The sequence below is a fragment of the Nipponia nippon genome, unplaced genomic scaffold (assembly GCF_047370975.1).
Source record: "Nipponia nippon isolate SJK-2023a ecotype South Korea unplaced genomic scaffold, ASM4737097v1 scaffold_8, whole genome shotgun sequence".
In the NCBI taxonomy this organism is placed as follows: domain Eukaryota; kingdom Metazoa; phylum Chordata; class Aves; order Pelecaniformes; family Threskiornithidae; genus Nipponia; species Nipponia nippon.
Window position 1 is genome coordinate 41864101 of NW_028262402.1, and position 72089 is coordinate 41936189.

The 72089-nt window shown below is 39.1% G+C and overlaps 1 protein-coding gene across 5 annotated transcripts; it reads left to right on the forward strand.

The window, feature by feature from the left end:
* The first annotated feature begins 283 nt into the window (after positions 1 to 283).
* ZDHHC21 (zDHHC palmitoyltransferase 21) lies at positions 284 to 52205 on the forward strand. 5 transcript variants are annotated; one of them, XM_087742486.1, is made up of 10 exons: positions 284 to 422; positions 10424 to 10520; positions 10769 to 10824; positions 14239 to 14442; positions 15244 to 15342; positions 18097 to 18208; positions 19801 to 19939; positions 29021 to 29137; positions 43394 to 43437; positions 43968 to 52205. In XM_087742486.1, the coding sequence occupies exons 4-10, from the start codon at positions 14289 to 14291 to the stop codon at positions 44098 to 44100; spliced, it is 798 nt and encodes a 265-aa protein (XP_087598612.1). In that variant the 5' UTR covers positions 284 to 422; positions 10424 to 10520; positions 10769 to 10824; positions 14239 to 14288; the 3' UTR covers positions 44101 to 52205. The 5 variants fall into 5 exon arrangements, with proteins under 5 accessions (XP_087598612.1, XP_087598611.1, XP_087598616.1 ...); XM_087742485.1 differs by lacking the exon at positions 10769 to 10824; XM_087742487.1 differs by lacking the exons at positions 284 to 422; positions 10769 to 10824 and adding an exon at positions 1373 to 1480.
* Positions 52206 to 72089: the final 19884 nt, after the last annotated feature.

A 72089-nucleotide genomic window follows, 5' to 3' on the forward strand; every position in this document is an offset into this window, starting at 1 on the left:
GGGGCAGAGAGGTTCCCGCCGGGCAGCGGGCAGGTTTCCCTCCCTCCGACGCGGCTCCTCCCGCCTGCGCGGGGAAGGCGAGGCGCACAAACCTCGCACCCCCGCGGCGCGGGTGACCCTGACGGCACGGGCAGGGCCGCCCAGGCGGAGCCCCCGGCCCAGCCGGGCCACGCCACCCGCCGCCCTCCCGGCCCTCGCAGCCCTCCCGGCCACCGGCCCCGCCCCGCTGCCAGCGGGCTCTGAGCGCGCATGCGCGGCTGGGGCGGCGGAAGCGGAAGGCGGCGCTGCGGCGGCAGGGGTTGGGCGCGTGCGGGCGCGCGTGCTGCGAGCGGCCGCGGTGGCCCCGCGGTTGCCATGGAGAGCGGGGGAGCGGGGGGCGCGTGACCGCGGCCCCGCCCTTCTCCTCCCGGCCTCGCCCAACGGTTGGTTCCGCCTCGTGCCCCGGGAGGGGGGCGGCGGGGGAGGGGGGGGCGCCGCCGGGCGCGGGGCGCCGCGGGAGGGTCCGGCCTCCGCCCGTCTGGCCCGGGGCGGCCCCGCAGCGGCCGCCGTGGGGGGGTCCCGGTGGCCCGGCCGCCCCGGGCTCCGGTGCCTGAGCGCAGCGCTCGAGCCGGGGGCTGGACGGAGGCGCCGTTGCCGCCCGTCCCGCGGCCCTGGGCCGGGGAGCGCCGGCTGCCCCCGGGGCGCGTTTTGTCGGGGCCGTGGGCAGGCTGGCTGTAGGATGGGGGCCTCCGCATCGCCGGTCTTGGGCGTCGGCTTTGCCTGTATTAAATCCGCCCTACCAGTCTTGGGTGTCTGCTTTACCTGTGTTAACTTTAACTTCGGGAATGCTATTTTCGGTATAGAGAGTCGGGGGAAGGAAGTCCGTAGCGGACTTCATGAGTTTCTCCGTATCTATGAAATAAATACTGTTGTCATTTTCATGAAGCTCCACAGTGCTGCTTTTTTTGCTCAGTGATGCGGAGGGCATCGGCTGCTTTCGAGGTGGTGATGAACGGGGTGGGTGGCTTTTCTTGGCCGTGTGCTCCAGCGGCACAGCACTGCACGAGGAAACGCAATGCCCTCCGACCTTCCTTCGTTTCACACTTTCGTTTTCCAGCTCCAGTAATTAGAAAAGGAAATAGTACGTCTTGGTTGCCTTCGCACTGAGGATCCAAACAGGGGTGTGCTTCGGTAACATACGTTGTCTACAGATGGCTGTTTGGTCAGCAGTAGGTGCAGATAGTTTTCATGCGTTTGCGATCAATGAGGATACAGTGCATATGCATTAATATCAAGCCACGTCCCGGTCCAAGCCCGTGGGGCATCTTTCGCGAATGCGGTAGCAGTTTACAGGTATGCCTTGCAAGATCCTATCTATAAAAAAGAATTGGGTGGAAATGTCTTGCCTACCTTAACCAACCTGCCAACAGCCACCTAACAACTGGGTAGTGCCAAGGTCTCCACTGACAACCATCCATTCTATAAACATGTGCAATGCCAGGTATGTGGCGTTTTGTCATGGCGAAAGTGTGCTGCTGCTTGTATTAACTGGTTATTCAGATTCCAGTTTTGTCAAATGGAAGAGCTGCAAGATGCATAATGATAGTTCTACTCTGACACTTGATAATATCTCATAAGTGACTTTTTTGAAATGTAGTTGAAAGTAATTTAGTTGTTTGGTTCAAGTCAACTTTTTATTTTTTTGGGGTGAAGTTTATTTTTAGTTTTATAGCATAATTTTTGACAGTAATTCTTAAGATTTCAGGAAAGTCACAGATCTAACACGACAGCTGGATCCACAAATTGACAGAGGCTGTTGATTGTTATGGCCTTGCCTTGGCTGTCACAAATATTGTAGCAAGTGTATCTCTCGTGTTTCTACTCTCTTCCTTTTTCTGTCTGAATTGCTTAGAATACAGCCTTTTTAGAAAGTGGTGTTTTTCTCACCCTAGAAGTGTATTTTATAGAGCATAGTATTGTTTAGTTTGTATGTGGTCTTAAAATTGTTTTTCGCAGTGAACAATACTGTGAATTATTGATTTGTGTCATTCTGGACTTGTTTAACCATTTGTGAAAAAAGTTCTGGAAGTCAGATTTCACCAGTCTTACTTTTCTTACTGAAGTAGAATTCCAGGGCTGAAGTGAGGCAGAATGTGTAGGATCTTGGTTTCTAGTTATGTATCAATGCAACAGCCATAAAAGTGCAAGGAGCAGGCTATCACCAGAGCTGGTTGTCATGCTGCTTAGAGTGAGACATTGAGTAGTGCTTGTGTTGGGTTTATTTATGAAACAGAATTTTCTAAGTATGTTTTGGGACAGTCTTGATGCAAAACTATATACTTTTTTTGAAGTTTGCCTGTTAAAACAATCTTTATTTCATGTTAACATTTCTGGTTAGTGCAAAGCTTTCTCGTTTCTCCAAAGTGACTGTCTTCCTGCCTGACTCATTCTGTGGTCTCATTATTCAGTGGATGTCATATGAGAAGTCATATTGGAGGTAATTGTAGTGAACAAATAGTGAGTTTATGATACCATTAATTGAATTGGGCAGAAAGAAAAGGGTTAGGAAAAAATGCTGTCCAGGCATCCTGTAGTAAAAGTGGTTTTTGGAAAGGCAAGAACAATTCTTCAACATGTAGGAAAGACTCAGTCATGTTTTGGTAAATCTGAAGCTTGTTACAGCCGCAGCTACTGTTTGCTTTCAAATGCCTCGTGTTTGAGATGTTTATTTAGAAAAAATGGCTATAAATTAGGGTAAGAGGGAAGAAAACCACAAAACCTCTAACATTAGTGTTGTGTATTTTATCCTAAATGATTTTGTTGGAAAATTTTTAGGCATTGCATGTATGAATACTGAGTGTATACGGATATAAATCACTTAATTGTTTCTTTTCAACTGATTGTTGCAAATCTGCTCATAGACTTTTTTCCTCTACATATTGTAGTTATTCTTGTCAGAAATGGTGCATCCTTGTCATGGTTTAACCCCAGCACCACACAGCTGCTCACTCACTCCCCACGCCCCTGGTGGGATGGGGGAGAGAATTGGAAGGGTAAAAGTGAGAAAACTCGTGGGTTGAGATAAGAACAGTTTAATAACTGAAAGAAAATAAAGTAAAATAGTAGTAGTAATAGTAATAACAATAATAATAATAATAATAATATACAAAGCAAGTGATGCACAATGCAGTTGCTCACCACCCACCGCCCGATGCCCAGCTGGTTCCCAAACGGTTCCCTGCCTCCTGGCCAGCTCCTCCCGGCTTATATCCTGAGCATGACATCATAGGTATGGAATAGCGCTTTGGCCAGTCTGGGTCAGCTGTCCTGGCTGTGTCCCCTCCCAGCTTCTTGTGCATCTGGTAGATCATGGGAAGCTGAAAAGTCCTTGACCAGTGTAAGCACTACTTAGCAACAACTAAAACATCAGTGTGTTGTCAACATTATTCTCATCCTAAATCCAAAACACAGCTCTATACCAGCTACTAGGAAGAAAATTAACTCTATCCCAGATGAAACCAGGACAGTATCCACCCCTTATTCTATACGATCTACATCATGCTCAGGTCCTACACTTTCCAATACATTCCAATTAATCACCACTACTTTTCCAGTCTTCTGATATATACACATAGATGTCATTCCCTTAGTCTATGGGCCATCCCCCTAAAACAGCTGTTGAGTTCACTTAGTCCATGACTTTGGGTTCCATTTGTCATAATGGTCTTTCAGGGCAAGAGAGATGGTGTGTGGTGTTGGATTGTTGCATGCTGAAGCCAATTCTGGTTCCATCACCACTGCACTCTACTTGGTTTCATCGAAGTTCATTCTTCATTAATCTGGGTGATTCTTACTTTAATACTGTTGATATGGCATATACCAACCATAACAGTGATGACATACAGTATTATATAGCAATTAACATCATGTATTCAGTTCATTGGCTATTTTCACCCAAAATCATATCCCCCTGAGGTACACATCGGACTTCCCCATCCTCCTTCATCACCCACCAAGTGCAGCCAGGTCCTTGAGCAAAATGAATCCCATGAATAGGTTTGCCTTTGCCTGAGGCAGGAATAACCCAGACTGTCCTCCCCATCATATTTTTTATGTGCACTACAGGGACTTTATCCCCCTCTGCAGTACGTAGAAGTCTTGACTGGGCAGGGCCAGCTCGATTGGCAGATCCCCTAGTGTTGACTAACCAAGTGGCCTTTGCTAAATGTGTATCCCAGTGTTTGAACATCCCACCACCCATTGCTCTCAGTGTAGTCTTTAACAGTCCATTGTATCCTTCGATTTTCCGAGAGGATGGTGCATGATAGGGGATGTGCTATACCCACTCAATGCGACGCTTTTCGGCCCAGGTGTCTATGGGGTTGTTTTGGAAATGAGTCCCGTTGTCTGACTCAGTTCTTTCTGGGGTGCCATGTCGCCATAGGACTTGCTTTTCAAGACCCAGGATGGTGTTCCAGGTGGTGGCATGGGATATGTTTCCAGCCATCCGGTGGTTGCTTCCACCATTGTAAGCACATGGCACTTGCCTTGGCGGGTTTGTGGGAATGTGGTTTAATCACTCTGCCAGGCCTCCCTGGCATATTTGTATTTCAGCCATCGTCCTCCATACCGGAGAGGCTGTAACCATTTGGCTTGCTTGATGGCAGTGCATGTTTCACATTCATGGATAACCTGTGCAATAGTGTCCATGGTCAAGTCCACCCCTTGATCATGAGCCCATCTATATGTTGCATCTCTTCCTTGATGGCCTGAGGTGTCATGACCCCATCGAGCTAGAAATAATTCACCCTTATGTTGCCAGTCCAGATCCACCTGAGCTACTTCAATCTTAGCAGCCTGATCCACCTGCTGATTGTTTTGATGTTCTTCAGTGGCCTGACTCTTGGGTACATGAGCATCTACGTGACGTACTTTTACAACCAGGTTCTCTACCTGGGCAGCAATATTTTGCCACAATGCGGCAGCCCAGATGGGTTTACATCTGCTCTGCCAATTCCTCTGCTTCCATTGCTGCAACCACCCCCACAGGGCATTTGCCACCATCCGTGAGTCAGTAGAGAGATAAAGTATTGGCCATTTTTCTTGTTCAGCAATATCCGAAGCCAGCTGGATGGCCTGCACCTCTGCAAACTGTCTCGATTCACCTTCTCCTTCATCAGTTTCTGTGACTTGTCATATAGGACTCCATACAGCAGCCTTCCACCTCCAATGCTTTCCCGCAAGACAACAGGACCCATCAGTGAACAGGGCATATTGCTTCGCGTTTCCTGATAGTTTATTATACAGTGGGGCCTCTTCAGCACGCGTCACCTCCTCCTCCTCTGGAGATATTCTGAAATCTTTGCCTTCTGGCCAGTCCGTGATCACTTCCAAGATTCCTGGGCAACTGGGGCTTCCTGTTCGAGCCCATTGTGTGATCAGTGCGACCCACTTACTCCGTGTAGCATCAGTTGCATGATGTGTAGAGGGGACCCTCCCTTTGAACATCCAGCCCAGCACCAGCAGTCGGGGTGCCAGGAGGAGCTGTGCTTCAGTACCAGCCACTTCTGAAGCAGCTCGAAACCTTTCATATGCTGCCAGTATCTCTTTTTCAGTTGGAGTATAGCCAGCCTCGGATGCTCTGTATTCCCAACTCCAAAACCCTAGGGGTTGACCTCGCATCTCCCCTGGTGCTTTCTGCCAGAGGCTCCAGGTAGGGCCATTCTCCCCAGCTGCGGTGTAGAGCACATTTTTTACATCTTGCCCTGCCTGGACTGGCCCAAGGGCTACTGCACGAACTATCTCCTGTTTAATTTGTTCAAAGGCTTGTCGTTGCTCAGGGCCCCATTTGAAATCATTCTTCTTTTGGGTCACTTTGATAGAGAGGGCTTACAACCAGAATGTAATTTGGAATATGCATTCTCCAAAAACCCACAATGCCTAAGAAAGCTTGTGTTTCCTTTTCGCTAGTCGGTGGAGACATGGCTGTGATTTTGCTGATCACATCCATTGGGATCTGATTACATCCATCTTGCCATTTAATTCCTATAAAGCGGATCTCCTGTGCAGGTCCCTTGACCTTACTTTGTTTTATGGCAAAACCAGCCTCCAGAAGGATTTGGACTGTTTTCTTCCCTTTCTCAAAAACTTCTTCTGCTGTGTTGCCCCATACCATGAGGTCATCAATGTATCGCAGGTGTTCTGGAGCCCCACCCTGTTCCAGTGCAGTCTGGATCTGTCCATGGCAAATGGTGGGGCTGTGTTTCCACCCCTGGGGCATTTGATTCCAAGTGTACTGGACGCCCCTCCAAGTGAAAGCAAACTGTGGCCTGCACTCCACTGCCAAAGGGATTGAGAAAAACAGATTAGTGATATCACTTGTGGCATACTATTTAGCTGCCTTTGACTTCAGTTTGTATGGAAGTTCTAGCATGTCCGGCACAGCAGTGCTCATTGGCTGCATGACTTTGTTCAGGCCATGGTAGTCTGCTGTTAGTCTCCACTCTCAATTAGACTTTTGCACTGGCCATATGGGACCGTTAGAGGGTGAGTGAGTCTTGCTGATCACTCCTTGGCTCTCCAGTCGACGAATCAGCTTATGGATGGGAATCAGGGAGTCTCTGCTGGTGTGATATTGCCGCCGGTGCACTGCTGTGGTAGCGATCGGCACCTGTTGTTCTTTGACCCTCAGCAGCCCCCCAGCAGAAGGGTCCTTTGAGAGACCAGGCAGGGTAGACAACTGTTTAATTTCCCAAGCCAGCTATACCGAAAGCCCACTGGTACCCTTTTAGGTCCTTGAAATACCCTCTCCTGAGGCAGTCTGTGCCAAGGATGCATGGAGCCTCTGGGCCAGTCACAATGGGGTGCTTCTGCTGCTCATTCCTGGTTAAGCTCACTTCAGCTGCCAGTATGGTTAACTGTTGGGATCCCCCTGTCACTCCAGAAATACAGAAGGGTTCTGCCCCTGTCTAGCTTGATGGCATTAGGGTACACTGTGCACCGGTGTCCGCTAGAGCCTTATACTCCTGTGGGTCTGATGTGCCAGGCCATCGAATCCACACAGTCCAGTACACCCGATTGTCCCTTTCCTCCACCTGGCTGGAGGCAGGGCCCCTCTAGTCCTGGTCATCACGTTTGTTACTCACTTCTTGTAAATGCAAATCAGAAGTCCCTTTATTAAGATCGGAAACAAAATCAGCCCTTCTACTCTGTCTGGGAACTGCTGACTGGAAACTGGAGCAGCAATTTTCCTGGAAGAACTGCCTTTTGTGATTGTTTTTCCTTGTAACTCACATACCCGTGCCTCTAGGGTCGAGGTGGATTTTCCATCCTGCTTCCTCATGTCCTTTCCATAGTAGTGCAGGTAAAACCACAGGGTGGCCCATGGTGTGTATCCACTATATCCTCTCTCTTGAGCAGAGGGATGCTTACTCCTAATGGCTGAGATAGGTCCTTACAGGTGAGGAGTAGGACATACCCCCTTTCAGTTTCTGGAACTCCTGGGACAGTTTTTTGGACAGTTTTTCCACAGCCAAGATGCAGGCCCATAGGAAAGAAGAGGGACTTTCTTCATATTGCTGGAGCTGGCCAGCCAGTTCATCCACTGTCTTTCCAGGTCATTACTGCCAATGAGTTTGCATGCACTGATGGTGCACTCTGTACAAACTTCCGCCACATGGGTTGGGTGCACCTGACTTCATCTGGGTCTTCGGATAACTGCTCATTGTCCAGGTCATCATAAATCACCTCCAGCATTGCTAATTCCCTCAGATACTGGATACCTCTCTCCGTGGTGGTCCACTTGCCTGGGTGATACATAACATCTTCCTTGAAAGGATACCTTTCCTTCATGCCTGACAGGAGTCACCTCCAGAGGCTGAGGGCTTGTGCCCCTTTTCCAATCACTTTGTCAATGCCCCCTTCCCTAGAAAGGGATCCCAGCTGCTTGGCTTCCCTACCCTCCAGTTCCAGGCTACTGGCCCTGTTATCCCAGCATTGGAGCAGTCAGGTGACGATGTGCTACCTGGATGATGACTGAAATCTTTTCACGTGTCTCACAGCTCACTCAGGGATAGAGATCGGGTGGTTACCATCTCATTTATGGGTTCTGCCTCTTCCCCTTGTTCTTGTGTTGGCCCTAGTTCATCTTCATCCCTTACTAAATAAGCTGATTTTCCTGTGTATTTTTTCTTGTGTATAGGGGCAACTGATACTGGCACAGGTTGGTTCTCTGGTTTAGCTGCAGTAACTGTCATGGGGGTTGGAGTATCGGCAGTGCCTGTCACAGGGGTTGGAGTAGCTGCAGTACCTGTTGTTCTGTTGTCAGATCCAGAGACCTTCTCTTCCTCTTGAGAATTCTGAATACTGTTGAACAGGACTCGGTAGGCATGGGCCAGGCCCCAGCACATTGCAGTGAGTTGTCTCTCTGGAGTTGCCAGGGTGACAACATACTTTTTCCAAATACTTTACTAGGTTTTCAGGATTCTGCACTTCTTCAGGGGTAAAGTTCAAAAACACTGGAGGTGTCCACTGTCCTAGGTACTTGCCGATACTATCCCACACACCTTGCCACTCATAACTATCCAGCTTTGGGGCAGATATCTGGATGATATTCTTAAACTGCTTGTTAACCTTAGACAAAACCAAAACAATATTCCCAAAAACTACCAATAGAAGTATCTTAACTACCCAAGAATGTTCAAGATACTGAAAAGTTACTCTAATGAAGGAGGAAACATCATAGAAGAAGGTAGCGAAGATGCCGTTCTGTATTTGCTCCATAAAATACCTCTCAGAGGAGGAGGTATAATTGCTAATTGTCTCTGTGAGGTGGTACCCGAAGTACAGTAATGGCTTCAGTACAAACCCCAAATACCAGATTAAGCTGAAGGCCGGTGTTTTAATAACAGATCTCCCAGGCAAAACATCACTGATCACTGCAGTGCACAAAAAACTGCAAAAACCAACACCAATCTTTAACATATACAGCAAAAAAAGAGACCATGGCGCAGATCAGATAAACTCATATCGAGAACAGATGAATCAGTATTGTGACCAGCAACAGCTAACAGATATAAATTCTTTAATACACTCTGGTTGATCTGTTATTATCTCAAATCCTTCGTGCCCCACGTTGGCTGCCAGCAAGGACTGTCGTGGTTTAAACCCAGCCAGCAACTAAGCGCCACCCAGCTGCTCGCTCACTCTCCCTGTCCCTGGTGGGATAGGGGAGAGAATCAGAAGAGTAAAAGTGAGGAAACTCATGGGTTGAGCTAAGAACAGTTTAATAACTGAAAGAAAATAAAGTAAAATAGTAGTAGTAGTAGTAGTAGTAGTAGTAGTAGTAATAATACTAATAATAATAATATACAAAGCAAGTGATGCACTATGCAATTGCTCACCACCTGCCAACCAATGCCCAGCTGGTTCCTGAGCAGCAGTCCCCTGCCTCCTGGCCAGCTCCCCCCAGTTTATATACTGAACATGACATCATATGGTTTGGAATAGCGCTTTGGCCAGTCTGGGTCAGCTGTCCTGGCTGTGTCCCCTCCCAGCTTCTTGTGCACCTCCAGCCTCCTTGCTGGTGGGACAGTATGAGAAGCTGAAAAGTCCTTGACTTAGTGTAAGCACTGCTCAGCAACAACTAAAACATCAGTGCGTTACCATCATTATTCTCATCCTAAATCCAAAACACAGCACTATACCAGCTCCTAGGAAGAAAATTATCTCTATCCCAGCTGAAACCAGGACAATCCTAAAGAACAGAATTATTTGAGATCAATCATCCTTTCTTTTGACATTGTATTTGAAAGAGTAAATACAGATTTTTTTTAAAGTATGTTTAAAAAGAGAAGACTATAAGTTCACCTTGTCTGTGAGTTAAATTGGAATCTAGTACTTTCTACCTAATCATCAGAACGTGCACCTGTTAGGTTTTCTTCATTCCCCGCCCCCTTACATATATATATATATGGTACATAAACCAAGAGGGAGAGGGGAAAAAATCTCACTTTGCTGGAGAAAGTCAATATATTAACATTGTTTATGCAGTATTGCTGACAAAAGTGTAATGAAAAATATAAAACTTAATTTAGCATAATAGGCATGCAGAAAGCAAGTGTATCACAACTTAAAGTAACTGAAATACACTGGCAGTAGTGCAGTTTTATATAGACCTTTCTCTGAATACTCCCATCCTTTTAAATCTGTATTAAAATTGTGAAACAGCCTAGAACTGAAATTTGAGGAACGCTAGTTAGAATCAGCATGTCAGTTCAGACATGACAGGCAAAGGATCTGCATATCTCTGTGAACAGCTTGAGAGGAAGCTCTACTCAGTAAGGTGAGGTATGAAGGACAGAATAGGAGGTAATCTACTCTATGCTGCCTTTCAAACCAATGATGATGATTGTTTGAGTGTCAAACTCTTTTCTGTCTCTTTCAGTAAAGATACAGAAGACGACAATGAAAAATCCCCCTTTCTTGGGAATGGGGCCTTTTTTTGCATAGCCTGGAATTAATTGTGGAATTTGCCATCAAAGGTATGGGTTCAAGGGGGTGTTGTGTTTGGTTTTGGTTTGGTTTGTTTTTTTAATTGTAAAAGTGAATAATGTCATGCAGGCAAAAGTTGGTCATTGAGTTATAAAAATCTGGGTTGTATTTCTATTATAGGCATTCTTACTGTTTCCCCCAGAATCTTTCTCACTGCTTATTGCTCACACATTATACTTAGTAGGTCACTCGGAAACAAGTATTTCAGTACTTATATCTCTCTGTTTTGTTTGTTGAGCTGTTATTTCCCCTTCTGAGGAAGCGCTGTGAAGTCATGGAATCTCTGCTGCTCTGGTAAGATGGAAAACAGATGGTTTCCTCAGTGGTCAGCAGTGTTTCTAGCTGCCTCTGGTTTTTTTGGCCTCTGTGTCTTTGTCAGTCTGCATGATTTCCCATTTGTAAATCCATGCTGACTACTCCCCATCACCTTCTTGTCCTTCATGTGTTTGGAAGCAGTGTCCAGGATTATTTGCTCCACCTTCCCAGGGATCAGGGTGAGGCTAACAGACCTGTAGTTGCCTGGATCCTCCTTCTTGCCCTTGAAAACAGGCTTGACACTGGCTTTGTTGAGTCCTCTGGAACCTCACCCATCAGCTTAAAACTTTCAGCCATAATTGGGAGGGGCTTCACAATGGCAGGGCCAGCTCTCAGCACTCATGGTGGCATCTCATCGGGTCCTATGGATGTGTTATGTCCAGTTTGTTTCAAGGTTTCTTAATCTGATCCTCCCTCACTCGGAGTAAGTCTTTCTTGCTCCAGACTTTCCCACTGGTCTCAGGGGCCTGGGATTCCAGAAAGCAGGTCTTACCTGTAAAAAGCAAGGTGAAGAAGGTGCTTTGACCTTTTTGTATCCTTTCACCAGGTACCCTACCCCATTCAGCAGCAGGCCGACATTTCCCATAGCCTTCCTTATGCTGCTTGTGTACCTGTACAAGACTTTGATTCTGACCTTCATATCCCCCACCAGATTCAACTCCAGGTGGACTTTGGCTTTCCTAACCCCATCCCAGTACACCGAAGTGGTGTTTCTGTATCAAGTGTTTGCACACACTTGATGTGGTTCCACTTCAGCTCTGTTTTGTTGTTTATAAGATCTCTTTTGTCCACATCACCCTGCATCCTTTGCTTGCAAACCCTGACCACCACTTCCTCGCTCGGTCGCAGGTCACCACCTCCCTCTCTCATTGTTTCTAGTCTAAGGCTTCCCGTAGCAAATTGACCAGCCTGTTGGCAAAAATGGTTTTACCCCGCATAGTGTCAGGTGGATCCTGTCCCCCCACCCCCACAGTTCTTGATCCTCAAAGTCCTATGGGTGTAAAAGCTGAGTCCCGGCTTTTAACACAAGGTGCACAACCAGTTGTCGGTCTGTGGGATCGGTCTGCTCCTCCTCAAGTCCTTCCCCTTCACCAGCAGGATGAAGGAGATGCCACCTGGTCCCCAGGCCCTGGCCCTCATACTCCAAGCCATGTAGTCATGCTTTATATGCTTCTGGTCTCCCCTGGCCGTATCCGTGGTGCCCATGTGGAAGAGCAGCTGAGGGTAAAAGCCTGAGGGCCAGACCACTACCAGCCTCAGTCATATCCTATCCATGGTATCCAGGACCCAAGGCCCTGGCAAGCAGCAAACCTTGCCAGGTGATAGGTGGGGCTGGCAGAGATGCCTCTGTCCCTGCAGCAGGGAGTTTCCCACCACTGTTCCTTGCCCTGTCCTGCCTGCACTGCCACAGGACTCGTGCGCAGCCAGGTCGGAGGCTTCATTGGACACAGCTGTCTGTCCTTGCCTGCTGCCAGGGCTCAGAACCTGCTCTGTAGATCAGAGCTGTAAGCAGAGCAGGAATCTCCTGGTGCTGAAGCTCGCAAGCTCCCAGGCTTCACCAGACTTGGTATCTCCATGCCCAGCTTGACAAGCTGAGGCTCTGCCTGCTCCTCCTCAGTGCAGTGGGGGTTCCTGTATCTGCAGGATCTCGGAGGGGATCTGGTCCATTTCCTTTTCAGCATCCCTGATGTTGTACAGTTTGCTCACATCCTCCCACAGCTTCTCTGCTTGGTGAGACAGATCCTCCATCAGTGCACGCTTAGAAGGATATAAAATGTTTTTTAGTTCTAAACCTGCTGGTTGCCAAAGCTAACTTACAAGAGGCACATTAAGAACTGGCAGAGTCAGGAGTATAATACTACGTCATTTATATGTCTAGACACTGTATATATGTGTGTAGTATATTAATACCATGTATGCAACAGACTACAGTGCATGCATGCTACACATAGTAAAATTAAAAAATAATAGTAAATATAGGCCTAAATAGTTTTTATGATTATCGTGAACTTAAAAACAGTTTTAGGGGCACAGTAGCTGTATTCAGTATGCAACATGGGTTTATAAAACAAGTGTTAGAAAATTTGGTGCATTCTTAGGATTAAAATAAGCACTTAATACTCTGCTATACTTGAATGGGAACACTAGCACTAGAAGACAGCAAACAAAGGGTTATGATAAATAGTGCATAGGAGAAGTGTGGAAAATTGTCAGATAGTGTATTTGGGTCTGATTTTGATTAGAGATCTAGAAAAGAAGAAAACAAGACATTAAGGAAACTTGTGGATAATATTAAACAGAGATATTGTGAATGCAAGTGAGGGTAGACAAACATGAAACAAGCAAAACCCCTGGAAACAGAGATGTCTGACTGCTAAACAAGATGAAATTCCAGTGCAACAAGTAGAAGCTGAAAGGAATGGAAGGAAATACATGTGAAATGGACAAGTTCCCTGAAGCCCAGAAATCAGGGAACCTAATGGGTAGGAGAGTAGTTTGGGGTTCATGTGTGTGTTGAAATATTAAAATATGTATATGAAGGCAGCCTGACAAAAAAAGTAACAGTAGTAATCTTTCCCTTGAAGGTTCTGCTGAATAGTGCTTATGACTTAGTGCTGCATTTTTATGAAGATTAGTTTATGAAACTCTGAAGTTCATACTGTAGGACTTGGTGGGGTTTCTTCAGTCTAAAACAAAAAAGAACCCAGCACAGTAAACTATCAGAATGGAAACCTTGATGTTGTAAGTGTGATTAATGGTGAGAACACTTACCACTGTATGATACCTCTTATTGATGTACATGAAAGGTGTTATGGTAGTGTGGTTTCTTCCTCTATTGGTTTTCTATAAATGCCATGAAGGAGGATTTTTAAGCAGGGAAAGAAGACAAATTCCTAGGGAAGCTTATGACTATTTTAGCATACAAGCTTTTAAAAAACAACCTTGAAATATAGTTGGGAGACTATGATAGGTAGGTGGGATGAATTCTTGTATAACATAAATCATTCCTTATATTTCTTGTTTGCTTTGCAACCTTTTTATTTTGATGGGAGACTTCTTTTCTGTAATGTTTATATCCTTTGCTGCTGCCAGCTGGCTGACAATTGCTTGCTTTACCTAGTACTTAATAGTTTTCCCAGGTACTTGTTTTACTTGCATCTTGATGATAAATGTTACTTTTTAGCAAGATATAACTAGATAATGAAATAATAAAATATTTCTCTTCCTGGTACTTGAAGAATGTATGTGAAATCTCTGTAAGGTTTCATTTGATTCCTTAAATCAATAGCTGACAGAGGGGTTTTTTTTCCCTATTTGAATGTATGTGGAACCCTGGAGATTGCACGATACTAGTTAATTGGCTCTTTTTTCTTTTTTAATTTATCTCTCTAGGATAATCTTTTCTTCCTGGGTCGTGACAGATTATTACCTGCTTGTGTTCAATGGGACGACGAATTCACTTTGTGGTTGACCCACAGGGTTGGTGCTGCATGGGCCTGATTATCTTTGTCTGGCTGTACAATACAATCTTCATTCCAAAAGTCATCCTTTTTCCTCACTATGAAGAGGGACATATTTCAATTGTGGCAATTTTGTGTAAGTCAATTTAACTTAGCCCTTTTTTTCTACTAGCAAAACCAGTATATTTGGGCAGTAGTTAACAGACATGAGAAAGGTCAGAAAATAAAGAATAAGGTGAAGGATAAAGATAAAGGATAAGAGTACTGGGACGCATCCTACATTTTTGTGTTCTGAAAAGTTGAGACACTTCATCCATTTCAAAGGTGTCATGGTAAGACTTGTTTGTGTGGGAACTGGGGAAAAGTGTTAATGCGGCTTTCAGATCCTGTAGCTAGAACTTGTTGAGAGAATTTCAGGCCCACAACTCTTAGTGCTTGTCAGAATTTGGGGTGGTAGTACTGATGGTTGACAAACTGAGTTTTGTTAGTTTTGTCATACATCCCTGGATGGGTCAGCTAATGTGAGTTACGCTAATTGGTTTTGCTGGGGAAAAGGCTTGAATTATACCTGGAAGCAACTTTAAAGTGAAGATGGACTATTGGGAATGTCCTTTCATGTAGAGGCTTTGAGGTGTAGAATGATTGGTGCTTATTTGATAAGACAGTGGAGGAACTTCTTAAATATAGTAGTAAGGTCATAGTGGCATCCTGCTGGTGCTATCAAAACAGTGTTCATTGCTACCTTTTCCTCTCTCTTTTTAGGACTGGGGAGTACTTAATATTGTAGACTGTATAGGACCAAAAATGTATCTGGAATTGAATGAGAAGCCTGAGTAATTTCCAACTCAGTGCTGAAGCATCTGTATTTTTGATGCAGTGTGTAGTAGATATTTTTTACACCTGAAAAAGACTAACAAATGCTTATTTATTTTTTCAGGTTATTACTTCTGCTCATTGTTTTGTATAGCTTCATTACTAAGAGCCTCAGTGGCTGATCCAGGAAAGTTACCTGAAAACCCAAAGATACCAATTACAGGTACATTAAGTTGTTTCTATATAATTGAATAACAGTTATTTTAATGTCCTCAAAAAAATTAGGAATCAATTTGATTTTGTGAGATTTGATGGAAACCATGAGCTGTCTGTGCTGAAGCCTATATTGTTAATGAAATTAAAATCGGTATGTCACTGTTTTTAACTTGTACATTTCTAGGACTTTCCCTTGTGTAGACTCAAAACTTCCTTTTCAAAACTTGTATTCCATCAGAAGTTTAGTTATGTAGGAACTTCTGTAGGACATATTTCCATGGGAAGAATTTTTTTTGCATTCTAGGCTTTCAAACATATTACATATACTTCTAATGTGATAATATTTAATAAAAAATGTTTAGAGATGGTTAGTCAGTATAATTCTACAGCTTTTTTCTAAGTAAATTTGTAAGATTTGAAAGTGGTGGTAGAAGGTACTCTTACACTGGATTTTACCTGTGCATTTTTTACACATTTCTTTTCAGTGACTTATGTTTGTATGGGCTGTAACCAAACAAATATGATGCTAATTATGTTGTGTTGCTATAGAGTGGCAACTTAACATGTGAGAATTCCCTTCTGTCCTTGTGAATTTATCCCACAATTCCTGTAGGGTATCTAATGCTCCAGAAATTGGAGGAAATCTGAAATCTTAGTAATTCTCCACAGAGAAAGTCAATATTTTTATGAACTGTTTGATGCTATTGAGGTGCTTGTCTAATGCATAGAGCTTTTACATAGCAGTTTAGAATGGAGCAGGGATATTAAGCAGCATGAGATTTGTCACATTAACAGAAAATACTTTTTGAATGTAGAAAATGTATCAAATTCAGTGAGGGGTGAATATTTCAGTCTTGTCTTGCAACATGGTGGATGCCAGGAGTAACATTTTGCTCTCTCTTCCTGATATTAGTGAGAATCTAAGATGACGTGTTTGGAAACATGATCTGTTCAGCCTCAGCACTGCTATTACGGTGTGCACGAGCTAGGCAGCAGATAGTAGGAAGGGATGTATCTCCTTGGCATTCAGATGTGAAACACTGATCGCAGAAAATCTCATGTCAGTGTTCTTTCTGCTGCTGGTAACTGAGCCTTTGATCCACTAAAATGAAAGGTGGCTCAGACTTGGGTTCTAGAGTGAGTGTTCTTGCTGCAGGAAGAACAACATGGATTGTGCAACCTGAGCTGAAGCATGAAGACACTCAGTACACTTACAGACAATTACATTTATGAATGAATGGTTGTTTACCTGCAAAATACCAGGACCAGTATAAATTCCCTTTGTGCACAAATGCTTCCTTCTCTTTTAAGGGATCCCTTTGAATAGCTCTCCAACCTCTTCATGCTCCATTCATTTCTTACATCAATGATACTTTATAGATACTTCTGAAGATGGAACACTTAGGCTTGACTGTGACATTGGTGTTACGATTTGGTGTGTGCTATATGAGGGGTTTTGTACTGTCTAAAGTAGCACTTCAATTCTCTGGTATTCTCTAGGTTGACAGGAAGATATAGTTTTGCATGGTATAAATTGTATTCAAAAATGAGATTGGGGGCTTTCTGAACTCTGCCGGAGCCACCTTATTAGGGAGTGACACCTTTGTGATGCTGGATTTATGGGAACAGATTGTAAATCAGTTTCCATCTGGCATTATTACTAGTTTAATGATCTCAGATATTGAGCTTCTTTACTTCCAGTGTCCAAATGTTATTTTGCAGCAAGAAAGACAAGCAGGTGGCTCAGCAGTGCTAAATTTAACTTTATTTTGTTTACTTAGGGGCAGTGCTTTACCGTATAAAATTTCAGAACGCCCTACTGTAAAAACTAAGCTTATTTTTTTCCCCTGGGATTTAAGAAATATCTCCGCATCAAAAAAGTTCTATTTAGGTAGAAACAACCAGTCAAGGTATTTAAGATTCTCAGTCATGCACCTATTTTCCTTAAAGTCAGAAAATATATGCTTTTATGAATGGAAGTATTATTTGTTTGGAAACAGACAGTGTTGATATGATTTGTTTCCCATGTGAAAATGAACTTACTGAATATATAATTTGAATTCTCATTTTCAAAGGCTTCCTCTAATTTGGGTGGTGCAATTTGAGATAAATCATACCTAAGCTGAGCAATAGTAGCTCCTGGTAGTTTCAGCTACTCAGTATCTCTGGAGATCAGCTTAAAGAATCTCACACTGGGCATCCAAAACCAGTGTATATTTTTAAATACAAGCCTATCCTCTGTCTGTTCTTTGGTTGCCTTATGTGTAAAATTGCATATTGTGAGATGCATGTCTTAAAATGCTTTGAGATGGAAGGTGCTCTTGAAGTGTTCATTGTGTATTTTATTTTAGTTAGCTAGCTCTGACAAGTTTGAGTAGCAGTATTTCCTCAGGAGGTTTTGGAGTGGCAGGGAGATTCATGGTTCTGTCTAGCAGATAGGTTTTTTAACAGTAGACATGTAAGAAAATAATTGAATTACAGTCTTCCTTGTTTGAGTGACAGCTATTGTGCTGTAATAATTACTCCCCAGAAACATATACAAGGAGAGACGATTTTGGAGAAGAAAACTGGCACATAGTGCCAGTAATATCTTCCAGTTTAATTAAGGTGACAGTGGGAAAAGAAGTTTTTTATATGCTGCTTACCCTTCTCAGATCATAGTAAGAATTTTTTTCTCTTTGAATCACTAGCATTTAGATTTATCATGAGTGTGCTGTACTGAGTTTAGATCTCTCTAAGGTGTCTTTACATTTTCACCTAGAACGAGAATATTGGGAGTTATGTAACAAATGCAATATGATGAGACCAAAGCGTTCACACCACTGCAGTCGTTGTGGACATTGCGTGAGGAGGATGGATCACCACTGTCCATGGTAAGACCAGGACATTTGTTCTAACAATCTACTGTTGTTTTAGTGAAGTCTTGACTATTGCTCATTTGTCATATTTCTTTCCCAGTAGTGCTTAATCATGTAGGCATTTAGAGCAGGGAAAGAACACCTTTGAGATGTTCTTACGCCTACAAGTAAAACTGACAGTAAGAACTGTTGCAGTGTAACATTTTGTCATTGTCAATTTGTTATATGCCATATAGTTTTGGAAAATTCACATATTTTGTTTAAAGAATTTGAATTTTTACTCCTAAAACTGATCTCAACATAGTTAATTTGTACATTGCAGATTTATTTCATTTGTTGCAATTTAGTTTCTGATGCTGGAAAAAAGTATTTTTTGTAGGAAATTAAACAATATTTATGTTTCTTGGATTGAAATAAAAGATTACAATTTCAACATAAAAGGGGATGCTCTTCATAATAATAAAAATAGATCATGGTTTCAGATAGTTTTTGGTTTTTAGTTTACCAAATAGCTGTGCTGAGTAGAAAATGTTATTGACCTATACCATGCCCCACTTGTCATAGTGTCTCTGATTTTGTAATGAAATTGCTTATTTTGCTGTTTTCTAAGTAGTTTCAGTTGAAATGAACTAATCTGGCTAAAATTATCTATTTAAACTGATTGTTTGTGGCTTAAAACGAAAATAAAGATTTCTGTCAGTAGTTCTGAGGTACCATTTCCAGCAAGACAGCAATGATGAGCTGCAGAGGACAGAATTGACATCAGGATCCTCCTGTGTTGATTTAGCCATTTTTCAAACTACCCTTTTTGTCAATTGCTACTTCACAAAATAATGCCAGTATAACTATTTGTCATTATATATGTATGTCATCAGTATGACTTTTGTCATTATGGCTTAGCTTGGTACTGATGTCTGTGCCAGTGCTTGTATGAAATTGCACCCCAACCACATTTTTTTGTACCAATGTAACTCCTGTGAAGCAGACTAGACTTAGTTTTCAAAGGTTTTGAATCTCGTACTTAGAATTTCTAGAATCCTTGTCATTCCTTTACTCCTTTATGTTGGAGTATGCAAAAGGAGTTTCTGAATAGAGAAGCCCGTTCTGTCTTCTGTATCTTAAGCACCTTCCTAAGTCATGCTTATTTATCACTGGAGTACCTTGTGATCACATTAATTTCAAACCATTCATTTGCATTTCCAGTTTGTGGACTCTACATAGTTCACAACCAGTGAAGTGTGTTGAGTAATGGAAGATAATAGGTATTACTGTGAAATTTTGCAGACTTTTAAAAAATAATTTTGTTACTTGAGTATTACTTAAAATTGTAGGAGTATCTTTGCTATATGAAGATACAGAGAAATATGTCTCGTGTTCTAAGTAGTGATCTCAGTAATGCAATCTACACTTTAAGTGGCAGTGTAGGGAAACCAGTCTTTACAGTAACTGCCATCTCTAACAGACAGACCAACACTTTGATTAAGAATGGAGTGATTAGTCATGATGTTTGCTCCATAAATAACGATAACTTCTGTTATTCAAAATATAACTGCAGTGTTAAAGTCTTTATATTTCTGTCTTTATGTATACACTTTGTTTCTCTGCAGGATTAATAATTGTGTTGGTGAAGACAATCATTGGCTGTTTTTACAGCTGTGTTTCTACACTCAGATCCTTAGTTCCTATACACTGATACTTGATTTCTGCCATTACTACTACTTTTTGCCTCTGAAAAAAGAAAACTGGGTAAGAATCTGTTTTCTGTACAAAGAGAATAAATAGCTAGTACTGCAATGTAATTTATTTCGATATCTAGATACTACATGTTTCTTCTGAATTGTTGACAGTGAAGAGAGTTCATCTAGATGTATGTTATCAAGTGAGCAAACTGATTTATGGTAAGTAACAAAATATCATTCTAAAAGGGTATATGATTTCTATGTGTTAAAAACACAACATTAGTTTTGTCAGATATCTAGGAAAGGACAGAACCAGTTAGATTCCTTTAGAAGTCATTAGTGAATACTGGGAAGAAGCAAGGTAACTACTTTAGGTGTATTCAAATTTCTTTTTACTTTCCCCAAAGTAAATTTATGCAGAGTATATATCTATCCTAAGTCTCTATTTAAAAGTGCTGATATTGCCAGAAAAATAAGAAAAAAACATATGATCATTCTGAAAGGCGAAAAATGTGCATTGGTTTTGAAGCAGTATTTTGTGTTGCTTTGAAAAGGTCATGTGCGTTAAGGGAGAATTAAGTTCCATTTGTTTTACTTGGACTCTGTGTCATTGTCCTATTTCAACATCTTGTCATCAGCAAAATGCAGTTGAACACACGAACAGAGAAAATGGACTTATGGATTGGAATACAGTGAAAAATTATGGAATTTCTTCCGGTATGGAATTGAAGTTCTAAAGTCTCTGTGTCTGGTGCTCATTTATGTCTGTTGTCTGTAATGTTCAGAATATTCAAGATGTTTACTTGAAAGTTGCTGAATGCTTGAAAGTGCTAGAACAGCAAAGCTGATACTCTTTATTTTGAAGAAAATGTTACGAGATCTTGATCGTAAAGAAACATAAAAACTTCCACCCAATATCTGAAATAGACTTTGTATTTGTACTGGACTATAACAAATACAAACTCACTAAAGAGAAAAACCTAGAAAACAAGATAAAAACATATTCAAAATTAGGTAACATTCCAGATGTCCTACGTGAAGAGACTAAGACCATCGCAGAAATTGCTAGTGTACTCTGAATTTTGGTGAGATTTTTTTCCCAAGTATTGAAGTGCTGCAGATTTTTTTTTATTCCATGTTGATGTGACACCTTCGCATACTCTTTGCTGGTGACATCACACCCATCTTTCAAGGTCCATTTTCCGTTTTGTTGAACAACTTAAGTTTGTTGTATTATTTTGTATCCTAAATGGTATAAAATAAGAATAGTAAGCCTCCTGAAAAATTCCACTTCCGGAAAAGAATGGGGCATAGGCTTCCAGGCTTCTTATTTGCTCCCATATGAGTCTGCAGTGGATGTGATGTTCCCAAGAGAGCCTATGTGAAGATGATGTGTCAAAGGAGAGCTAAAAATGTAGGAAGACTGTACTCCTTGGATCATCCGGAACTGATAAAAGTGTTATATTCAAGTTGATAGATACCAGCTTTTTATTCTATGGAATGTACCAAAGTTGAGGATTTTTGCAAATCTCTCTTAAAATAACTTCTAAAGGAATTTCATTTTTTAATTTTTTCATCTATATGAGTATTTCCATTTAAGGGGTTTAAGGCACTCTAGAAATATGGAGAAGAGAAGAATTTGGTGTCTGCTTGGAGCATCTTTCCATAGACACTGCCCTGTAAACTGAGACAGACCTGTAAAACATGTCTCTTAAAATGGAGTACTCACATTTTTCACTTTGTTTCCAGTTTGTTGCAGATGGGCTTTTCATATTCACCTTGTTTGACAGGCATTGTGAGATTTGAGGGAGCTATTTTGATTTGTTGTAGCTGGATTCAAATTAAAAAGGATATGAAATTGCAGTTTTTCTGTATTAGTGAAGAAATTTGTCATCTAAGTAATATTTCTTACGAGTATGTTACATTTTGGGTTTTTGGAAAGTTAATGTTTTTGAAAGGTAACTAAATGTAAATGCCTTTGCTTCTAGTTCCAGTAGCTTTGTAAACTTCTCTTTAATTTATAAACTAAGTTAACGCACTACATTTCTGGACAGAGTGATACGCTTTCTGTGTTCTGAAGGCTTCCTGTGCACAGGGTTTGCAGGTTTCAAGCGCAAAGGCTTCTCAATGATAGTGATCTGAATACTGTATTGGGTATTGCAGTGCTTCTAGGAGGAGCGCTACTTTCCAAAGATAAAATCTTCGTATGAAATCGGCAGTGCTTCTCTCATAGTGTAATTTCATGGTAGAATATTTCCTTTTTATTGTGAGAGTCCCCTGAATGCTCTAACTTACTTTAAGTAATTACACTGTGTTTAGATAACGAACGCAAGTTCTATTTGTTAGCCTTGCTTTTTAAAAGCAGAATGAAAGGGAACCAAATTATTTGTTTGGAGATGGTCTGTGCAAGAGAGGAAATGGGAAATCATGTTTACTTCAGACAGCTTACAACCTCTGAAGAAGTAATAATAAATAGTCTTTTGGAGGGAGGCCTGCTTTTAATACCTACCCTTTAGAAGATGTGATGGGTTATGAGGCAGAATACATATGCAATAATTACTTTAACCCAGTTGAATGTAGTTGCCTGAAGAGTGGATCAGGTTCCCATGTTTGACTGCCTAAATTTTTACACAGAGTCATGGAAAAAACAGAGTACTTTATGTTTTGTTTTGTTTTGTTTTGTTTTGTTTTAGCAGTGGTTTTTTTGGCTTTATCAATTTGCATATGTGGACACTTCAGATGACACTCTTCCTTTTGAAAAACTGGATCTGTGTTATAGTGTATAACATTCTATGTCCCAGAGATAATTATGTTTACACTGTATAGAAAAACTGAGTAGACACAGCAGGTCTGGTTTGTTCAGACCTTTCTTAAGTCTAGTGTTACACTGAATAGTATTTAGCTTTCTCAATTTTTCAGCAGCTGGATTGAGGGGCACACACTGAAGTACAGAAAATTAAGAATAATTTGTTTGGGTGTCTATAGTCAATATATCTGCCTGGAAGGTGACATCAGAGCCCCATTAAGCTGATTTTTTGAAGTGTTGCTAAGGATATGATGCCATATAACTTCGTGCCACAGAATAATTTGTCAGAATTATGTAATTTTGACATCAAGTGAATGGGACCAGTGAGAAGATTTGCTTACTATTAGTTAGGCTTTTAGGCAAACATCCTGCAAGATTATTTTAGTAGTTGTATATCAGTTAAAGCTGAAGTACCATAGCATTCCAGAGACTGCAGTACCTTCTACCTTTCATGGGAGCGCTGTTCTTTGTTGAAATTTTGGCTGTAACCAAGAGCCAAGAGCTTACATTTTCTGAATTGACAGGGCCTAGTGTTTAGCATAGATTCAAAAAACTGGGTAATTTTTTCTAAAGAGCCATCTGGGATTAGCTTACTTCCTGCTCATTAAAAATACTTGTGAATTTTTTGGCGGTGTGCCTTCATCTTAATTTTTATTCTTTGGGTATAAAATAGTGCGTAACACAGAAGCTGTAGAATTAAAATTGCTTTTAATGCTGTTGTGAAATAATCATTTTATCACAGTACTGATTAATGCATTATGAAAATATGGTCACTGTATGCATGTTAGTATTTCCTTCTGAATGAAAACTTGTGTTTTTATTTTTAAAGGATTAAGTAAGAAAAACCCAAACATGTTTAATTAAGTATACTAGGGTAAGAGTGTGATAGGTTTAAAGCTAATGGAGGAAGCTATTTCAATAGAGATACAATCTTTCAGCTTCAGGTCTTACAGCAGAAAATTGCTTCATAGTATTCTTGGCTCTTGTAATGGATACACTGTCAGAAAGATGGATTGTGGTTATTGCCTCTGTTTGTCCAGCAGGAGGAGTACAATTACTGCTAGAAGTGAAGGAAATGATAATTAAATTGTCTATGTGAGACAGAAGAAAAATATATAATTCGAATAAAACAGCATATGAGTTCCTCTGCTAGCTTTGGTGATTTTCAGAGGCTAAGTCTGGAATGTTCTTAGTTTTGCATCTTCATTAAAAAACATCAAGGTCAGGAAGTCTGTATCTTTTAGGAAGTATTCAGTCTTGTGGGTAGTCAGATGAGAAGAATAAATACTAGTCTTCTCATGACTATATAGTTGCTGTCTACATGGCTGTGCTGGCACAGATTCTAGACACAGCTGGTCAAGTGGAAGGAACAATAAATGTTTTGACAGTGTATTTTACCTGATTCATAGAACACTTTTAATCTTTTCAGCACAAGAAGTTTTGCTGATTGATACATTCTGTTTGCTAGAAGTTTTGCTAGAATTATTGTCATAGCAAAAAACACTGACATAAAAACCTAAAGCCCTTTGGTCTGGTTTAGTTTTACTTTGTTCCCAGTTCTGCAGTTATCCATTGTATATTATGAAAATATTGTTACTTAACTGGTTTTTAAAGTGTTCTGAGCTCTGTTGGTAGAGGGGGGAGGAAACATCATGGAGGAAGCGTTGTGGCAATATCAGCCCGCTCTGTCTGGGACTCTGCTTTCCCAATTCCAAATAAAAGGTGTTGGGAAGTATTCATTAGACTTCGCAAGAAGATTATTGACAGTAATATTTATTTCAGTATTATGTATTAACTAATATTAATTAAAATCTGGAAATACGTATCATCCAAAGTCCATTTATATTGTAAAGAGAATCTAAAGGAAGCCTTTTCTTTTAGGGTCTTGAAATGACCTACAGGATGTGAGAGTTTTTAAAAAACTTGAAAATACATCAAAATTTTCCTTCTCAGTATTCTGCAAAACCAACCTCACCCTGCTCGCCTCCTGTATAATTATAAGAGCAGTCTCTGAATATTGAATAAAGTTTAGAAAGTAAATACATAGTCTTTAGAGAAAAGATAGGAATGACTGAGAGGATAACATTTTGTTAGAACTTACTGTATTGATAGTATAATTTTTATGCAAAGATTATATGGCCTTTTCTTAAAATCTGTTCTAGTCTGAAATTATTTCAGCATTATCACTTCGGATTGAATTCTGTGTAGAAAATAATTTCTGGAATCAGAGTGCTATTCCCTTTTTCACTTTAAACCAAATCAGTCGTCATGAATCAGACTGGAAAATTACTCATTTAGTAGACCTGAAATCAAAAAGTGCTTTACATAAACATCAGGTTTTATTAATAATAAGTATCTCTACAAAAGGGCTTGTTAGAATGCAGCTCGTGTTCTGTGAATTAATTTTCTTTTTTTTTCCTTAACATGAGCAAATTTTTTTCCCTTGTACCTCCCCTTCCTCTTGCTTCCTGAAAAACCTGCAGTCTGTATTTTTTGTTTTGCTTTTTTGAATCTGACAGCCTGGCCTTGTTCTGTGTTCTACACTGTTTTTATGGTAGCCAAGTTGATAGACTGACTTCATCACCAGACTGGGACAGGCATCCTGGGCATTTGCAACTGAGAACAGACAAGCAGGTTAGCATGTGTTACATGAGGTATCCCTTCCCCAAGAGAAAGATGAAGTATCTTAATATATTTTGTTAATATCATAATTCAGTAAAGAATCAAGATTACATAAATGAATCTTACATTGTAAATGAAAATTTATGAAGGCTGTTTTTCACTTTGTCTCTTCTGGAACAGATATAATAGTCCTGTGTTGGTCCTGCTGAAAGCTCTGTCCTCTGTACAGAGTGTGCTGTTTTTAAAGGAATACTGTAAACCCTTGAAAATAATAACCCAGTACTGCAAATGGCAGGGACCCGTTAAATGTGTTCCCGCCTTTTTGTTGTTGTTGTTAGGAGGGTAAAAAAGAAGTTGAATTTGGAAGCAGCGGTCATATCATTGACTATGATCTTGAGCTGGACCCGTTATTGTTTTTGAGCTCTCTCCTGTATGATAGCATAAAGCTATAATAGCTGTTCTCCTAGTCAATGGTAGCATTCATCCGTAACAGTTGATGCTCACAAATGAAGACATGGCATGTGTTCTGCTGTGGGGTTGAGGAAGTCTTGTGTGAATCTGTTAACTGGCTTTCTGTGGAATGTTTTGGTATTGTCTGTTAAGATAAAGATGCCAGATCTCATGGTTTGTAACCCATTCCTCAACATAATCCTACAGACCTGCACCTTGTTTCTTATTTTGTGACGAGTTTCTGTTGTACAGATTTCTATCCATTTTTATAAGTAGCCAAGAATCCTTGCAGTTTGACTGGATGGACAGAAGTAGTGGCTAAAGGGAACTTAAAAACCTTTAGAACAGGCAACAGCCTGGGGGCAGTGCACATCTGAGCCGTGTAGGAAACACTAAGTAGAAAGACAAGAGCAGTAACCCATGTGAACGGAAGTTTTGACAGAGCAGTTAGGCTGTGACGTTGACAAAAAGGAGAGGAGAAAGGGGCTACCTGAAGGGCAGCTCTCTGTTAAAATTGTGCTTTTAACATCTGTGCCTAGGCCACATATGTCAGCCTGGCCCAGCGTGGAAAAAAGCTGCTGTGGGACAAAACCCTATTTTGCCATGAGAAAGAGTTCATGCATTGGTGAAGTTAGCTTATGTGTGCTTAGGCTTTGTGCCTCAGCCTGTGTAGCTCTTTCTCTTAGCGCAGACAGTGTGATTTTGGAGGTTGGGGGGCAGGCTGTGTCAGTACTCACGCTGCACTGAGACTGGTGAGTCCTAAATGGTATTTGAACAAGAGGATCTGTTCAAAATACATTGAAAGAGGAATTGATTAATTATTGACTAGTCTTGGGGGTTGATTTATTATAGCTTTGATTATTTTTCTTAGCTGGGAAAAATGTTTTTGTCAGTTCTGAGAAGGAGTAATAAAACAAACTGGATTGAGCTTTTATGTAAAGCAACACCATCCTAAAGGTATAATTATTATTATTACTATTACCGTGATTTAAATGGATTTTTAAAAACGTTCTTTTTTTCTATTTTCCTGGAGTCACACGTTTCTATTTCAATGCAGAATTGTGAAAATAGCTGTGTTATTAAGGTCAGATTACCAAAAGACTCTATTCCTGCATATACTTTGGTTTTCTATAGAAAAATGCTCTCCTGACTGCAGAGATTTCTAGGTGAGGGCCCAGTATTGGTTTCCAGGTCATAATTGCCTCCGAGACTTTGATTCCCCTAGGGCTGTGTAATGGCTGGAAAAAAGGTTGGTGATGTCACCTCTTATCACTACTAATTCAGCAACCCCCAGTCTTTTGCAGTAGATACTTTCATCTTTTAGGGAGGAAGGAAGGAAGGAAATGCAGAGTGGTATTCCTTGGTCTTCATTATGAAAGGTTTTTCCTTTTCTGTACCTCTGGTTTTAACATGGGTTAAAAGGGCCAAATGCAAAATGGAACATGCCTTCTTTAGGCCAGGATCTTCTGTTGTCATGTGTGGGGTGATGTCTCTTTTTCCTGCTGAAGATGATGCTCAAAAGAAGGAACTCTTCTAATTACAGGGTTAGGAGGGATGCTAAGAGCTGTGTTATAAACTTTCGTCTAATGGGAGAGTGTGATGCTAGATCCAGAATGTGACTTCAGTGTTGGCACTCTTCTCATTTCACTGTTTTCTGTCAAGTTGAGTTTGCATACATTAAAACATTTCTGATATAACAAAACAACATACCTATGAAGATATGAAGAGAAAGTATTTTACAGCTAGTAGAACTTGTGTTTTACCTTGCTTTTCTTTAAAGCTTTGGTGGGCTGGTGGAAAGGGGAATAAAGACTAGTATGAATGCTTTTATTTTGAGTTGATTTAACTTTGAATTAACTCGTTAACTGAATAAGAAGAGTTTAAAAAAAATCAAAATGAAGCATATATTTTCTAAAGCAGCAAGAAAGGCCAATACTAACAAGAGCTGGCTTACCAGTTCAGAAAAGACTGGTGGGGTTTGCTTTTTGTTTTAGCTTGCTAACTACTGAGTCCTACTTGTTCATTAAATATTGACTTTCTTCACAGCTTTAGTAGCCAGTATAAACTTTTTTCCTGGGTTTATATTTTGAACCTTCATGGAAATAATTTAAATCTAAATTCAGACTTCTTTACTATATAATTTGCTTTAACTGTTTTCTGTTTAATTAAAACCCAGCATTCCTGAATGTAAGAATTCCTCTTCCTTAAGTCCTACTGGTTGAACGTAAAGAAGGAAAGTTCAAAAGCAGTTTTGTTTTGGTTTTTTTTTTCATTCAGTTCACTTTTGTGTTCTGGTTGTAATTTAAAGTTTACTTGAAAGGTTTTAATAGTTTCCTGCTGCGATCTGGCTTTTCTAAGTGGAAAAACAGATGCGTACATTCAAAAGACAGCCTTGAGAACATAATCGTAACTTATACATAAGAGAATGGGTGTGTTAACTCATTATCAAAGGGTAAGATGGGGTGTGAACTTGCAGTACATCTACAGTAACTGCCATGTATGAATGTTTTCCTGTGATAAAAATAAGGTGGTTTATCCTTTGAAAAAGATCTATAAATCTCTCTTAGACTTTTCATATTTTCTGCTGGGTGAGAGCAGGCTTTTCAGAGCACCTGATACAGTAAATTCATATTCTCCTGTACCCTGAAGCAAGTTGGTTGTGCACCCATATCCAAAGTTATAATAATCCACTTACGGCCAAAATGCAAAAGATGAAGATAAGTTTATGTTGGATAACAGACAGCATTACAGTGAGACCAGTCCAATACAGATACTTGGATTTTGTAGGTACCATTTTCAAGAGTCAAGCAAGGAATGTTGTTATTTTTATTACAGAAGAGGTGATGTTAAAACAAAATTTGCTGTGGCTTGGAGCCGAGATATAGGAGTCTTACAAGTCAGAATGTTTAACAGAACAGTTTTCTTATGTTTTGGAACTTGTGTGTAGCAGTCTGGCACAGTTTGAGATGGAAGATTCAGGAGTAACCCATTTGAGCTCAGTCTATTCCCAAACCTTAAATACCTGCATGAGGTTTTTTAACAGTCTGGGAAAAAAAACCCAACTGTTTCCATGTATAAATAAAAGATCATTGGTTTATAATTTTAGCACATAAATGTATCAATGATTTGCAGTGTAGCTCAAAAATCCAGTATTTGCCTTTAGCTGTAAGTCTCTGGGAACAGCTCTTATCCAGTATTTCCACAAGGTTCAAAGACTTAAATTAATTTGTAAGTGCTAAAGTCTCTCTCTTCTTTCTTGTCTTGTTCTAGGATGTTTTTGTATTTAGGCATGAACTTGCTCTCCTAAGAATATCTGCGTTCATGGGTCTAATAATATTAGGTGGAATAAGTGGACTCTTTTACACTCAGCTAATGGGTATTTTCACTGTAAGTATCTAATTTTAGAAGTATATATTAGTTTTATTTTCAATAAAATTAATAAAATTAGAAAAGCAGATTGAATTTAAGGGAAGAATAGAGAAACACTTGCACTATGTGGCATCTATTTGGTATGTGCTCTTGTCTCCAAGGAAGTCTTAAGAAGCCTTCTAACAAACAAGTGTCTAATAATTCACCTATCAAGGCAATTTCCTGATTTGTATTAGTAAAATAAAACCATACATTGTCCTGGAATTGTACAGTGTACAAGGTACGTATTTGTGGGTTTTGATTTTTGTGCCCTGGTCTCATTATACTTTATGACAGTGAGGCCCACTGATAAATCACACATTCTGAAAACACAGACTTTTTGTTAAGTATTTTAATAAATATGCTTACATTCATATCTCTTCAGTTACTAAACTGTGGAATGGACTCATGTACAATTTACAGTCCAAATGCATGTTCTGTATTTGAAGGTACAGAAAAAAAATCCTCTGCATGGAAAAATTTTCCAGTTAAATGAATTTGGTAATGGAATAAATATCTACAATAAATAAGCTTTTGTTGCTGTAACATCCTGTTCTGTACATTAGAGGTTAATCACTGCCACTGAATTCTGTAAAGTTATCTTGAGAATCCATAGAAGTGTTCGAAGTACTGCAGTGTTGAACAGAGAGAGTATATTAGTTGGATCTGTACATGTCTGAAAGGGTGTATGATCTGGCCTGCAAAAATTTTTTTAAAGACAATAACATACAAGATGACAGCATCTTTGTGACTACAACTGGTTGAGATCTGCCTGAGATTTCATTTTGGGATTATGAGGGTTTACACAGTATTAACCTTTGTAGGTGCATAATGGAAAACCTCCTAACTGTATTATGTAATTCCTTTGTATGGAATAAAGGACAAGAATTATTGTACAGTTTTTTCTTCTGTTAGATAAACAACAATATTGCTTAATGTTTTTATTGTATTACCTTTACATAAGTTTACTGCCTTCTGCTCTTTGTGCGACTGTAGCTACACTGTGTATTATTTTTGCCATCCTCCAGCTGCTTTACCAGACTGCTTTCTGCACTTTCTGTCAGCCCCCAGGTCTCCAGATTTACCTTTGTGCCCCTTTACTGTGTGCCTGATTTCTGTTCCAGGGTCTTGCTGACAGGTTCTCACCTCCCTGTTTAAATGCTGGCACACAACCTTTTTGTCTGTGTCCTCTAGAGTTGGGATTTTTTTCTAATCCAATACTGTGCCTTGCTGGGTATCTAGCTGAAGTGGTGCAGACATCTGAGTTCTGCTCACCTTCACTCCCAATAGTAGGAGAGACAGAAACTCAGGGAGCCTTAGAGTTCAGATACTGAAATATGGATGTCTTTTTAGTCTCTGTTAAATGGATACATGAGAAAGAACAAAAAGCCATGTGATCAGTACTACACTAAAACGCAGAAATGATACAGAAGAAAACAAGGAACAAAATCTAAGTCTGCCGTTCTGTTCTACGTGATGCCAGAAGCTGGACTAAATTTTGGCAGTGGCTATCAGCATCCATTCAGATACTATTAGTATATATGAAATAAAAACGTTCAGACTGAACCTGATTCTGTCAGATACACCTGAAACTTGAGACAATTTCTGTTCTGACACAGGATACCAACTGTGCTGCCTCTGCAACAGGCATGAATTCCCAGTATGTGCTTTCACTGTTCTGAGCCTTAACACTGTCAGGCTGCTATCACCACTGCAAACTCTTATAAAGTGCTGTAAAGCCCCTTTATTCTATGTCAGTTGTACAATACACTGTGAAGTACGTCCCATTGCACTTACTGAGCTGGCCGCTACCCTGGAACAGATGTGGGCTAATACCATTTTCAAGTCCAACTTCCTTTTATGTGCTCAAATCATAATTCTGGGGATCACTGAGCTGTAGCAAGCCTGGATACTCTCTTTTGTCCTCTTTGCCAAACTTTGTGAAGCAAACACACCACAGTAATTGCAGATATCGATGGACTATGAAAAGCAGATTCTGGAAAGTACAGATCTTCTGCATTAGGGCCTCTCACCGCACCCTACCTGTAGCAGGGGGTCTGTTCTGCTTGCCTCATATGGGCAAGGTTTTAGGTTTGGGACTGTTGGGTTGGGATTACTGGGGAAGTAGAAATCCATTACTGGGATCTCCAAACTAATTCATTCACACCACGTGGCTGCTGTTGCATTGACTCATTGAAGAATGTAGGTCATCTAGTCCATCTCCCGCTCAAAGCATTTCCATGCCAGCAACACAATCATCTCCCTTTTCATTCCTTTCTTCATGAGTATAGAATTGGCAAGAATAAACAATACAGTCATTTTGGGGAAATCTGCTTGGGAACAACTAGTCAGACTTCAAACGAACAAAGCCAAATCTGTTTGGAGAGGTTGTGCTTAGTCTGCAAGTTGTGTCAGAAAATCTTTCTGTACAAATGGTTTTTGATTGTCAGCATTGTAGTGTGGGGATTTGCTTCCTCCATAAGCACTTACGAACAACTTTGGCTAAGCCATGGAAAAGGTAGAGGAGAGGGCAGCAGGTGAGTGAGTAGTTTCTCTGCAGGCTCCCCAAAGACACGCCTATGATGCATAGAATAGGGAAACAAAGAAACTGGGTATACCCACTCACAGTGCTGAGCGCACAGCGTGGAAGATATTCAAGTCCTGTAGAAGCAGTGAACGGTGATCACTAAGAGACAGCGATGTTCTTGCCATGTACTGTGCTGGAGCTACTGTTCAGCATTTAACCTTCCTGTATAAACTAAACAAATTGTACCTGAAATGAGCTCTATTTAAAATAATGAATTAATGATGAAATTAAACTTTACCTAGTATAAGGTGCAGATCAAAATTTATTTAACAGCAGAACATAATTGTTGAAGTGTAATAATGCAGATTTCAGGTTAAATTTAAAGAAACCCAAACACTTGAAGGCATAGATATGCACAGTTAAAGCATTCATGTTATATTAATTGCTCCATAGCTGTTCTTGAAAGCATTAATTTCAGTGATTGCTGAAGCTGTCCAGAGATGTGTGCAAGAGAGGTGGACAAGAGCATGAGCCTTTTGAAAAAGGCGAAGCAGAGCAGCTCTTACTTGTGCTTCCACAGGAAAACAGATAACAAACATTTTCCTAGTTCATGCTCCATGCCTGTGTTTGCAATTGAACATCAAGCCAAGATTAGTTCCACAGCTCCTAGATAAAAGTTATTTTCAAATAATAGAGACGATCAGCATTGCAGCTCTGTGATATAAACTTTGACTGATACATACTGTTGCTAAATGAGTCCAGCAAGTTCTGGTTTGTTACGGTTTAACATTATTTGCCTATATTGCAAATGCTGCCAAAATTGTATTTTTGGAAAGAAAAATAAACTCAAGATTTATCAAACCTTGACCCTTTTGTAGCAAAACTTCCTGATTCTCCATAAGGTGCTTGATTGTCATGATACAATTTTCCAGAAACCAAGCCAATAGTTTCTGTTTTGTCTGAGTAATATAAAGCTAAGGCTAACTTCTTTTCAGGAGTATTGGATGTGCATATTAAAAAAATCACCAGTTCTCAGTCTTTCAGTATCTTCTACATACACAGGGGTAATGAAACCACAGAGTTGTTCATCCTCCTTTAGCATCCTCAGTAATAAGGGACTAGGACCTGAAATGGCAACTTTGTGCTTTGTTGTTTATGGTTGATTTCCACAGTCTGATGGCTCTGCTCACATGTAAATGATTGGAATGTAGCATGGATTATGAAGCATGATAAGTACCGTGCATCAGAGCACTCATGCTGATTCTTCATATTTACAGAGGTTTATCCTTTTGCCACTGCAGCAAGATAAAGTTGGATGTATGGAATTAATTTTCATTAAGTGACCTTTGTGTACAGCATTTTTATAAGCAGAGTTGCTCTTTACTAGAATTGAGCTAAGTGATAGCTTGACAATCCATAAGAACGAGCAGAAGTTTTTAATAGGATTTTAAGGGGAAATACTGGCATTTTCTCCTCTTTGATAAGTTTTTTCAGAAGTCAAAAAATGTCCAAATGAACATGTAATGGAAAGGATATATCTGATATACTCCAGCATATTTTTCTGGAATAGGGCAGTTGCTAAAACAGGAAAGCAAAGCAGCACATTATGACATGCAGGTGAAATATCCTGCTGTGTGTGCTGGCACTTTGCAGAATTCAGTGGTGGTGTGCAGTTGACTGATCCGTGCCTATCATTGCATAACTCCCATTGGGTATAACAGTAGATCCATTATATAAAAGTTCTTTAAGAAAAAAATGCATGTAATCTGCTGTTATCAAGTTTCATGGCTGTTCAACAGATAGTAAGATGCTTGGAAAAAATGCGCTCTGGTAAAAATGAAAGCTTTGTAACTTGTGTACTCAAATTTGGCTCTTACACAGGGAATGTTCTTAAGGCAGTGCTGCTTGAGAAGGTGATCAATAGACAAAGTTACCTAACATGCAGTAATTTCTCTGAGTAGGTTTACCACCTCTCTTATTGTGATATCAGTATTAGGGTATCATTAGCACAAGGCTATTCTTATCTCATCTGGAGGTCCAGGAAGCCAAAGAGCAAGGGAGGTGACTTCCTACAATAAGAGGAGAACAGCTGGTTGGCAAAAACTGTCCTTAGAGGAACTTTTGACATGAATTGTTCTGATGAAGAGGGGAGCAGCTGAGGTGGCCTCTGTATATGGGATTAGTGCTTTCTCCCTAGAAACTAGCATATGTGAAACACACTTCTAGCAGAAGGGGCACATGGCTCTTTTCATCCTCCTTCTCCAGTTGCTTTCCCCAAACTCTGTTTGCCTTTACTCTCATCATCATTCTGAATTTTAACTCTTCTTCCAGCGTGTACCTGAGATCACTCCTGGAGAACTTTTATTTAGATGCTTTGGAAACAGAGGTATCTAAGTTCTCTCTAATAAATTTTCTCTAATTCAGAAGTCTCTGGAATAGGGAGATATTTAAGATCTTAATTTAGGAATGCTAAGATCCTAAGAAGATACTCCTTTTAAAATCTCAGCATAGTAATTAGTCTTCTTACTTATAATTTTCATGTTTCTAGAGAACTGGCTGGAAGAAATCAATTTCACCCATAAAGAAAGCACTGTCTGATGTAATTTCCAAAATGATTGTGCATTTATAGTGAAGGCCTGCTTAGCTTCCATGCTTGGCGCTTACTTTTCCAGTCCTCTATTCCCTGTCATTGCTTGTAGTGCAAACTTGAATTTTATATTCCTTAACTGGAAATGAGCTTGTATTCTTACAGGCAGCATGTCGGTTTTTAATGACTTTGCTTGAGAAGTAAAAGCAAGCTTAGCATAAAACAGTAAGTAAAAAAAACCCAACAAAAAAAGATTTTTGTCAGCTGCGTCCTAGAAAAACTAAATGTTCTCCTACTGAGAATAACATATTATTTTTGGTTTTGTTTTTGGTTTTTTTTTTTTAAATTATTAGTACTCCTTGCTTTAGACTACTTCTAGCTGCTTCTACTGCAGCAAGCAATTTTTCCTCTTTTGCCTCAACCACTACAGGATTAGAAGATAGCTCTAGTATATACACTTTCAAACTCCATGAAGGTAGAGAGGTGGGTTTTTATTTGGTGGTTTGTCATAAATAGTAAAAATACTATTTATAGATAAATTATCATTTTGCTTGAGATAAATAGTTCCATTTCAGAAACTTTTTAAATTTTCCACCAAAAACATCCAAAGCATACACTTTCTTGTGCAACTACTGCCTATACCTATTAATGATAGCGTATTGCAATGGCAAATGCAAAGTTTATCTAGAAAAGACTATTTTGCACTTAACATAGAAGAAAATCTTGAGGAGCATGTATCTGTGTTACTCAATTTTATTTCCAATTACTTTTTTTCTGTAGTTATCCTCATATCAAATAATAAAATTTAATTGGAAGCTAAATCAAATGGTATCCAGAAGCTTGCCTGCTTTCTCAGGACATATTTTCTTGATGTGTTTTTTAAGAAGTCCTCTGTCATTTGCTATTTTTATATGTAACAGACGCTTGTTTTCCTAAAAAAGGGCATAAATAGCCTATTTATTCATTTATTTATAGGAAAAGGCATAAATTCACCTAGGGAAAAAAAAAAGGCTCTTTTATCAACTACAGATTGCTTCTGATTTATGATTGTAGGAGGTAGGTAGCTGCAATTCAGGCTCTTTTTAAAAGGTGGAACTGTCAGGATGCTTGTGTGTACATTAGTACAAGACTAGCCCTGGCATTTGCATTTCTCTCACTCATGTTCCATTTTTGCTTTAAGAAAGTACTTCTGTATGTCTTTCACTTCAACAATTAAATGATGTTAAAAAACAATTTTTCTATTTATACAGTAAGATTCTGATATCAGTTATGTTTGATCGAACAAGTAATAAATAATATGGCATGCTTTTTTAAACAATGGCTTGTCTGATTATTTTGATATTTGTTCATATCTAGCGAGGTTTTAAATTGCACCAGACACTACTAAGAAGTATTCAGTTTGCTGACCTTTTTTAAGGCTGGTACCTTTTGCATATGTGAGGTTTTCTTCCTCTCTAGATCTGTGTTGTTCTTTGTTTTGTTGGCTGCCACCTGTCTGAAGCAATCAGCCACTTCTTTCTCTTCCTCTGTACAAAAGGAAAATCCTGTCTTCCCATGGATGGTGGAAGGTAACAGGATAATCAGTTCAGCAGTGATCCTCTGATGTCATTGTGGGAGCCCTGTAAAAGCGGATTATCTGTGACCCAGATAAAATAATTAGAAATTACTTGGACACTTACAAATAACTGATCTACTAATCTCATTTCCAAAGTTAAAAAGGCCTGTCTCTCAACTAACACTACCAGATGTTTTGGTTAAACAGCATCCTTTGCAGAGACTAATCTGAACCCTAATTTTAAAGGATTACCTTTGATTGTTTTTTATTTCTATTTGAAATAAACAGTTTATGTTTGCATTTTTCCATATGTTCAAACAAAATATTTATATAGCATTAATGAAATTTTCTTTATTTTTCCACTATAGTCCATCAAATATGATTTTATGTGATTTATGTGTGTTAGTATTGCAGAGAAAAATTTTTCATTAAAATTACTTCGTAATTAACTTGTTTCTTTGGGGCAGAACTATGTAATGGATGGGCTTTTATAAATTTAATAGATACCATGTGGTCTCTGTGCAAGGTAGTGGATGTATTATCATAAACTAAGTGGACAGTGACTTTATTAATTTAATTAATGCTACCGGGGTTTCCTGTTAATTAACTGTTTGAATGGTGTACAGTGATATGCCAATATCCTGGTGCATCAGTACTGTGTGGATGTGGTAGAGAGAAATTTCCCTTTATTTGCTATGGGGAGGATGGAAGGGAAAATAATAGTTTAACAGCTGGTGTTCAGCAGTCTGTCTGGTGCACAAGATGATGCCTACCACATAGATTTTTCCCCTAAGAAGCATTTTAAAATGTTCATAAGTGCTATGTTTTATTATTGTTGCAGTGTTACTTCTTTTTGCCTTCAAGTAGCAAATGTGTTTCACTAGCTATTTTTTGTCATTTATGTAGACAGATCCATCTCCATGTAAACGTCTTGGACTTACTAACTCATATGTTTTAACTATTTTCATTAGTATGACTGATATTTACAGTGAGCACGTGGTAACGTATTCATTTTGCTCAGGGCTTCTTTTCTTCTCAAAAGGACAAAAATGTCCTTTTAAGGAAATCAGAAAAAGATGGAAGTTGTACAAATTAATTTTCTGATATATTTATCCCAAAGGAATATTTTGAAGCAGTTAATTTTCTTTAGGAGTATCATTTAATTTAAGAATATAATGCAAAAATGAAATGCAAACAATAAAAATGCTGGTGAAAAATGGGAAATTCTTTGTGTAATCAGTAAGTCAGACAAAATTTTACAAAGGTTGAAATGCAAAATAATGAAAATGTAACTGCATTTATTCTATTAATAAAACCAAAGGCTTTTTAATTCTCTGCATATTTCGTAGTGTTGATCCAATGCTGTTTTAATATACAGAGTGCATAAGTGATCTAGTTGTGCTAAAATGCTTTTTGTCTTTAAAAATAAGTATCTTATAATTAAGAATATTTGTAATCATATCTTTAATCAGATAATCTATTAAATACTGTTTTGATTAGTGAAATGCTAAGGGCTTTTCCTGTTTTTTCAAACATGGCAGAAACGTAATCAAGGAACTATTAATCCTCATAATTAAGTTTAGCACAGAAGAAATTAGGATTGGAAGGGGAAATCAGGATTCCCAGGCAAATGTATGCTTTACCTGGCTATAATAAAGTGTAAGACATGAAGAGGGAGAGCAAAAGGTATATAAAGTATAAACCCCAATAGTAATTTGAAATTAGAGCTGTAATAGAAAATAAGTTCATGTTAACGTTGTCTGTCTGTATCTTCCCCATTATTCTTAACCCTTTTACTGTCTCTACCTTTAATCCACCTATAGGTAAATCTCCTATTAGAAGACTGCATAAAGTCCTATAAATTAAATTGTCAGGAATTAGTGATGCCCTGGTCTGTGAATGGGTTTTGTTAACTGTGTAAAGTCTTCTGTATCTTTACTTTATTTTTCTCAAACAGACTAGCAATTGGTTTAACATTTTTAGTGAATGTATCCTGACAGTCTTAAACACCTATTTACCAGCAAAATAAAATTTTAGTTTATTTAAAAAACTTCTTCCATGAGCTATTTAAAATGTAAGAATAAATTCAAGTGTAAGACACACTAAGTGGCAAATGATCTTATCTGTTTTATTTAGATTACTACATGGTTTTAGGTAAAGTGGGAATACTTTTATTGAAATCAATTATTTACAATATTATTGAGGAGAAGAGTAAGTTAGAAAATTTAGACAAAGAGATTTTATACTGTGCAGAGAGTCAAAAATATCATGCCAAAAATATCCCCTGTTCATCACTCAAGGAAGAAGTCCTTTTACAACTCAGTTATTTTCTAAGCAGTAAAAGAAGTACCTTTAACCAATTGAAAACAAGTAACTATAACAATGATGTTTGAGTGTTCTGGGAGCTGAGTACATTTTGTTTAAATGTTCCTGCCAGATTTAGGCATCAGACCATTAAAATGGCTTCTGGGTGAGGAAGGAACAGCTAGGCTTCCTGAGCAATTTTCTCTTAATATTTTTGTCTTAAGAAGGTATTGGTAAGTATCAAGAAAAATAATACATTTTGTCATGTATCTTGCTATCATGCAGCTATCTGCACCTAACACACCATGGACTTTGACTGAAGAAAAGAGGTCTATTTGTATCATCTTCTTTGTAGATGTGTTCCTAATTTGTTATCAGATGTTTCCTTTTCATTGAATAATTTTCTAATATCTGACAAATAGAGTGGAAATCTATTTAACCAAATTCATCAGAGCATAGAGGAGTGTAGCAGTATTCCCTAGATATAACATAGTGTAGCTTCATTTTTCATTTTGCACACAATTCTCTGATTTAGGGATTTAAAGTTAAAACCGAACTAGTAATTTTCAGGCTGAACTTAACTGTAATTGGTAAAATCAATCATATTATCTTACGTGAGAAGTCTAGATTAAGAAAACAATACTAAGAAGTGGCCAAATGTAAGTCCAAAATGTAATTAGTGCCAAAAAGAAAAATTTCTGAAATATGAAGTATTCTTTCTATGAGACGTTCAATATTTTATATTCTTCAGTTGCTCACCTGTCATTTACATGCACACAATGAAACGATGTTACGTAGAAGGAATGAAAAAATGCGTTGTTTGGTAGAGGATATGTTGTCTTGCACTTTTGGATAACAGCAATGGCTGCAAATCCAGGAAGGCTTGCAGGTTTTGTTTGTTTTTTTCTCTTTCTGCTTTGTCATGCTTTCCTGCTGATTCTTATATACTGAGTATTTGAAAATACTATATTAAGAAAGCATAGCTTAATGCTTACATTCTTCTGTTGCAAATATTAAATAGAGCTGTATTGATTACATGTCACTTTAAGCAAACACGGAAGAAAAATTGAACCAGAGATTGTGGCTGCGTGCTTTGGAGTTAGTCCTGTGAGTTACAGATGACAGCTTCTCCTTTGGAAAATATGAATCAGTAAGAGGAAAACATGCTTTCCATGTGCTTCTTCCATGATAAATCAGTTCACGATGAATCCCATCTTATAGCACAGTTTGTTAAACAGTGCATGTGATCTTTTTAAAAAATCTGTTTTTTCAGGCAGTTGTTTATACTAATTAAAAATTATAGATGTGAAAGATATATTCCTCTTAGTAGTTAAGGTCCATGCATTCATTTGCAAATGAATCTTAAGTTGGTCTGCAGAATTCAGTCGGTGCACTTACATGTGTGTCTCCATTCCTCTCATAAGTCTTAGCTGTGGCAGTAGCTTACTTTACTTAGAGCAGTCGAGCTGCTCTTGCAGATTTGTAGTAAGTCCTCAAAGCTAAAAAACATTCCTCATCCCCTCAGCAGAATCTGAACCCTTTGCCCTTTTCCTTTTTTTTTAAAGTGATATGTTGTTAATGATTGCTGTGTTTATTTCCTCTAATTTCTTTTGCCTTTCTCACTAAGGTATGATTTTTTTTCCTAGTTGCTTTAAGATGCTTATCAGTGGGTATGTATCTCTGAATAACGAGGTGCAGGAACGATTGTTGTTTCCAATCTGGATGATTACTTTGGGGGCCCAGATGACCCATCATGTGAAATTAATCAGTTGTGGGTTAGTCAATTTTGTCTTGTATGCAACTGTAAATTTTATGGGATTTTTGGAGATAGAGATTACTAGGACCCAACAGATATGCCATGTTTGCCCAAGTTATTTTCAACTCTTGGATGAGTGTCAATTCTCTAACAGATTTTAACATCAGCATTAGCTGTGAGTCTGGGGAAAAAAAAAAATCTTGGCAGAGTTCTATTTGTATTGATAGTAATCTGAGCTGGTAGTAGATGCAGACAGCCAAAGCCTCTTAGGCTGAACACAGTAATACTGATGTTGTAGCAAAACCGTGGTATACATCAAATGCGTAATTAAGACAGATGATATTCTGGTTGAAAGCCATTCGTGAGGTGTGTTAACGAACAGAACACCTTGTCATTCAGAAGAATAGTGGTTATTCTGGTCCTCCTGTCTCCAAAAGAAGAAAAATTAATCTGTCTGAGAGGAAAGCCTTAAATAATAGACCAAAACTCAACTGTGGCCCTCTCCCTTTCCTTCCTCTCCTGTCTCCAGAGGGGCTACTGAGTTTCCTGGGGTGCTGTGAAGTTTCACTTTCATGTGAAAAGGTAAATTGGTTCACTCTCAAATGACAGTACATTTCAAATGGGCCCAGCTGTTTGGCAGCAGTGTTGGGGGAGGGAAGCTGTGAGGGGAATTTGGGTTCTCAGGTTCAGTCACCAGCACTTGTTAAGCAGCTGAACTTCAGAGAGAGATGTTTCCTCCCATTCCCTCCAGCCCTAGTTCACAGCTTTTAAAATGTTGCTATAAAGTTTTTTTAATTCTGAAAAAGTATCCCAGAAGCAAAGGATTCACCGCTCAGTCCCAATTCCTTTACTGTAAAGCAAAAGTATTCTAAAGTAGATGTTGGTATTTTAATGGAAGAAGGAAGAAAGGAAGGAAGGGAGGATTTCCTTTGACTTCCTCTCCAACTAAAATCCTCAGTATGTTTTAAAGGTGTGGAAGCTTCACAGTCTTTTCTTACAGTCATTTTCTGCAGTTCCTGTTGGTGCTTTCACTTAGTTCATTAATTTAATGGGTTACATTTTTGAGAGATGCAGATCCTGATGAGCATCTTTCAGGTCTTGATAACATGCCATGATAATTAAAAAGAAATACAACGCCCAGTTCCCAACCTGGGAATTCCTCCAAAAATGTCAAATACAGTGTTTTAGGGAGCAGTACAAATGTATTAATGAATAAACAATATGGAGAAACACAGCAAAAAGCCATGTTTAAGGTATTATTTTGTTATGCTACTTCTGCACCCAAAGCTGCTTAAAGGCTCCTTTTGTGAAATGATAGCATAAATCTTTTGATAGCTAGGAATCAATTATAGTCTGGACTAGCATGCCACTGTTGTACAAAAAATCGTTAGCAATCATTGCTTTCAAACACACCACTGTTATTTTGTACTGTCAGATAGGCAGCTTTGATGTGACCAGAGGATAATTCCTAGAGCTGAGATGTTTTTACAGTTATGGAAGGAGCTACAGCATCTCATGAAAATGCTGTTACAACCTCACTGAAATGTCATGGAAGTAGTATCTGTGTTTATTTAGTCCTTTCTATTCAGAAAGCTATGCTTTTCTGTGGTCAGAAAAGGTGGTGTTTGTTCTGACAAGAGTTGGACAAAAAGCCAGCCCAAGGAAACAGAATGTCCCTTGGCTGTGCAGTCAGGTCCTGCCCTAACAAGGAGAATGGCTTGTGTCTTGTAATGCTTTCCTGCCACCTGTGGCAGGTGAGGGGGAATACACTAGACAGGCCCATAAGGTGGAGAGGAGAAACAGTTTATCTATGGGAATTGAGACAACAGACAGTATTTATGGTCTGCTGCCTCCCGTCTTGTCCTCTCTCACTACGGAGCAGTTGTTCAGATCCACCTAGTGATGGGGCCAGAATGGTTTATGTAGTCGGCTGTGGGCATGCCTTCTCTGCACAAACCGGGAAGAACTTGTGCATCCTAGTGGGCTGGCGTGAGAAGAGGGGACTTCTCTCCTTTGCCATAGTGCGTCTGGAATTCAGCTGGGTAGGTCGTGGGCAGCATTAAGATTTTTGCCATTTAGCATGTGGTAAGGGATCCTGTTTCAAAACTCATCAGAGATGGGAAGCGGATTTAGAAGAAGAAAATTCGGCAAGGGGAGTTGAGGCCACCCCTGTCTGGTGAAGCAGGGAAGCAGCTTCCTGTACATTATTCCCCACTCACATTTCACCCTTCCCCTTCAAAGCTTTATGAAAGATGGTGGCAGAAGCCCAGCAGTGCCTGCACTGAATTGGATACACTGATGGCAGGAGCAATCAAAGAACACAGTATGGTTTTATTGCCAGGTACTGTTTCCAGGTGACAATAAAGTCGCAGCCTAATTAAACCACAGCCCTTGTGTCTCTGTATGGCTGGGACAATAGAGACTAGCTCTCTTGTTTCATTCAAACGCTACTGTTATCTGACAGGTGCATTATGTGCATGCCTAAATCAATGAATAGTAAAGGGAAATAGCAAGCTGCCAAGAAAAGGAGATGGAACCATGAGAAATATTTCAATTATTGTATTTTGGACCTTGTAAGTGATTTTGGGACATAATGAACTATGAATGTGCATTGAAAACACTAATACTGCTGGAGTTAAAATTGAAGTGATACTCACTTACAAAGCAAGCTTTTTTTGTTAAATATATAGTGCGAAAGTGAGAAAAAAGTACTGTTGTTGGTAGTTTTAAAAGTTTTATTTGGGCGTGATCTAAGCTTAAATTGATTTGTTAATTATAAAACTTTGTGACTCATTGAATTAATCATGTTCAGAAAAGTAAAGTATGAATTTAATTTACTGTTAGCTGTAGGAGTGCCTTCACTCTGCACATTATTTAGTTTTTGTTACATTTTAAAAGAATAATTTTTATATTTGGTATTTACCTGGAGAGACTATGGAAATGGATGGTATATTCTTAGTGGTGCTGTTTGCATTATAATATTAATGAAGATAACTATTTTAAAACTTCTTAATAGTTCCTGCTTTTCAAAACACTACATCTGTTAATGGCTGCATTTTACTAAAATTTTCCTGTGGATGTCTCAGTAGACTACTCCAAGTCTGCAATGGGTGGTTGTGAAAAGTTTGGCAAGAGTGTACCTTACACACATTACTTCTACATGTCCCATGAATTATTTGTAATATATAAATTAATTTTAGCTGTAATAATGCTGTAAGTTTTTGTTGACGTTCTGTGGTATGTGCTATCGTAGTAAAACTACACAGTGTAGTTTCACATCACGTTTGTAAAAATCATTTAACAGACTGAGTAAATTTGCATGTATAATCTCACAGCTGTTTAAAAGTAATACGGCGTATGAGTAATATGTAACTTACTGGACTAATGCCAAAGCAGTGTACGCTAAGAATTGATTCCCTGCTTTATTTAGTTGCTTTGATAATGACATTTTAACAGTTAGGAGTGTAAATAAATACTTTTCCATTGTGTTTTCTTTTCTTCAACAGGATACTACAAGTATAGAAAAAATGTCAAACTGTTGTGAAAACATGTAAGTGCTGTAAAATTTTTACATTTATTTGCTGAAAAGCTAAAGGAGTAGCTGCTTTTTTTGACTGTGTGAGAGCGAAAAGGAATCAAAGGCACTGTTAAGATTATTCTGCATGGTACTGTGCCTTGTACTTCCTATCTTTAGCAGCAGCTCACTAATCTTTTAATATTGGTTGTACACAAAGCAGCCTCACATTGTTCCGATTCCTTCCAAAGCCAGTGAAACTATATTTTCTTTCAAAAGTACAGATCAAAAGACACTTTCTGCTGTGTCTTGCCATACATTTCATTGATTCTGAGGTTCTCCTCTGCTTCAAAAGTTGCCTTCAGTTGATTGACGACACAGATAGTTTCTGTTCTACAAAGTTAAGCCTCAGCTGCATGCCATAATGAAAGAAAAGCTGTATTTGTGATGCTGGGACACAATTCATCAGAGTCCAGTAATGGATCCCCAGCCAACCTGCATTGTTCTAGCTGACTGAAGTGCACCATGGGCGTGCTGTCTTTCACTAATAATGCTGTCTTCTGTAGATCGAGGCCCCGAAAGCCATGGCAGCAGACCTTCTCAGAAGTTTTTGGCACTCGTTGGAAGATCCTGTGGTTAATTCCTTTCAGGCAAAGGCAACCACTGCGAGTTCCCTACCACTTTGCCAATCACGTCTGAACAGATGGATGGTGGGCACAGATGGGTCCTCCATGCTGGAAGTGCGTTACAGGTTTTATGATAATAGGACTATGACAGTCTTAAAGGAAATTAAAATCCACCCACCAATCATAGGCATCACAATGTGCCCCAGGCTTTATTTTAATAGTGGTCTTGATTCTGTTCTGAGATTAATAAAAATTGTGTGTTTAACTTTAGGCATATTTACTTTCAAATTAAATTTCGAAAGGGATTCCTTTTGTCTTTGAGGTAAATACCAAAACCAAATGACTGGAATGGTTTACTCTATTTGTTTGATACTGTCTCTTTTGATTTTTTTCTTTGGTAGGAAACACTGAAGTTTACATTGATTGTTAGCTTTCCCACTAAGTGTCTTATTCTGCCTTGAATTTTTTTTAGTGTTTTTATCAGTAGGTCTGTCTGGATAATATTCATGCCTTTTTTTCTGCTACATGTGTTTAAAATTCCCTGATACTGCCATTTATTTATGATCTGCAACAGTAATCCTGCAGCACTGCACTATAAAAGGTAACATTTAAAACTGAGGCAGACTTCTTCCTAAACCTTTCTCAGAGAGGTTTTTATAATTACATGTAAATGTATGTGTTTATATAGAGAGATCTTACGTCTTACAGTTATCTTTCTGCATAGATATGATCTTAGTGAAAAATATTGTGTTTTTATGTCAATAAAAGCGATAAAATGTTCCAGGGTAAAATATGCAGATAGAAAGCATGTTTTCCCTATATCCCAAGGATTTCTTTGCAATAATTCAACAAAGAAGTTGTATGGTGCAAATACTAGAATTATTACTTTTTAAAAATACAGATTTAATTAGTTAGCATAATGTACCATAAAGAAAAGTATATTGTCAATAAAGTTACAAATTTTATATTTACCTTTGTTTAGTCATGACTAGCTGGTCTAAGTGTTTGTATATGGGAAATAATATGTGAAAATATTTTAAAATATTTATACATAAATACGGATATTTGCTACTAACATGTATAGTAAAGTATATTAACTGATTTAATAGGGTAATATGTTGATGTATGATAGCTTGTTGTGGGCCCTTTAAGTATGGAAGTAGTTAACCAAAGAAAGCATCCTTAAGATTACATCTGGTAAAATGACAACAATTCCCAAAGTATTGGCTCAGCTTTGCTGTATCTGGAAAAATTATGTAACTTATTATAGCACTCTGTATCTATACAAATATCAGCATGAGATGTTTGTGATTTTTGAAAGTTCCGTGAATTTTTATGAGAAATTCACAGCTCCAGTGTTTCCCGTTATGCTGCTTACCGTGCTTGTCTAGTCTAACAGGACTAGGATCCACCTTAAATGACAACCATGCAACAGGATAATAAAAGCCACAAAATCAGCAAGTACTATACAAGGTTGTGTTTGGAGAGAGTAATTGTGAACAGTTCATTCAAAAAGAGGGTCTAGATTTGTCATGAGTGGTATTCATAATGAATTTTTAGATCAGCTCTTTTAAAGTCTTAACACGGTCTCTGCCAATGTTGGGTGTCCCTTTATTGAATTAACGGATTTTGATGATCCACTGAAAGTTCCAAAAGGTACATCTTAAAAATCACTTGAATTTTAAACTTTTGTAAACTTCTAACATTTGAACCAGCTTTTATTTTTCCTCTCCTTTTAAAAATAGATGCAATATTTTCTTCATTTAAATTTCAAGCCTAATGTTCAACCATTTTTTTCACAGCATTTTCAGATGTGAGTTTAGACTTTCTTTAAGGTGGTATTAGCAGCAATATTTAAACAAAAGAAAGCTGGAGGAAAGCGGATGGAAAGGCTGGAGCAGTGGCTGCAATTAAAAAGAATGTGCATATACGTTATAAAGTAATTGATATATGCTCTCTTTTTTTAAGGAATTCCACTATTATAGTCTCTCTGAAACACATAGGGGAATAACAGCAGTTTTGTTTTATGTGCTAATATTTAAATCTGTTTCATGAGCAAAACATAGTTTTTTTTTTTAAGTTTTTCATGCTAATCAGTTATCATAGTTAGCAGATCATACAGTTCCAAAGCTAATTAAGAAAGAGGATCAAGAATTTAACTATTCTTGATACATTCACTGTGGGGGCATATAATTATTCTTTCTGTTTTCTAATAGCATTGTTTCAGTTAATTTAACCGTTCATGGAGAACCAAATCTGCTCGATGGTAGGAACCTTAGTTATAAACAGTGTATTTAATTTTTATACATGATATCCAGTGAAGTCATGGGACCATTAAATTTTGCCAGCTTCGTGGGGATAAAAATCCACAAGCAGCCCAAATGTCGTATTGTGTGCTCTATTCCGGTATGCGCAAAGAAAAAAGGTACCAAACGTAAGAAGCCAACGCTGACATGGCACAGATGGCGATTAACCACGCGCTGAACGTACTGCAGGCCGTAAATACAGACGCCCACAGTTAATGGCTGCTGTGGGTGGGAGGTCCCCCGTGGGGAGGTGCGCGGATTTGGGAGGGCGGGCGGTGGCGCCTCCTCCCTCCCTCGCTCTGCGCACGCCCTCTGTCGGCGCGCTGGCGTAAGGGCCGCGGGCTCTGCACACGTCGTTGTGACGCGATGGGCGTCGGGAGGAAGGGTTGCGTTGGTTCGGACGTGGGTCCGTGCTAGCGGTGGGGCTTGCTTTTCGGGACTAGAGTACGTCTTGGGTGAGCAGACCCTGCTTTGGGCCTGCCGCAGGTGAAAGTGCAGCCTGCCGGGTTTATCTAGAAAATCTTCAGAACCGTTCAACTTTCAAACAATCAATTATAAATTAAAAACTAAAAATCTGTAAACTATAAGGCACTTAGTTAAATAACCAAAAGAAGAACCTTGAGGCTGAAGTATCAGGTATACATTTAAGTAAGTGATGTACATGAAGATCTTGCCTACTTCTGAAATGAAAATGGTAATTTCACAGATTCACAATTTCTTGAATGTTTTTGTATTGTTGGATTTTTTTGGTAAATATATTTTTTCTCAGTCTCCCATTCATCCTTAACATTAGGAATCAATATGTGATATGATTAAGGCAGCTACTTTATTTTTTATCCCATTTCTGGGTATGTGGAGGAGAGAAAGAATTTGGAGAGGCTTCATTTTTAGGAGGCACTGAGCTTTATGCTTTGAATAACAGGCCTCTAAAAGTGTAAAAGTAATCAAAATACTTTAAAAAATTTTAGCCAATAACCTTATGATGTTATTAGTGTATTAGAGTACTGTTTCCGAAACTGATTCTCAGAGTTGTTTCAGCAGGAAAAGATCAGGTAGACTTTTATGATCTAACTTGAAATCCTTTAAACCTTAAATCCTTGAAATCCTTTGAACCGTTACTTTGAAATCCCACTTCTTTCCCTCCAGCTCTCCTTCATGATTTTTTATTTTAGTAGAAACTGTGTTCTTAAGACTAATTAGTGCTTGTCATTTTTATTCATTTAAAAAAATCTTACAGACAGTATTTATGAATTGTAGCCTAATATAACATCAGAACTACACATGCTTTATTGAGCACAGTGGATATTAGCTATGAACTTAACAATATTTGATTTCCTGAGGGATACAAAGAGAAGTCAAAGCACTAATGAAAAACAACCTGAAAACATTTGAAAAGAAATGGTTTATTTGCAGTATAGGGTAGCTCCTGGTAGGACTGAACAATGCTACCTTGTTATCTTGTCATTGTATCAGAGATTTGAGGGTTTGTTTGAAAAATCTTGATGTCTAAAATAAAAGGTTCTGCATTGAATAATGTTTACCAGCCTATCCTCTGATCTGTTGGTTTGAAGGACAGGTTCCGTCGAACAGCTGGTAGAATAGTTGACATATGCGATCATTTTCAGTCTTGAGGAAGATTCACAAGTAAGAAACTGTCTAAGAACCAAGTGGTAGGATAGATTTTGAACTAGATACCTTCCTCCTTGTTTTGAATCTAAAGGGAGCTAATGTGAAGGGAAGATTCATAAAAGCACAGAGAAAATGGAGATTGGGCCAGAAGAACTGTTTCGATTTGTTACCAAAGTTTACCAAATGAAGTGAGATTGCAAAGAGTGGGAGTTACGCAGTTAAATACATATGCCATCATTACATGATGTATGTCTTTTGATGTTCATCTTGCAGTTGTCCAGTTTTATTCAGTGTTATTCAGTAAATGATACTTCTCAGAAATTATGAATTCATGCTTTGTTTTGTGCTATAGCAGGACATTGTATGCCAGTGTGAGGAATGTAAGTGCCAAAACCAGGATCTCTGCAGTACTGTTTTTTTAAACTTTAAAACTTTAAAGTTTTAAAGTCAACTTTGCACTCAGATGAAACATATAATAATGATTTTTCTGGTAACCTGAAATTGTTAGTTAACATAAACCACTTTTTTTGTAACGCATTATTTACTTTATTTGGCCAGCCTTCCTGCCAGCACTACGTCACTTATAGCAGAATATTTCTGTCACATATTTGAAGATGCTGTCACTTAGATGTATTATTTAACTTGACTATCTCCCCCCTTTGTCTTCACCACGCACTCAATTTTGGTGCAGCTCACAAATAAGAATCCAGTGTAGCTTTGTTGGTACAACCATATCACAAACACAAATACTATTTATTGGCTCTTCTCAATATTCCAACTGGAAATATCATTGCATTCCTTAACAGTGTTTTCTTTATACAGTGGAGTCTTGATCTTTCTGGACAAAAATTGTTGCTTATTCTACATATATTCCCATCAATAATACTGTATTAGCACTTCTAAACTATTCCTAAAATAAAAACTAAGTGTACTTTCTGAAGAATAAGAGTTGCATAAAACAACATGGATCTTAATTAGTACCACTTAGTACTGCTCATTCAACCCTGTACTTCTACAGTTGTGTTATGTGTGGAAGCATAATAAATTCATTTTTTTAGCATTATGTATAAGAAATAGACTTTTATTGATAGTCTTGTAACCGATTGAAAGTTAACTGTCAGAAGACACTGTTCTGGTTTTTGCACTTCAAGAAATTACTAGCTTTTGTTTAGCTGCAAAATCTCATATCTGATGTTAGAAGTCTGTGGACAAAGGTTTAAATCTAATGAAGTGATCTGACTGAGCATTGTAGCTGTCCAGCAGTGCTGATAAAAATAATTTTAGAAAGGTTTGTATATACATAGTACAAGCCCAACGTATACACTTCTCAGGGCCTCTGCCTTCTCAGTCAGACCATTTCCCTCAGAAAGGATTTTTCTTTTCTGCTCTCTATATAAATCGCTGTTTGTCATACCTGATAGCCACTTTGTAGCTCTCTGTTAGCTCTTTACTAGGTTGAATGAGTAGTGAGCACATGGTGTGCTTTTTCAAGTCCTGGTTGGCCTCAACTTATTATCTTTCAACTGCATCAGGCCAGTGGTCATGTAAGAGGTAGAGGCTCATTTTATCACCCTTTGAATTGGCCCTTAGATTTTGTGGTGTGCTAACTAGTGTGAATTCTTGAAGGACCTTTGAAACAAGAGGTCCCAGATCTCTGGAAGCTTACTTTGCACTTTGTTTTAAGCAGATGACTTGCTTAAGTTTGGCTAACTTAGTTTTCCTGCTGAGTAGTTGATTCTTGGCATTAATAACATGATGAATTTTTGTGTTTGAAAAAGAGGGAGTTAGATTTAAAAATAACCTCAGTCAGTGACTCTGAGGTTGAAGCTGCAGGTAGTGTCTCCCATAAAATCAGGATGATAATGACGTCAAATTGAGCTCTTGATCTTTTGTTCAAAGTATTTGCTGTTTGACACTCAGTATTTCAGTAATATGTCTACACAGTAGGAAGGGTCAATATAGAGCACAAATGAGAATGTTTTCAAGAAGCCTTTCCTTGACCTAGGAAGAAATTCTGCTTGTGAGCAATTACTGTTGTGATTTATGTGAGGGATCAGACCTTTCTTGGCTGTACTCAAGTCTCATTTACCCAGACAAAATCAATTCTGTTGTCATGAATTCTCTACCATAGCAAGGTTACTACCTTGAAAGAGTACTGTTCATTCCTCTGCTCACTTTCAGCTTTGATGGCTCTTTTCACACAGCAGCATAGAATAGTCCTACCTGCAATCATGTTCATATTGTCTTGGCCAGAATAGACACTGTGGTAGAGTAGCCTGTGAAGGTGTGGAGATATGGAGTATTGGCTTGATTAAAAAAAAAATAAATATATAACTTTTGATATGCAAATTCTCTGGTTCCATTTGCATTTGGGTTGAGAGCAAGCATTCAGTTGCTTAAGAGACTTGAAATCTGTTACGGATTCTGAACACTGAAATACGCAGAAAGAAGTAGTCACACCTCTTTATGGGTTTTGAACAAGTGGTGCCTTTTTTTGGTGTAATAAAGCACAGATGGAGCTTCATGTAATGTTAAGCATTATTTTGTATATAATTTAAGTTGGTTTTACCTTGTTGTTGCCCAAGTCAGTATCTCCTGACCTAAGCCAGTACATGCAATGTTCTAGTGCTGCCACGGGTACATTTAGCAGCTGGAGATCCATGGCTCTTCTGTCAAAAAATAGCTTTTTAAAATTGGTCCCCTTGTGACACTTGAATTTTCACATACTTGGAATTTTAAGAATAAATCTAATCTCCTATGGATCAGTCTTTATTAACAGACATAACTGTTTTAAAATGTGTGTTCTAAGCTGTTCTTCAGATATTCCTGATAATTTATTTTTACTCATTACTTTATAAACACGTCGCTAAGAAAATACCGAGTGGGAAGTAATGACAGATCACATATTGTCATTCACATTCACGATAATTCAGGATCCACATTCACATTATCACATTGAGGATAAAACAGCTATTGATATTGATATGGCAATTGAGATATAGATACAATCTTTTGCTTTGCAGTCATTAGGAAATTATATCTGTAAAATACAATGCTAGAAATATTTGTCTATACAAATTATTAAAAATCTTTGATTAAATGGATGTACTTATTTGAAAATACACAGGCATTACAAAGGATGATTTCAGTGCTGTTTAAAGTTATTTAAAACAGGTGAAAAGTGACAAATTCCTGCTTGGTATGCTGTTTAGATGAAAATATAGTTACCATTGTTACTACTACACAGTGTGTCAGGAACCTCATTTTCATGTTGACTGTTTTATATATGTGGTTTTTAAGGTTAATAGTTTTAATAGTTAAGAGTGTAGAAAATATACTGGCAGTCGTCTCCTGCATTAGCAAAGATAAATTTAATTGTTTTGCTTACACTAATAAGTTGAATCTAATTCTAAATGAGTCAAAATATCAGAACTTCAAAACTGTCTGAGTGATGGCAAGTGATGCTAGGGATTGCTTTTGCGAAGAATCGGTATTTGCTAACTACAGTGTCTGTACTTATGCAACATACTGCGTGACTGAATACTTCAGAGAGCATTGCTCTTCAAAAGATTTTTGTACTACTTTCTCAGTGGCTGAGCATTTGAACTTCAAGATTCATTGAAGTACTTGTATTTCTGAGCTGCGTTAGGCCTAGGACTTCAGTTCTGCTGAAATTGCTCAGTGGCATCTTGTGTCTTGCCAAACTACGGCGGAGTGATTAAAGTCAGTTGTTGCAACAAGACCCATCTAAGTATCACCTGTATAACTGTAAGAATAATTCAGATTTACAGTAGAACACGTGCTTTTCGAGTTAGAAAATATAAAACCTAAATTGTAATTTATGTGCGTTTCTGGGTGAATAAATATTCATATGCACATTCCCAAGACTGATATACTGTAGATCACAGTGTAGTTTAGAGGCAAAAAATTATCACTCTGTCTCCTTAACAGCTTCAGTCTAAGTGCTAGGTAGGAAAATAATACTGATTTTTGTAAACTAGCGTTCTGAATTTTGTAGTCCACATATGGACATGTGATTGAGTTTTACTGATTTGTTCTTGTTTGATCTTGACTGTTTTCAAACAATGCTGAATAATGTTTATACTGGACTTGTTGAAAATTACGAGGTCTAACATTGGTTGTGCCTGAATGGGTAATGTATGAGATAAATGGCTGAATAATATCAAACCAGGGAAACTTAATCTGGTATTCTTTTAATCAAAACTGAAAGTGCAAAAGTATGTCCAGCCAATGGAGAAACAATGTATTGTCTTTTATTTCTCTTTCTTTATTTTATTTATGTAATATTTCTGTTTTTTCTTTTCAGAATGATTTAAGTTACAGATTATTTTTTCATTCCTATTGAGATTTCTTATGTACTGTATTTTTTAGAAGTCTTATTTTTAAATAAAAAAAAATCAAAGTTTCTTTCTCTCCTCTGGATTTCATTTACATTGTTTTAAAGTTGTATAAATACCTTGCTAATATTTTCCAAATCTCTTTTTAGATTTTCATAATTCTTTTATAAACTACTCTAATTACTCAATATTTTTTATTGTGACAAGATTAAGCTATAATCCCAAATGATCATTTTGGAAAACTGAACTGTGAAAAATCACTGAATAGTTAGTGAGGTACTTATTGTCCGAGCTTTGTTGTTTGTTTTTAAGAGAACAACTGAGTGTTGGTGAAGCATTGAAAACTTTCTCTGTTAGGAGTATCTATTGATATAACAACACCAGTTACAGTATTGGTTAAATCTCTTGCCTAAATAATTAAATTATGTGTATGCAGCTATACTGATGCATTAATACCCCTCCCCCCTTTTTTTTCTTTCTGTACTTTTTATGTGAGTTAAAAACAATCAAATCTCTAAACGGTGCTGATCAGGGGGTACAAGCACAGGAGGCCCAGGCATCATCTGGCCTATTTATGCCAAGGCAGCGTTCACAGTTCTCCATAACCCCTACCAGAGAAGGAGCCTCTGATGTAGGTATAAACTAAAAGTTATATAAATAGCCAATTTTTTTTAAATTGCAAAAATAGAGTTGTTGGGTTTTTTTTTTAAATCCTTGGCTTGCATGTTTTTATGTATTAGATCATTCATAACCATTTTTGGAACACTTTTTGGGAGAGTTAGATGAATCTGAATCAGCAACTGTTCTGTTTTGTGTACATGTGAATTTATGTCAGATTTCGATGCAGAGAGGTTTCACACATTTTGGTCTTTTTCAAATAATGCACTGGATTTAGACATGTAAAAAGAAGTGCGGAAGTATTAGTGGCCACAGAAAAATGTAGCAGAAAGGAATAAAATCAAATCTGCTGGGTATGGTGTGAGCAGCAGTCTCAGCTGTAGAAGAAGTTAAAGGAAGATTTTAGACACCTGGGAAGATCCACTGCAAGAATAGTGAGCCAAAGAAAAAAGCCAGTGGTTACGCCTGCAAGGAAATGATTAAAATAGCTGAATTATGGCACTTCATGAATAAGGGAGCACAAACTACATGATGATGGTTTGTGGCACAGGACTTGCGTCTTTTGTTTCAACCCAAGAACTGGATTCTGGTAATAACAGTAATAAAAATCACTTCCATACTGATCCTTCCACAACAGCATAAAACTGACCTGTAAAATTCTGTGTTCTCTGTGTATTCCAGAAAAAGCTGTTCCTGCCTGCTGCCAACAATTTCAGTTTCTCTTGTCTGAAATTTCAGTGGGCCTCTTCTCCCCACATAATAATTTCAAATCTGGTTGATCTCTGCTATGAAATTTATTTAGTTTAGTATTTACAAATTAGATACAACTGACTTATGTGACTGTGTGCCTTCTTTTTGATGTGTGGAAACAGAGATCTATTCCCACTTGCCCATAAAAATAATTTTAATGTGTACACTGCAATATTTTTAATGCCTAAATCTCCTGGAAGTATTTCTTGATGTGTTTTGTCCTTTTATAAACTGAATGAAACAAAGTATTCAACAGTACTTTGAGTCTATAAATTCATTTTAAGAGGCTGCCAGGTAGTACAGATGAACAAATGCATGCGAACACTGCTGTAGGCTGACCAATTACCCATATGAGCCGCAATTATATTAGTGTGTGAGGGCAATTGGAGGGAAAATTGGACCCTGTGGACATCCAGCTGAGTAAACAAGCTTGAGGAAGGATGGAGGATGTGTTAGTCTGAATAAAATACAGCTAAGCTAATTTGAAAAAGAACAGGCCAGAATTTGTATCAGTCACAGCACATTCTTTGTCTGTCGTCTAGTTTCACAGTATTTTTTTTCATTAGACTTCCTCTCTCAAAAACATTCCCTTTGCTGAAGGATTAGTTTAAGATCAGACACATGCAGCAATAGGCTTTGTAAGCAGTAAGCCAAAAAGCTATATTTCAGTCTCACAGAACTGAACATAAAATGAACTGGACAGGTGCTGCTGAGGAATAACAACTCTTTCAAGCCTAAGTAATAGTTTATCCCCAAATATAACATGATCTTGCTGTTTAGGATATGCTTCACAACCTTGCTTTTTTCTTCCATGAAGCTAGGACTTCCCTGTAGCTGTGGCCAAAACCCATGCTTCCACAGTCTATTGGCTGCCATTTGGGTGATAGGCTCCTCTATTTTTCCAAGTGGTGTAAGTGCAGACAATGCAGTAATTTGAGTCCTACAAAGGTGAAATTTGATAATTTGTTTTGATAGCTAAGGGATGCTAACCTACTGGGTTAGGCCTCAAGTCTGGGACTCAGAAGATCTGCCTTCAGTTCTCTGCACAACCTCTGGTTTTCTTGGGTGGAGCTGCAATGCCGAAGGTGATAGCTGCAATCCCCTGTTCAAGTGCTGCTGTGTTTGCTGCCGCATCCTGTGACACAGAAGTCAAGGCTGTAATCCCATACTGGATTTCCAGAGCTCCCAGGACAACCAGAGCAATGTGTCCCCACTGCCCTGGGCTGCCTCTGCCTGAGGAGCTGCATGCTTGCTTCCCTCCTGCAGAACACTGGGGATCCTTCCCTGAAGTCTGCGAATCATGCAGCACAAACAGAGCTGGGGTTGCGTGGGCAGGATTTGCCAACTATAGCAGCAGCCATCGCTACATTATGGCTGTAGCAAGTGATTGTGCTTATCTTTGAGCAGAGAATTGCAGTTAAAGCAGTTCCCAGGAGTATTCGGTGCTCCTGCCAGCTCTGAGTAATTCCAGCACATCTTGGGTGCTCGTGATTGCTGTTCACAAAGTCCTGACTCCCACGGTGGCTTCACTGGAGGTCGAAACTCCAGTATTCACTTCTGTAACATACTTTTCTAGGGACCAGGTAGCAGGTTTTTATTGTATCCAGTCTCCATTTCTTTTTGCTGCTATGGCTGATGCAGAGTAGGACTAAAAGTGCTTTCTGCCTCAGAGTTATGCTAACGCGAGCATTGTTAAAGGTGATAAAAGATTTGGTGCTGTCGCATTTTATTTCCACAAAATATTCTGACGAGATGCAAAGTTTTTTAAATTATGCTGAAAATCACAAGTGTTGAAGATAACTTTGTCTGTCGTGTAAGGTTGCAAACTTGATACTTGCTATTGTTTGCAATATTGTGCTAAATACAAAAGAAATTTAAGGTTTGCAATGGTGTCATTACAGTTGGAGGAGAAATACGTAGCTGTGTAATAAAGACCTTCCAGCTTTACAGTGAATGAAACAACATGATGAAAAAAGAGAAAAAAGAAAAAGAGATTTATTGTCCCGTATGTTTATGTCTTATGAGACTTTGTCATGTAATAATGCTTCTGCAGTGAGGCTAGAGAAGGAGAAGCAGAGAATTCAAAAAGTTGATCTGTTTAATTTTGTTTCTTTTTCTAACATTATTTCCAGTTAAGACAGGTCACCAAATGTCTGCTAGTGATAAAATAATTTTACCTTCTATCCTTGAACTGCCAAAAGTAAGTTAGAAACATCAGAAAATAATTTTTCTCCTTTTCCCACTTCATTAAAAAAATAATAATTTGTCTTGTGAAGAGGAAGTGGTTGTGAGTATATTTTAACAAGACAATGAGTAATACACATCTCAGAAAATTCTACACTGTAGCTCTCTGGCAGCAGTGTCTGATTTAAATGAACAAGGGAGAACCAATCAAAAAAAAGTACACCATGGTGACACTCAGGGACTTTTAGTAAAGTACAAATATCATACTTTTTGCCTTGAGTTAAATATTAAATGCAAGTAATATCTGCAAGTCCTATTGCACATATGTTACCTTTCTACATACTGCAGATAAGTAAGTTCAACTCACTATGCTGATGTTGATCACATCTCTAAATCAGACTGTTTTGCTACAAAATTCAGGGTTGAGGATTCTGACTAGGGAGTCTAACACTCATTTTGGCTGGGCTTCCTAAAGACCAAAATTTCTCCAGGCTTTGAGTTGGTACTCAATAATCTGATGGATGTGTAAGTATCTTGGAGAATAATTCTCCACAATATCTGTGAAAATAAGTAGCCAGGTGTACAATTTTAGACGTATCATAACTGAAGGACAGATAGCAACTCGAGTGTACCTTACTTACCTCTGGTAAGGTACAAGGGAAGCCACATGTGAGAGATTTCATCAACTAAGCTAGTCCCAGAAATATTTCTGTCTTGTGGCTTTTTGCTTTTTTAAAAAAATATTTTTTACCTAATTTGAAGCCATACAATTTATGCCATCTGTACAGAAGCATAAAATTGAAAAATTATATTCTAGGAAGATGGAATCCCATTTTTTTAAGTCACTTTAGAAATGCTGTTGATAAACAAAAATAACCCTCTTCCAAAGAAAAAGATCTCCTGTATTTTTGGAATGGCTTTAGCTTCTCAGATGCACTTCTTGAGATATGATTATAGAAAGGGAAATGTTGGTGAAGGCGGTACTTTTTTTTTTTTTTGATTCCTGAAAGTTTATTTTAATGTACAAATAACAGCTGTCAGCCTTCCAGCTTCCTGTACTTCTGTCAGTCTCCATTATTCATGTCTTATTTTTGTTTTAGAATTGACAAATGCCAGAATAACTGCACAAATATCTTTAATTAATCTTTTTATATTTTGCTGTGTTCAAAACTTTTGAAGCCTAGAAAGAGTAATTTTCAAATACTGTAATTGCAGAAAATATTTTGAGTAAGTTTTCCCAATTTATCGCTTCATACATGTCATTATTGTTCTCAGTAAAACTAGAAATTATTGGAGTGATTTAAAAAAGAATGTTCTAATACTTGACATACTTGATGTCTGTTCTGATTGCTAAGTAAAAAGGGGAGAGGACTGTTAGGGGAGATAAATCTTTGAAGAGAAAAGCAGAGCTTTTATCTAAAGCAAGCACGTTGTGCTCCTGCAAAGAGAGGAACAGTGGAAGCCTTGTACACGTAGCCTTACTGGCAACTCTCATGCTAACTGTAGGTAAAGAGGCAGGGGGAGTCTTTGTGTAAGAGAAAATAAAGAACAATTTGTGTGGGCAGTGAATGGGAAGCTTGCTGGTGGGTTTGGCAGGGTCTGGCTGGCAGGTACACACAACCCACCAGCAGAAAGGTAAACTGTCAGGAAGGAGGGACCTTCCAGCAGGTAAGGTGTGTGCTCAAGTGCACCAGCCTGAGACACTGAGGAGTAAACACCATCACTTCAAAGCACTCATCAGCACTTTTTTCCAGCAGTTGCATGTGTAGGAGCATTTAAAGAGGGGAGGAGGGAGCTATCTTGTGTTAATAATTATGTTGGATTTCATATTTTTAGCTTATATACACCAAAAAACTATTCAAGTAGCCTGTAAGTGTGCTTGCACACTTTTGCACACACAGCGTAGAGTGTTGTGATATCAGAAGACAAAAAGTTTGATTAATGTAGTGTGATAGGATTTGTTGCTGAGAAGTAGTCTTTCTCCAAATACTTCATTTATCCTCCTTTACTGAAAGTAATGTATCATCTTCTCCCTCCCACGCTAGTTCGTTGCATCATAGATTTGCAAGGAGTTGCTGTTCTTTGGAGATATGGGGAGAGAAGATAAAATGTGGAAATCAATTGTAGTACAGACAACTGGTTTTCTGAGATAACTGTAAAATTTCTACTTTCTCTCTTTTTGTTTTTCCTTTCAAGAACTCTGGTGGACCAATAACCTAGAGTGCATCTGTTCAGACATCAAAGCTGCATTTGCACTGTCTTGCAGAACTTCTTTCTGGAAATAACTTTTTATAGTCTTTGGTCACCTGTCAGAACAGATGCATAAATACGTTGTAAATTCAAGATCTTAACCAGGCTTATGAAAAATAGACAATATAATTTCATTCAGTTCCTCTGCAGTTTCCTAGGAGAGTATTCTTGAAGGTGTCAAGAAACTGGAAATCCATCACTTACCTTGGGAGCCTGATCCTTCAGTTAGTTTATCACTTCTTTCCATTCCCAGTTTTTCACTGTTCTCTTTTCCAACCTGAAATTTTAAGCTTTACCTTTGAATGTGTTGGACTTGGGCTGTTTTTTCTAACTAACTGGAAGAATCCTTGAGCACTCAGCGTTTTCTTTACCTAAACTTACTTGTAAAATTAAACGAAGTTGCCTTTCAGCCATATATTTATTTGGTAAACTAAGTGAACGTGCACTTACAGTCCTGCTGAAGGGCATTACTGAATAAGCAGTTTTATTGCTGTGTGATGGCATTTGAAAGAAAGTTACAAATACAGACATGATATTTCATTAAGAGCTCTATTGTGGTCAGTGCCACCCACAGAAGTAAAATCCTCTTCCTGCTGAAGCTTGATGGGCTGATTATTCACTCAATGATCATATTAGTCTTTTTTTGCTGCAACATCATTCTGGGATTTTGCCCACTACATTTCTAAATTCAAGGTATGGTTCCCCAGATTTAGCTGCATTCTTTGTTCCCTGTGTAACTTTGCATTGAGCTCTAACAAGGCAAATTATTTTGAATTAGGTTCAGCTTATTAACCGTATCGGCTGTTCCTTTATCACTGTGCGCTGCAAATTTTACCAGCAAATTATTTTTTTTAGAATGCATTGGTTCATGTGTTTGATTATATGAATCCTAATATTGCTTCTTGTGAGGTGACATTAGTGCTGTCTCCATTCAGTTATGATTCCTACAGACAGCTACTTTTGCGATATGTTAGCCTGGCTTTGAACTAATACTGATGCTGAGAAACTATTAGGTGAAGGCAGTGCAGAGTATCTCCCAAAATATAATCAGATTAGAACTGTGCAATAATCTTTGTTATAAATCTTTTATTCTCATCTGAGAATGAAATTAGGTCTGTAAATATTTGTATTTATGTTCCTGTTTAGATTAGAACAAGTACTATAGAGAATCCTTTCATTTGTGATTAATTGAATCCCCTTTTCCTCTTATTTTTCTTGCTGCTCATCAGGCAACTTTTTACAGACTTTTGCTTGAAAATTATTTAGCATGGCAGCATTCAAACTGTGGTTAGGTATTAGCATTTGATTTAGTCACTGATAAACCCTCTGCTCTTTGTCCCAGTGGTCAGCCCTTGGGGTCAGTCCCAAGGGACTGCAGATTTTACAGGCCCAGCACCAGATTGCCTAGAAGCAGGGAAAAGTGAAGAGTGACACAGGTACTTTTTGCTGTTATAGGGGCCTTAGAGCGGCCAAGGCAACAGTGTGGGGCCAGCAAGTTCAATGCAGCATTTATGGGATACCACTTCACTTCTGGATCAGCAGCTGAAGTCAGGCAGGGTAGTGAGAGCACCTAAAATGACACAAGTTAGAGATACTGGTGTCACTCCTCTACACTCCCATTCCTCCTCGGGCTGAGACTGACACCTGCGTTGCCTGTGTGGTCCCAGCTGGTCTCAGAAATGGACGCAAACTCTGTCATCAAGGTCCCTGGCAGACAATGTGCAGTACTTCCATTCAGCACTTTTTATTGTTAATCTTACTATTTGAGTTACTGCATGCTGAATGCTTTTCAAATACTGTCCCTTCCCTTACATTATATTATCCAGGTCACAGAAGCGTGGATAATCCACTTCAGAAGAAATGGCCATATCCCACATGTCAGATAAGGAATCTGGGCTGTCTTCACATCCAGGAGTGCATAGGTGACTAAAATTTCAAGTATATGTATTTTTCAGCTCATGCTGATAAACTTTTTGGATACACCAATGATGCACATTTGGACCAAGGAGAAAAAATCATATAAGAAACTGTATTTAGTTTTCTGCCTTTGAATTTGGATTAAAATAAAGAAAAAAACAACAGATGAGCATGCCTTAGATGACCAGGTTGAGATATAAATTTATTTTGTTTTCAAATATTGGAGTTTTATGTATATACCTTTAATATAGAAACTGCTTGTAGGGAAACTGAAAATACCTTTTGCATCCAAGCTGGCTACTCTAAACAGTTGCATATTCAGGGCATACTTCTATAAAAAAACAGACATGCAGCATCTGTATGAGTGGGGAAGAATTCTGGTTATTCATCACTAACAGCCAGGACTGGAAATTTTAACCATATGTGTCTTCACTCACCAGTAGTACAACATCTTCAGCAAACAGAGAGGGTAAGAATTCTTCTGGGCAAGCCATTAAGGGTCAGCTCTTCAGCTTTACTTCAAGGTATTAAATCCTGTCACTGAAAAATCAGGTTGTGTTTTCCCTGTCCCCCTACCTTAATACTCCCAGAACACAACAGCCAAGAATTTGTTTTCTTAGACTAGTCAAAGGATCTCGCGCCCTGATGACTTTGAAAAAATAGTCTTACAGGGGCAAATACAACAGATGCTATCTTCATATCCTTGGGTAGGGAGAAGCCACTGCAACATGTATGGACTGGGAAAGGAGATGCAAAGCATTTTCCACCAGTCCAAGTGTTCTTTGTTTTGCATCTTGAAGAATCAGGAACCTCATTTGAGGGATAAAGCATGGGTTTTTAACCCAGTGTTGTTCTCAGGTAGAGAAAGTTACAACACTGTCAGCCACAGAACACCAGGCAGGGAGAGGGTTGTGGAGGAGTCTATGAGTGGCAGCGTGGCTCTGTGACCCGTCTTCCTTCTTGCTCGAGAGATCTAGGACCATCCTCTGTACCTCAGAGCTGCATCTCCTTGTAGCTGGGAAAGGGCCTCGTAAAGTCAGGGAGATAAAATTTGTCACTGCCACAGTAATGACAGAGGAAGCAGTTGAGCTGTGAAGCATGGTGGAGCTGGCTCCCATGCTGATAATGGCAAGGGAGAAAGCAGCTCTGGAAGTAGCACAGGTGGGAATTGTTTTCCCTGTAGGAGGCTTGGGCACTGGTCTGCTTCCCCAGGTGAGATATCTGGGCACGAGTTTCTCTTTTCTCTGACAAACTCTCTAAACTCCTCTCAGACCAAAGGACTCTTATGTTTTGTCACTTGAAACAAATGCTTGATGTCAGATGAAACTCAAGCACTCCACATTTCTGTCATCTTCCAATTAGGCAGCAGATTATTAGCTTGGCAGACATCAAAAGACAAGCAAGAGTTGATAACTGAAGAATTGTAAAAGCTCTTCTAAAAGAGCTGCTTTTCTGAAAGATTCACATAAAATCTAAACTATGAAATCCTAACACATTTTTGCTGATGTTCTACTGAGCACTGAGATGGAGAAGTCCTACATGGTCAATTCAACAACCTCTATAGCTTCTTAGAAATAGATAAAGGAGAAGGAATGTGACCATGTGAGCATCACACACCTTTTCAATGAGAACTTAGAACTAATTTGACATCTCAGCAGCACAGTGTGTCTCTGAGTATCTGCTGCATAAACACAGATTTACTTGCAGCTCTCTGGGATAAAGATATGTCTGAACCTCAGTAAGTGAATATGAGGAAATGCATACACTGAATTAAATAAAGAATTTTTCAGGACCTGATTTATGACTGTTCAATGAAATCAGAATGCTATTGAACATCTAATTTTGTGCTGATTAGCTCTAGATGGAAAGTATAAACAATAGCCTTTTTCATTTGAAAATGACAGCTTAAACTGGGCTTTTTTTTTACAAGAAAATGTTTGGTTTTGAAGAGTTTTTCAACACAATATTTTTCACATTTTTGAAGCAATGCCATTTCACTCCATTTTCTCACTCAAAGTGACTTTCTGCTCAGTATTTTTTGAAATCTCAAGTTAGGCACACAGCTCTGCTATTGGCAAAGCAGTTCTGAAATGACATTTTTGCAGCTTACAGACTTCAAGTTGCCAAAATCAATTATTATCAATAGCATTGCAACCATGGTTGTGTTATTTCAGTAAGCCTTTATCTTCACTATCACTAATACTTCCTGTCTGTTTATTAGTTTGTCTCTGGTGCTATTGCACAGGGCATGAAAGTTAATACTTAGTGCCACAGGATAGATTTGTCATGTTAACAGCAGGCCACAATGAAATATATTAGAACTACTTATATGTAAAACTATTTATAGGTAAAAACAGTGATCTTTTTGTCACTAAGTTAATCTTCATTGTCAAGTACTAGCATTTTTGGTGAAAAAAATTCATATTCACTCAGTTGTTTGTAAAGAAGAAAACTGTTGAAAATAGTGCATGAGTATCCACTAACCTTTGAAATGATCCATTAATTTATGAAAGGAGTAACATTTTATCTCTAATCAGCCAAATGTAAAGGGAGATAGTATAACACTGTTCAAGTAAGAAATTTATTTGTATGAGGAAATCAGTTTATATTTAAAATGAAGAATAACCATAAAGGTGGTGAGATGTCCAAAACTGGCAGGGCTAGATTAGGATCACAGTCCACTACTGCAGGTCGGGAAGCAAGTAGTAAGTATTTAATGTGTTGTAACAGGATTGCTTGAAATTACCTGCTTAAACACTAAGAATTGACAAAGAAAGATTTCAAAATGTGAAGTGTTGTCCGTCTCGTTTTGATTTTGGTGTTTGAAACAAGAATTCTGACTATACGTTTCAGCTGGGGGCAAGTATATTGCCAAAAACTTTCAATATCAGTGATGTTGGCTCTTGTACTGTTCTCTGTAGTATGTAAGAAAGAAGAAAGTGCATGATTACAGAAAAAGTTTTGACAAGTCCTTCCCAAAACATGGCAGGAAGGTGTGCAGGCTAGCCCTGTATTCATAGCAAATGTAAAATATGGACAGGCGTTTGGAAACATGAGAGGCTGAAGACACGATTTGGTTTAACTTTCCTGAATGAGGTGTAAAGACCTGTTCCGCCAAGGCGTGACTCTGAATTCTTTCCAGTGTCAAAATGCTTCTGGTTCACAGTGGTAATGAGAGATGCAAGCAGTGCTATTGTTAGTGAGCCTGCGTGTGAAGATTAATCTCTTTATCCTTTCTGCTACCATCAGTTCAGATGCTTTTGTTCTGTTAAGCACAACTCCTTGGAGCTTTCATGTGGAATTGCTGAGTTATGAATGGGTGCATCATGCTGGGACACACAGTCCACTCTTTCCAAGCCTTCCTGCAAATTCCCTAGAGAGCTGACTTTTCAAAAATCAGACATTTCAAGTCTGATAAAACTACAGATACATAAAAGAAGAGCATGTAGCATTGATGGAATTGTTGAACTTCAGCCACAGTCATGTCCAATTGATCAGATTTCCCCAATGTGTGCCTTTTTCAAAACAGCAAGATTATTCTTTGTCTGAATGTACTAAGCAAGGCAAATTGATATCTGTAGACTTCAGAGAGTCTTCCCATTAAACCATAGCTGCTGTTTTCTGAAAAATGAACTCAAAGACAATTGAAAAGCCAGAGGTTAGTGTTACATCTAAGACGTGTCACTCTCTAGATATCCCATTTTAAATGCTTAGAAAAAGAATTAGAAAAAATTATCTGTCGCAATTGAAATTAGTGTGCATGCATGGATGTGTGTGAACACTTTCACAGTTTTGGAGAAGTCTGAGCAAAACCACTACTCTTCCAAGTATATCTTGACTTAGGCTGAAAGACAGATGATCCAGAGTGGTATTTAGTCAAAACGCTTATCTCAAGAATTGCGTCACTTTTGTTTGAGAAAGTCAACAATGGCAAATTTTCTCATAGTAATTGTGGCTGAATCTGTGTAAAGGAAGAAACAATTGGTTTTTTAGCATATTGTTTCAGTTCATCAAATTTTAGGAGAAAAATTATGAGTGTGAGTGGAAGAGAAATTTGCTTTCTCATAAAAGATACATAGTAAACAATGTTAATGTATGGCTTAAAAGGGAGTGAAGGGGAAGGTAGTATGACTGCATCTAGGAGAATACTGATGAGGCTTTTCTGTTACTCCACATGGGCACTTGCCAGTGTTAGGTCTAGTAAAGGTTTTGGCAACCATATCTTAAATGGACTTTCAGTTATAATCTAAAAGTTTTTGAATGTGAAGGTTTATATTGTCTTACAGTGGTAGTTGAGTAGAAAACCAGTGCTATGTAATCTGAGCTCTATTTATTTATCAATAAAATAGATGGCAAAAAAGCACTGGAAAATTAGTTTGTGAGGAGGACAGAAACTACAAGCGTACTAGTTTAGTAGATTTTGCAGGATATGCTATCTCTATACATATATTTTGTGTAGTTATTTCACAAAGGCCAATGGGCATTTGAAGGTAAGAATCTGTATCATTAACTAAATAGCTTGTTTTGATTATTATCACCCAGAGGGGCTGCCTAGGTGGTTGAAATTATTCAACCAATTTGTCTAATATGTCCTTAGAATTAAAAATTGTGTAGATGAATTGAGCTACATTATTATATGAAGGCCTTTCAGAAAAAAGCTCTAAGAAATAGTCTCTACTGAGACCTCAGAGCCATTTTCAGACAGATAATGACTTCCCCAGGTGGGAACTGACTTAAATTTTACATTTCTTTCCATTTACACATATCTTGCTATTCTCTGTCATAGCTTGCTGTTCTGTGCTCCATTGGGGTATGGAAGGATGATGAACTGAAAGAAATGAGGCTAGCTTCTCCTAATGCTGGGTTGCTGAGCTCTTTGTGAACTTCTGATTCACTATGTTTGCTGTTTCTTGCAGGTTTTGGGTATCTAATGTGGCAGCAGATGATTTTTCAGTTTGTTGGATTACTTCATGCTCTACCCACAGTGTGCTAACCTTTATCTGGTATAACTGGGTAAGAAAAAGTCACAGAAATGCATGAATAGGAAAAAAAACCCAAGCAGACCAAAACTTGTATCAAATCACAATAATATAGTACCAAGCATTGCTAACATTCAGCACATATGGATGGATACCTGAATAGTCGTGAGGATACTGAAAACTAATCAGTCCAGCTAGTGCTTGCGCTGGGAAAGCTCAACCCTCCCCTCTGGTGTGAGACAGATAACTATTTGAGGCCCAATGATCCTGCACTAAATCCTGCACTAAAACTCCAGGCAAAAGACATCTTCATTGATCCTTGCCCACATGGCTTGCCTACCACAGGCTCCAACCTGAGGAATAACGGTCTAAAATCGGCATGTCTGTTAGCACAGTGCCAACCTACCAGCTGCTGACCAGAACTGAGCAGGAAGGAATGTGTTGGCACCCACCCCACTGAAGAGAGGATCATAGTAGGTGCAAACCTTCTAACAACTGAACAGACACTCTGGCACAAAAAGACCTGCTAAGATATCGTAAGCAAAATTCACATACAGAGATTGTTCCTATACCTCCTGCACGGGATTAATAGTGGTGATCTACTGGAGGACCAAAGAGGAATAATCCTTATGCTGAGGAAGGTGTATGCTCAGTTCCTGAATAGCACAACCTCTTTGACCAGCAGCAGCAGTAAAGACTCACAGTGCTGAGAACAACGCTGAGGACTTTTTAAAAGCCTCCCGTGCTTCCTGCCTTCCTGCAGCTAGGAAGTCGTCCGGGTAGTGCATCAGCATCCATCACAGGGTGGTGCTGGGCCTGGCTCAGCATGCTGCTGAGTAAAGTCAGAAGTCTTGCCTAGTGTCTGTAGGGGATTATGGTTGCTATCAACACAAGATAAGGATCCCTTTGGCTGGAAGATGCTGTCAAGAACATTAATGAGTCCAGGGGAGTTAACAGAAAATGGAGCTCCTAGATCTTTCACATACCAGATTTTCTCCCAGCCCTGGCCTATTCTCCCCTTTTTCTCACCTCTCATGTAATATAACTGTGTGAGATCAATTGCAGCCATGCAACAATGCCGAACACCACATACAGCTTAACCCCCACCTCCATAGTTTTCTCCTTACAAGCTAAACAGTCTTTCAGGCTGTGAACTTCAGGACGATGTGAAAGAGCATGAAAATGCTCATCGTGGGGAAATCATTAACCACTACAACCCGAGCAGCCATGCAGAATGAAGATAATCTTAAATCTTAGTCAGAGATAAGCCAGTAGCTGCACTGATATCCCCAGCAACAGTTACATGATGCCCCCCAAATGAAGAAGACTCTACTATCTGTGCCTCGTGTCTAACTAATAACAAGCCCATTTTACGTAATTTCAGCAAAAACATTGGAATGAAATACAGAAACTAAATAAAAATATTCTTGGAAGAAACCAGTTTGAACAGTGTCTTCCCCTTTCTCTGCCTTTTGTTTGCTGAGGAGTTTTGTTTCATCAGGCAAAACTGGGAGACGCCGTATTCCCTGCTCCAGCTGTGCTCTCTCTAGTCCCTGTTGAGCACTCAAACCAAGGCACTCACCGTGTCCAGTCCTTCTGCCCTGGGAGTGTCGAGCATTTGCTGTCAGGGCCTGGAGCTGGTGCTCAGCCACATGGGAATATCCCTGTCCTTCAGCTAGTTGCCCGTCATGTTCTTCCCATCCCAATTATGGTCTACCACACCAAGAAGTTACCTGTCAATCCCTAGCTAAGGTCCAATGATTACTAGTCCTGAACCAACCGCCACATCTCCTTACCTAAGAATAAGTAGTCCTCGCACCGAACCAGCTGATAGAAGAAAAGCAGCCTATGCAACATATATGGGGACTATGGATTGAGGTTCAGACCTGCTTGGTGTAGGGGGAGTTGCCCCTGAAGCCCACACACAGAACTGCAAAATCATTAGCAAAAAGATCTTAAGTCAATCAAACTGGAAGCAAAAGGTTGCCACCTCTGATTGTTTACAACCAAAAGGAACACCTGAGTTAAAAGGGAAGAAAAGGCAGCAAAGGTCTTGAAGTTAGCCTCCCCTCATGTCAAATCATCACTTACGCTAAACATAAAAAGATATATTGGGAAGAATTAAAGCTGTGAAAGTGAATGCAAAATGGAACTAGAATGCAATAAGGATGTGTCAAAGCAAGAAGAAAATCTCTCAACCTTTTTTCCCAAGATAATTGATTTCCAAGGCATATGAAATAAAGGAAAAGCATATAGACTTTGCTATAGCATTTAATATGTCCAGTAATAGACTGTGTTATGCTGGAGAAGTCAAGAACTGATTAAAAATTGTAAGATGTGCAAGAAATGGGATAGAGCTAGTTGAGAGAACAGCAGCAGTTGTGCTGACTGGGAACTGATATATACGTGGCATATATGGTTTCTGAATAGGACAAGTGGCATGCTTGCCCCAGAAGCAGGTGCTGGCTTTGAGGGGCAACAGCATCCCCATCACCCCTGCCCACCTCAGGTGCATTTGGTGTGGCTGTGAGGGCACAACGTGACACTGCTGTCTTTGGGGACATTTGTGCAAAAGGGACAGCTGTGCAGCAAAATGGCAAGGAGTTACTGCTGAGGGCTGCATTTGGCTGCCAACCCTTTATTGCTTATGGTGCCCTAAGAAAGGGGAACAATCAGCTTTGCTCTGTTTTTTTGCTTTTGGCCAGATTTGCAGTGAAGTGTGGGGGAAGGGCACTGATTTCCCTACAGCCCTCTGCATTGTACTGTTGTTCATGCCAGCGCACAGTGAGCACCAAGTGGGAGTTTTGATCCTGGTGGATAAGGTTGTTTCAGCAGGCCCTGAACTGGAGATGTGCTGTAAGCAAAGTGCTTGCTCCACATCCAATTACAAAAGTACAGTGTATTTGATGAAGCCTATCAGTATGCCCCTCTCTTCAAAGAGAAGGTGAAAAGAATCCATCCCTTCTTCTAAGGAGATTGTGAACAAAGCAGCATAATGACTTTCATTTATTACTGGGCTTCTTAGCACTGAATGTCAGGGGATACAATTCAGATTTCTATGATTCTTGCATAGCTCATGGGGATGAAATCCAATCCACAAATGAGATGGATGCAGTGTTATCCTGTACTGAACACTAACAGTCACCCTCCTCATGAAACAGGGCACTTAGTGAATAAAGAACACTTGTGTGAGACATGCAATTCTTAAATATCAAACAATTTTTTCTTGAAAATGGCAAGTGTAACTCCACCTCCATCTTGGAATAATGGTTTTAGTTTGGAGAATTTTTTTAGAAATTAAAAAAGGTCACATACTTCATTTAATAAACTTTTTTTTTTTTAAATAAATTTAACAATGCTAGAATTTTAGCATTTTGATTTATTGTGCATTGGTTCCCTTATTGTGCATGAAATATTTAAATGGAAATAATGCAAATGAAGCATTTTCTGGGGCTGGTTTAGAATGTACAATTGAACTTTCCAGTTTTGGGCATGTCTCCACCACTGGTTGTCTCCTGCCCAGGTTGTAAGTTACGACATTACCCAAGTGTATACACAAGCTGCAGCAGTTCTGTGGACATATTGAAATTGTATCATTATTAGTTTTTCAAGTTAAAGCATCATATTTGCCTCTGAGTTTGACTGGTTTGTACTTCTAAAAATAGTAGTTTTCACCTAACTCTTTTGCCATATCTGCTTTGCTAGTCAGCACTCAGCATTTATGACTTCAAAAAGTTACTTCCAAACAACAGTTTAGCATTACTTTCTTTCCTGAATGTCATCAGCCTGGGAACTGGGTCTCCAACCTTTTGGAAGCCAGCTTGTCCACCCCTAGGTGGCACCTGCAACCCTTCGTTTTCTGCCTGTCCCAAAAAGTGCTGTGCTTGGCCTGGAAGACTACCAGGCACTTGGGAGCAAAAGGAGGGATATTGGAAAGACACTACCAGTTAGCCTCCACATCAGCATTCTTTATTGCTTTCAGTGAAGCCACCGCTGCTGCTAGTGGCTTCTCTTAGCCAGGACTGTTTGTGACTTAACTATGGAGGTCTCTACATGCTTGGAGGTACCCTGCCACTTCTTGCGCATCCTAGAGCTCCAGAAGAGAGAAAGTATGACTATCCACAAGAAAGAAAGTGTTGAGGTGGATGTGTCTGGTTATAAAATGCCCGGTAAAGGACTTTTTGTGAGAATGCTGGCTTTCATCACTCTAGCAGTCAGCAAAGATGTTTCTTGGGCAAATGCTGCCATGGTTTGATTATTTTTTTTAAAGCCTTATTTATCTCTTTACTAATGTCAAATGGGAAAAATAGAAAGGCTAAGCAAAGTTAACAGCAATTATCCCCCCACCACCACCACTGCTGCATTATGAAGGAATCATCAAATTCATATTTACCAGGGGACAACTCAGTTGAAAGCAGTGGATTGTCAGGCTTCTGTAGCCATGTACTGCTCCCTTAACAGAAATGAAAAATCCTCGTGCCATAAAGGATCTCTCTGTGCAAGTTTATGTGAATGGGTTCTGTAGGTGCCAATGACTATGGATGGAAAATATTTACCAGAAAACAGCAGGGGAAAGAGGAAAAGTACATGCTGAGGGGCAGCATGTGGAAGTCTCCCAAGAGCTGTTAGGCTCTGGAGACCAGCAGTCCTTTTGGGTTCCCATGAAGGGCTGGGCGGGGCTGTATGTGCACCTGGTGAAACAAGGGAGAACTGCAGGGGATTTCCAAACCTACCTAAAAGCCTCTGGTGCATCAGTGTGATGTTCCACATCTGAATGAACAGCTGGGGGTGGTCTTCCAGCTTCAGCCCAGCAACAATGACTGTGTGCAAGTGTGCACGGGGGGTGTGCAAGTGTGCACGGTGTGTGTGTGTGTGTGTGTGTGTGTGTGTGTGTGTGTGTGAGAACTGAGAGAGGCAGTGCGTGAACGTGATCTGTGATTAGCTGTCTGCTATTAATATCAATGGTTTGGCTCCACTAATGGCTGGCTTAATAGAAAGTTTCCTAGGATATGAGCTGTGATCTGTGTCTGCCCGCATGCCTGTTGACTATCATGGAAAGGGAATGGCCAACACTGGAATGGTCTCTACATACTGTAGATAGCTTCAGAACACTAGGCTGTCTATCCACTAGTGAAAAAAATGCTGCTCTAGACTTACAATAATAAGAGGAGTTTTTCAGAATCATTGGGTTTTTTTTTTTTTCATTCCAAAGACAGTCAAGGACTTTTCTAGTGCCGGATTAAAAAAAAAAAAAAAAAAGATTTCAAGATCATCCCAAAATCTGAACATTGATCTTGTTCTCTGTAATTACTTAAATCTACAATACTAGTTTGTGTCTGTCTTTGCCAGCACTGAGTATCCTCCAGAGCAGCATAGTGTGAGTTCTTTGTTTGAGCCTCTCTGTTGGTAGGTGTTGGGACCTTATGGAAAGAAACTAATTGATTCCTGAGGGCTTATTATGAGTGGTGGTCTTCATTAGCTCCCTCCTGGATATGAAGTGGGAATGTCCGTGTGAGTAGAGTCAAAAGCTGAGCCAGCCTGGAGAAAACAAACCTTACAAAAACCAAAACCCTTTGGGAAAAGTCAGGCTGGCAATTATTTTCTTAATGTGTTAGGAAGACAGGTATCTAGAAATGGATGAACTTGCTTGCATCTTACTTCACTTAATTAATAATGAGATTTTTGTTCTACCAGATTTTATATTTTGGTATCTTCTTTTGTTCCTTTGAAAATGTGGAAAAAGATGCTTAGCCAAAAAACTTGGCGTCAGTCAGAGCAAATTCAATTTCACTTGAAAAATTAACTTGAAAAATCTGACTGAATTGAAAAATTTAAGTTATTCCAGTTAAAAAAAAAACCCACCCTTCTACCAAAATGGAAGTTTGAATAACCTTGAAATACATTGCTATTATGTAACAAGCAATACCACATGGTTTCCTCATAAATTTGTCTTTTCCTGAAAAGAAAAAAAGATTATCTGAAAAATTTTGTCCAATTACGTATTTCTCCCTGTGTTGTGTATGACTGTATCTTCAAGCAGCATGGGAAATGAGATCTCTTCCTACATACTACAGCATTTTAAAAATCCCATCTGCAAAACAGACATGGGTGGGAGAAAGGCAGACCGCCCAGCAGACAGGAGAAGGCATGGGAGCAGCATGTGTATGGGAAGCATACACTGACCAGTACTGCAGGCGTTGTTTTTCTGGGTGTCAGAAATCCCCATTCTGCCCTCAGCTAATGCAAGAAGGCCACAGGCAGCAATAGAAGGGAGGCTCATTGTTAGCTCTGTCTTTCCTGGCTGCATAAAAAGCAAATATCTATGTGGTGTCTGTGCCTACAGGACATGCATAGTCTTCCTGAACCTTCAGGAGCTGTGTCCCTCTGGGATGGAGCAGCTCCATTGGTCACAGGGGACTTGGTAGAAGAGGGTGCTGCAAGACTGAATCTGCTGTGGGCTAGGCATCTAAGAGCAGCCTGGGATCTCTCAGCTAGCTATAGCATGATAAAACTTTTATCCTCTTTTAAGCACAGTGAACTGACTCATGATTACCTAAAGTGTGGGCTCGCACTCCCAGCTCTCACAGTACTGCTAGGGATTTGTGAATTGCCCCAGTAAGGCAGATTAGTGGCTGAAGCAGTTGGTCTCTTCACCTGTGATCAGACTTCAGTGGGTGAGAAACTGCAGAAAATCCACCTCTTTGCATTAGTCCCAGGTTTCCTTGCACTGGGAAGTATGTTTGTTAGCTGGAGTTAGGGGTTCTGTGTGAAAGGGAGCGGTAGCATCCTTCTTGTTAGAGGTTTATCTCACCTGTTAGTGAAGGCCATGGGAGAGATTCAGGCTGGGACCATTTAGGACATCTGACTGTGCACTGCTTACCGACAACTGGATAAAACTCTGCTGCTGGTGCTCTCCGTACCTTATAATGTTTATCACAAAGCCAGGCTGCTTGACCGGGATATAGGGACTGAGCCAGAGTGAGTTGACATCTCCTGTGCACCATCCCACAGCACCTGGCCATAGGCAGAGCTTCCAGTAATCCCAGATTTTCTCAGGTTCCTATTTATCAT

Excerpts from the sequence above, each read along its gene's own strand:
- ZDHHC21 (XM_087742486.1), top strand. The coding sequence starts at position 14,289 with ATGGGACGACGAATTCACTTTGTGGTTGACCCACAGGGTTGGTGCTGC. Across the intron at positions 14,443-15,243 it reads TTCAATTGTGGCAATTTTGT|GTTATTACTTCTGCTCATTG; the intron begins GTAAGTCAATTT and ends TTATTTTTTCAG. Across the intron at positions 18,209-19,800 it reads ATGGATCACCACTGTCCATG|GATTAATAATTGTGTTGGTG; the intron begins GTAAGACCAGGA and ends GTTTCTCTGCAG.